Genomic DNA, 72,089 nt, shown 5'->3' on the forward strand with positions numbered 1-72,089 from the left:
GGTGCGCTTCAAGGTTTTGGTTACCACCTTTAAAGCGCTCCATGGCTTAGGACCCGGGTACTTGCGGGACCGCCTACTACCACCAATGTTGTGGCCCCGCCCTCTGAGCCTGTCCCATCGGAGGAAGAAAGCTCCGAGCATGAGGAAGAGGAGTCAGCCAGGCCTCCCTCTCCAGGCCCCTCCCCTCTGGCATTGTTTCAAGTGCCGGCCGAGGGAGAGGAAACAGCTGCTTCGGATCAGAGTGATAATGACACATCATTCCTGGACGCACGCCTCCGAAGGCGTGATAAACGTTTGCAGCAGCTTGGGAGGCGTGCTAGGGATAAGAACTGAGTCACTGGACCACACCCCAGAGACCACACCCCAGAGACTATATAATAGAGAGTGGTGGTCAAGGATCTTTTGTGACGAACAAAGCAAAACCTTGGACAGTCACTAAAGCCTCGTCCGGAACTGCTGGGAGGAATATTATTTCTGTTTGGACTTTCTTGAACGTTCGTATCTTATCTGTCTGTTTGTGAAAATAAAGTAACTTGGCAGACGGTGTGTCTATCGCTGCCAAGTCGGAGATAAGAACTGGGTGCGTTCCAAAGTGTTTCCTTAACCCTCGACTGGCTGTGTGTGTGTGTGTGTGGGGACGGGGACAGATCATCTTGTTCGTCACCCCATACTCCATCGTTAACCCACGATGGACCAACAGCTGCAGCAGCAGATACAGCAGATGCTGGAGGCCAATCAGCTTCTGCAACAGCAAGTAGCACAGCTAACTGCCCAACTTGCTTTGGGAAATGCTCCTGCAGCTCCACCTCCTCCCCCTCCCCGTCCGAGATGCCCAGTGAACGTGCCAGATAGGTTTTCTGGGCAGCAGGAGATGTTTCCGGCCTTCTTGGGACAATGCCAACTGTTTATGGCAATGAGGCCGGAGGATTTTTCGGATGACCGGGCTCGGGTGGCATTTGTTATCAGCTCCCTCTCGGGCACTGCCGCCCGATGGGCCACGCCCCTGTTGTTGCAAGATAGCCCCTTGCTCCTGGACTTTCAGGGCTTTTTACAACACCTGCGCACCATGTTTGAGGACCCCCTCCGGGTGCAGACGGCAGCGAGGCGCATCAAGGACCTCCGCCAAGGCAAGCGCCCCCTGCAGGACTATATTGCAGAGTTCCGACTGCTAGGCCAGGATTCGGCTTGGAATGAGGTGGCGCTGATGGACGCCTTCCAAGACGGCCTTTCCGACGAGATGCAGGACGAGCTGGTTCGTGTGGAGGCGCCACCGACCCTCGACGCGCTGGTGACCCAATGCCTGCGTATCGACGCCCGCTTGCAACGGCGACGGCCCCGTCGGGCTCTTCCGGAACCATCGACAGCGTCGGCACCCCCGCGTTTCGCACCGACAGCGCTCCGGACCGCACAGCGTTTTGTGGCGACGGCTGAGGAGCCTATGGAGCTCGGAGCAGCCAGACCTCAACTGACGGCCCAGGAGTGGATGCGGAGACGTCAAGGGGGGTTGTGCCTCTATTGCGGCGAGGCGGGACATTTTGCCGCCTCGTGTCCCCGGAAGCGGAGTGGACCGCTCAGGCCTGTTCCGGAGTCTCGGCGTGACCTGCCGGGAAACGGGCTAGGCCTGGCCTAGGGGAAACTCTGGGTCAGGCACGTGACCATGCCCCGCCGGAGTCGGCGGCTGTGGACTGTGAGCCCCCTCGGCACCTGATTTTGAACACCCGGGTGTTGTTGGCTAACCGGTCGGAGGGGCTCCAAGCGCACGCGCTGGTGGACTCGGGGGCCACCATGAACTTTATGGACCAGGCCTTTGTGGCCCATTACAAAGTCCCCTTGGTTCCAGTGGACCCTCCGTTGAGGGTTGAAACTATAGATGGGCGGGAACTCGTGGCGGGGCTCATCAAAACCGCTACCCAGCCCTTGCGCCTCGCCATTGGAAACCACGAGGAGGCGATCCAGTTTTACGTAACGGCGGATCTGCACTTTCCCTTGGTCCTGGGGATGGCCTGGCTTCGGGCGCACGACCCTCAGGTGGCGTGGTCGAGAAACGCCAACTCGTTCCCGAGCCTGCAGTGTGTCGACCACCTTCGCCACACCTGCGCCGGCCAGGACGTCTCTGCCCCAAACGTCTCCTTGCCTCCGGAGCTGACGCCCTTCGCTGACGTGTTCAGCGAGGAGGCGGACCGCTTGCCCCCGCACCAACCCTACGACTGTGCGGTGGACCTAATGCCCAACGCGCCCCTGCCATCGGGACGCCTGTACTCCATGTCGGAGCCCGAGCTGGCCGCCTTACGGGACTTTCTGGAAAAGAACCTGGCCCGTGGGTTCATCCGGCCTTCGACCTCCCCGCTCTCGGCCCCGGTCCTCTTCGTTAAAAAGAAGACGGGGGACTTGTGCCTGTGTTGCGACTACCGGCGCTTGAATGCCATCACAGTGCGAAATCGCTACCCCCTGCCGCTGATCCCGGAGCTGATGGAGAGGTTGCGGGAGGCCTCGATCTTCACTAAGCTCGATCTCCGAGGGGCTTACAACCTGGTGCGCGTGAGAGAGGGGGATGAGTGGAAGACGGCGTTCGGCACGCGGTACGGACACTTCGAGTATACCGTCATGCCGTTCGGGTTGACCAACGCCCCCCGCGGTCTTCCAGCACTTGATGAACGATGTGTTCCGGGACATGCTGGATCGGTTTGTGGTGATCTACTTGGATGACATTTTGATCTATTCCCGGACCCCGGAAAGTCACCTCCAGCATGTCCGCCAGGTCCTGCAGCGCCTGCGGGAGCACCAGCTCTATGCGAAGTTGGAGAAATGCTACTTCTTCCAGACTTCCATAGAGTTCCTCGGGCACATCATCACCCCCGAGGGCATCGCGATGGACCCGCACAAGGTGGAGGCCTTGCGCAGTTGGGAACCCCCGCGTCGGGTGAAGGACGTCCAGCGTCTGTTGGGATTCGCCAACTACTATCGGACCTTCATCCTGGGCTTCGCCACCCTGACCTTGCCGTTGACCCAGCTCCTTCGGAAGAAGGTCCCGTTCCAGTGGGGCCCCCCGCAGCAGCAGGCCTTCGAGGTCCTCAAGCAGGCCTTCCTCACGGAGCCAGTCCTGAGGCACCCCAATCCACACCGTCCGTTCGTGGTGGAGACAGACGCGTCCAACGTGGCGATTGGGGCGGTGCTGCTACAGGCTCCGGTGGATGGCGGCACTCTTTTTCCCTGCGCATACTACTCCCGGAAACTCAACCCTTCCGAGCGCAACTACACCATCTGGGAAAAGGAGTTGCTGGCCATCAAGGCCGCGTTCGAGGCTTGGCGACATCACCTCGAGGGGGCCCGACACCAGGTGGAGGTGCGGACGGACCATCGGAACCTGGAGCACCTCACCACGGCACGGAAGTTGAACCAGCGGCAGATCCGGTGGTCGTTGTTTTTCGCCCGGTTCAACTTCCACGTCACCTACATTCCGAGCAACCTCAACCAGAGGGCGGACGCGCTATCCCGTACCGACACCGGAGAAACCGTGGGGAGCCATCTCCATGGACTTCCTGACAGACCTGCCCCTGTCCGCTACGTACACGACCGTCCTCGTGGTGGTGGATGCGCTCACGAAGATGGCACATTTCATCCCGTGCCGCGGCCTGCCCTCGGCCCGCACCACGGCTCGCCTGTTCCTGCAACATATCTTCCGCCTCCACAGCCTGCCGGACCGGGTGGTTTCGGACCGCGGGGCCCAGTTCACGGCTCGCTTCTGGAAAAGCCTGATGGCCGCGCTGGAGGTGCAGGTGTGCCTGTCATCGTCGCACCATCCGGAGACTGACGGGGGCACGGAGAAGGTCATCGGCATACTGGAGCAGTACCTCCGCTGTTTTGTCAACCAGCAGCAGGACAACTGGGCCGAGTACCTTCCCCTGGCGGAGTTCGCTTTTAATAACTCCCAACACACCTCCACCCAGATGACCCCGTTCCATGCCAACATCGGATACCATCCACGGCTTTTCCCGTTGACCATCATGGACTCCCCTGTTCCCGAGACCCGGGACTTCCTCTCGGAGCTGCAGGCAGTGCAGCAACTGGTGCGGCGGCAGCTGATCCGGGCGAAAGAGGATTATAAACGGTTCGCCGATCGCGCCCGCCGGGCGACGCCACCGCTGAAAGTAGGAGATCGGGTGTGGTTGTCCACGAAACACCTCCCCACGGACCGGCCGGTGAGGAAACTGGCCCAACGCTTTATCGGTCCCTTCCCTATCGAGGCAGTCATCAATCCGGTGGCCTACCGGTTGACTCTACCCCGCTCCATGCGGCTCCACCCTGTTTTTCATCGGTCCCTCCTGGTCCCTGAGGCCCCCGCGAGCCATCTCCGCCGCCCGCCGACGCCTGCCCCCCCAGCCGCAGCCGACGAGGACGATGCCTCGACGTACAAGGTGGACAGTATCCGGGACTCCCGTTGGCTGAAGGGGCGCTTCCAATACCTCATTGCCTGGAAGGGGTACGGGCCCGAGGATTTCACCTGGGTGGACGCGTCTGCCGTTCAGGCCCGACCTGGTGCGGGCTTTCCACAAACAGTTCCCGTCCCGACCCCATCCCGACCGTCAGACCCGGGGGAAGGGCCCTGCGGTGGGGGATAGTGTTGTGGCCCCGCCCTCTGAGCCTGTCCCATCGGAGGAAGAAAGCTCCGAGCATGAGGAAGAGGAGTCAGCCAGGCCTCCCTCTCCAGGCCCCTCCCCTCTGGCATTGTTTCAAGTGCCGGCCGAGGGAGAGGAAACAGCTGCTTCGGATCAGAGTGATAATGACACATCATTCCTGGACGCACGCCTCCGAAGGCGTGATAAACGTTTGCAGCAGCTTGGGAGGCGTGCTAGGGATAAGAACTGAGTCACTGGACCACACCCCAGAGACCACACCCCAGAGACTATATAATAGAGAGTGGTGGTCAAGGATCTTTTGTGACGAACAAAGCAAAACCTTGGACAGTCACTAAAGCCTCGTCCGGAACTGCTGGGAGGAATATTATTTCTGTTTGGACTTTCTTGAACGTTCGTATCTTATCTGTCTGTTTGTGAAAATAAAGTAACTTGGCAGACGGTGTGTCTATCGCTGCCAAGTCGGAGATAAGAACTGGGTGCGTTCCAAAGTGTTTCCTTAACCCTCGACTGGCTGTGTGTGTGTGTGTGTGGGGACGGGGACAGATCAACCAATGGCCTTCCACCGGCCGGTATGCTCCCATAGAGAGGGGCTCCTCCGGGTGCCATCAGCCAAACAATGCCGACTGGTGGCCCCCAGGGGGAGAGCCTTCTCTGTGGGGGCACCTACTATCTGGAACGAGCTCCCCCCAGAGATACGGAGGATCTCGGATCTGCGCACCTTCCGCCGCGCCTTAAAGACCTTACTATTTCACCAGGCCGGCCTGGCCTAATTTTCCCCCTCTTTTATAAAGATTTTTAAAATTTTAAATATCTTTTAGTATTTATATATTCAATTTTAAATTGGTTTTAAAAGTTTGGGGTTTTAAATTTGTCGGGGCCAAAATTATTTAATTTGATTTTATTCTATTTTTTAAATTTTGTATTGTATGTGTTTTTATTGTTTGGCTGTGCACCGCCCTGAGTCCTTCGGGAGTAGGGCGGTATAGAAATCTAATAAAATGAAAAAAAAAAAATGAAAAAAAATATATTTTGTCCCTAATTATTGGCAGATAAGGTACAAAACTAAAAACAATTGGATATGGTAAAGATGTTGAAGATCAATAAAAAGAAAAGGGTTCCAAGAAAGTTAACAATTTTAATTACTCACCAACCATCCAATCCATCTCCTCAACATTGTCTCCATATAAGCCATGCTTGCTTATTCCATGGAACAGACTAGAGCTATAACATGGTGTGTGGACATGTAAGAATGAAACAAAAAGAAGGAATGGCCTTTTTTTGTTTCTGGAAAAAAACAAAGATAAAATAAATTACCTCACTATTTCCATTAAAGGTACAGGTAGTCCTCAATGTACGACCACAATTGAGGCCAAAATTTTCATTGCTAAGCAAGACAGTTGTTATGTGAATTTTGCCCCCATTTTATGACCTTCTTTGCCACAGCTGTTAAGTGAATCACTGCAGTTGTTAATTACACAATTGTTACGTTAATCTTGCTTTCCTATTGACTTTGTTTGTCACAAAAGGTTATCACATGACCCTGGGACACTGCAACCACCATAAATATGAGCCAATTGCCAAGTGTTTGAATTTTGATCCCATAACCATGGGGATACTACAACAGTCATAAGTGTAAAAATTGGTCATAAGTCACTTTTTTCAGTACCCTGTAACTGTGAATGGTTGCTAAATAAATGGTTGTAAGTCAAGGACTGCCTATATACAAGAGCCTGTAGTACAGTGGACTAAAGCACCGTAATTAATATCTGCTGCTTGCAATTACTGCAAATTCAAATCTCACCAGGCTCAAGGTTGACTCAGCCTTCCATCCTTTCAAAGGTAGGTAAAATGAGGACCCAGATTGTGGGGGCAATAAGCTGACTTTGTATAAATATACAAAAGGATGAAGGCTATTGCTTAACGCATTGTAAGCTGCCCTGAGTCTCCCGAGAAGGGCGGCATATAAATTAAAGCAAAAAAAAAAAAAAGTCATTTAGCCAAGTGGAATTAATGGGTGACACTTTTTTCAGATAGGCAGACTTATATATTGAATGAATGAATAAATGTACAAACAAACGAATGGATGGATGGATGGATGAATGGATGGATGGAATCAAGCATATGTTCAATATTATGGGATATGTTCAATATAGTCTACTGAAGTTGGATATTAGTTACCTTTCAATAAATGAGACAGCTTCCCTCACTATCCTAAAAGCCACATCCTCTAGTTTCAATAGTTGTTGAACAATTTCATGATTTCTGAACATCAGACAGTTCCAGGATTTCAGAAATAAATAATGCACAAATGTGTAGGTAATATAGAGAATGCCACACAACATGATGATGAAAACTATTTTCCATTTCAAAGAAACCAAATCAATAATCTTTCCAACCAGAAGATTTAACAACAAAATGGCAACTATTTGAACATAATATGGATTATTATTTCCTGGTTCAAGCTATGAATATTCCCAACTCAGACAATCGTTCACAAGAGTGAAAGGATCACCATAGAAATAATCAAAGCCATTGTTTAAGGGATGGTGGCAATGGTCATTGCGGGATTTACAGTTCAAACCGTGATGCCATTTTCCTGAAAATACAAACACAGAAGTGATTGTTAACAGCTCAGCAAAAATAGATTCAACATTTATGCATAAGGATTAATAATCAATTTGATAACCATTTACCAGAAAGGACACATGCTCAAAAGTGGAAAAAATAATTTAGTGAAATGTGAGAAGATTTGTAGAAATACCATTCCTGTCATTTACAGCTAACAGAGCCAATTCTGAATGATGCTGGCAACTCAAGTCCAGCAACCTTAATTGAGATCCATACTCTCCAGCTTAGTGTAAGTCAGTTCAGACCCAAGTAGAAATCTTAACTGAATTCCATGGGATTTTTCCCCTAGTGAACATGTCCAGTTTTATGCTCGGTTAGAAATGAATTAATTAAAAGATAGAAACCATAAATCCTGACTTTTCAACTCTTGAAAATTGTTGGAACATATAGATGCAGAACCAACCTAGCATGCCAGCAAAAGAGCTGTTTTTGCAGCAATCTGGATACTGTGAAATAGCTGTTTTGTATTCTATTACAGTTGTACTCTTGCTGCTAGGAATGAAGAGACGAGATTATAAAACATTATGCCTAAATTAAGTGACTAGTGTTATTATGCATTTTGCTTTGAGGTCAATAAAATGTATGTACTTGGTAGTACAGTGGTTTAATGCACCCTGTTATTAACACAGCTGCCTGCAATTTCTGCAGGTTCGAATCTTACCAGGCTCAAGGTTGACTCAGCCTTCCATCCTTTCTAAGGTAGGTTAAATGAGGACCCAGTTTGTGGGGGCAATAAGCTGACTTTGTATAAATATACAAAAGTATGAAGGCTATTGCTTAATGCATTGTAAACCGCCCTGAGTCTCCGGAGAAGGGCGGCATATAAATCAAATTAAAAAAAAAATGTCCTGATAAGCCTAAAATATATATATATACTTTTTTGTTTTAAAGTTTGGAATAGGAATAGGAAGTATAGGTTTTATACTTTCAAATATGAAAAGTAAAAGCTGCAATGGTCCAAAGAAATATAGCTTATTCCATCCTGAAATGTTATTCTTTCATCTGGAAAACTTGGGGAAAGGAATTAAAATCTGAATTGAGGCCGAACCCTGACATCTATCATGAACACACAGAGAAAAACTCACATTACCTATTATGCCAGTAGTGTAGCCTTGCTGTTGTAATAAGATATCAAATGTGGTTTCACATTCACCTCCTGTGGTACCAGGCCCAGCCTTGACACGCCTCTCAGTTGTAGCTGCCATGCCTCAAATATCAACAGGAGAATAAATGAATGCCCTCTTTGTCCTTCCCAGAATTGGAAATATAATCCATGTTGGAGGAAGGATTTATTTAAAAAACAACAACAACAACAACAACAAAACTCTTAAGCCTTTGACAAACCTGTGAAGACTGTTTTGCAAACTTTAGCCAAGATCATCAAACTGAATATCCATTCTAGCCTTCAGAAACTCTCCAACATTTCTATTTACTGGGAAGTAAACCAGGAAAATCTTTGCTGAGTGTAATATTAGTAACAGTGATGTGACAGGCTACAGGAGGCCATGCCGCTGTGTAATTTCATCACAAATGCAGTGAGGAAGACAAGACTCCCAAACCCTTTGTTACAGTCAGCTAATAAGCAAAAGCTGACAGTAGGACTTAGCTTTGTTCCACAAAGAAAGGCTTTCCCATAGAAGACAATTAATAGAGTTGAGTGGCAAAGGAAGATGGAGCTTATTTGAAGGGTCTGGCAGGGGAATGCAATTGACTGAAGTTCTGTATGCTTCTTCTGTCTGGGTTGGTTGTCCTCCTCCTCTGAGTGTGCAGCTTCAAGAAGATGCACACGGAGTGGTAAGGGAAGAAGGGGACACCTGTCTAGCCAGCCAGATGAGTTGAATCAATCCTGGCAATCGATCAGATGGTGAAGATTGGGACCAGGGTAGGCAGATCAGTTGGCAAAGAGGCTCTGGCAAGAAGGCAGAAGACCAAAACATTGGAGACTAAGCCAAGGCAGCCTGATAGAGAGCGAGTATCAATTCTGAATAGGGGAAGAATCTGTATAAATAGTATACAACAGTATACATACATGTTGAAATGATACTGTACATCACTGCCATATGAACTGTGTAGTGTTCACCAGAGGCAAAAAAGTTCACCTTACAATCCATTTTAAATCTAAAGCTATGCCTACCTTCCTTCATGCTGGTTATCAGTAAAAATTGGCAGGAGAAGGTAGCTTGGCATTTCTAGTTGTAAACAAGACTGCAAAATTTCTACAGAATGTGGCCGAAACTCAAAATATATGATGTTTTAATGAAAGAGGAAAGAAAAAATTCTTGAGAGAAATTTTGTACTATTTTCATGAAATTTTGAGAATTCACAAAAAGATTCTGAACCTAGTGTTATTTTTTTTCTATAGAAATTTAATAGCATTGAGAAATAAGGTTTAGTCAAAGCAGAAAGTAAATTCCTAAGTATTTCAGAAATGGAAGCTGCATATCCCCAAATTTTGAGTCCTTTATATTATGGCTTTATAGTTAATATCTACAATATAAATGGGTCTCTTAATCTGCTTCTTCCCGTTGTGTTAACATAGTGGACATAGCAGTGTGTCCCTAGTAAGACCTCAGCCTGCTTTTTGGGACTAATATACTACCTTGAGTTCAGACTTTTCACACAGGAACCATGAATAGTACAGGGACCTTGGAGGTCTTCTAGTCCAACTCCCTGATCAAACAGGAAACCTGTACAACTTCAGAAAATGTCCGATATCTTCTTAAAAGCTTATGAATAAGTATAGTATAGTATATGAATAAGAGCTGCCATAAGCTTGTGCTTCTTGACAAGTAACAGAATTAAGATACAAATAAAATATAGGACACAGCAGTAGTCATATGTTGCCCATTGCCATGTTGCAAGTTAGCATTTATTCTTTGTGTAAAAATGAAGACCAAGTTTTCATTTCCTTTACCTAATACTAAATGACATGTAGTTCTTTCTATGGGGTAATCTTTTTTTTTTTCTTTTCAAAAAATACCCTTATTTGTTACACAGTAAATATATTTAATATGAAGGTCTGGCTACTCTTAGTTCTCAATAACAGAATAGCATATCCACAACTAAACGATCTTCTTGTCTGCTATTTTCACAAAAATCTACCAACCTGATCTGATGGGATATCTACCAGTCAGGAAAGCAGATCTGCTTGGAGTACAAAGAGACGATGCACTAATATGCTGAGTAAGTTTTACCCCTTCTTTTGCCAGCTGATCACTATTTGGTGTCCTAAAAAGGAGAGAGGAAATGATACCCAAATTGTTCATCTTGTTTTCAAGAATTCTAACAAAGCAAATCATTAATACTTCTTTTCAGAATAAGGCCTAAAGCGCTATCTCAAATGAGAATGTCCCCGGATTTTCTGGATTAGCTAAATTTGCTCTTTTCAATCCTTGACTGTTGATCAGCAGAAGACTTGATAATTTTTATTTGATAGATATTCATAGTATTTGATGTGGGGGAGTGGGAGAGGAGTTGATGGAAGAGACACAGCTTTGTTGATTTCTTGTTGGACCAGGGTTTTGGGCAGGTGTTTCTGATGGCTCTTTTTTTCTAGATTCTTAATCCAGAGCACAGGTGTCAAACTTGCAGCGTCACGTTGCCGTCACATAACGTTTCGTGATTTTTTTCCTTTTGTGGAACTGGGGTGTGCGTGGTCTGCATGTGACGCATCTGGCCTGCGGGCTGCCAGTTTGACAACCCTGGTCCAGAGTATTACCATTCTGATCATCAATGTGAATCTCATGTTTTGTAACTCTGCAATTCTTTACTCCATGATAACAGCTTTTCAAGCCCTAAGAGATCTGACTCTGTGATTTCTTCTTTCAACCTTTGTGATAGCTCAATTGTTTTCAAAATGTGTTAAATATCATTTTCTCTGGCCAGTGAGTTACTGTGAAGAAAGCATGGAGGGGACGGAAGGGAAAAGCAATGTAGCAATTGTCTAGGTTTTTCATTAAAAAAGTAAGAAATGCCCATCTCAAACCAGATTTCCAGGGTCATAGCTATCAAAGCAATCCTTTTGCAGTTAGTCATTGCTGAAGGTGCAAAATTGTCAAATACAATATAACTATCATATATAATCAAGGTTTATATAAAATTAACACTAGAAATTCTTGATTTTATTTAACTTGTTGCTAATTTAACTTGTAATAAATAAGATGAATTTGAATCAATTCTATCTTTCCTATTCAGTTGTTATTAATCCCAAGCACTTACCATATAAGCATTCCTGGGAAGCCCTCCCTTCCCATATATCCATGGTGTCAGATACTGCACTGAATATGAATTTCTGCAAGATAGAGCTGCTTTGGCTCATATGGAGCAAAATGCATTGCATGTACATTCATAAATCATCTGCATGCATCTGGATTGCATATGTTAAGAGTGTGGATGGCTGTCTCTCTGCCATACAAAGGAGACATGACATTCTTTTTTCTCCCTCAACTCAAATATGTTGTGTGGCTGACTTAGCTTTGCAACTCAGATGTTATTCAGCAATTGCTGTTGCCACTAGAGGGCAAAATTGAATGGGACTACCTGGGAATCTGATACCTTATGGAAAGTGATACTCATTTTGAGATCTGCTGGAAAGGCATAATTGATAACTTAGTCAAATTACTATGATTTCTTTTGTCAAATTTGTTTATGAAAATTCTTGCTTTGTGTGGCTAAAATTTGACAAGAATGACCTATGGAATTTGCTTAAAGGGCTTCTGTTGTCTGTCTTCTATTTTTGTGTTTTTCTAAGCGAACAGGCATAGTAATACTCTCTCCTAAATTGAAATATCTATTTGTATTCTTGGTACCTGCATGCTTATATAATAATCATGATGCATGTGATGTCACTGAGACATGTACCAGGCATCTATGATTCATATTGTAGTCCTAACTGTATATGTATCCTTTATATGGCTTCTTAGATATTTTGCACTGATAGGCAATATTTTCTTGTTACTTAATTTAGCTTTCTTATTATCCCCCATTAGAAATTAGTGCATTATTCTTGAACAGTGTTTAAAAAAATCTTTTCAACCTAGTTTTTAAAAGGTACTTTTTTTGAAATGTTTACCTGATAGTTTCATTTCCAAAGCAACCCAAATCACCGGTTCCAAGATCATCTGCCATTAGGATCAAAATGTTAGGTTTCGACATGCTGGTTACCCAGGTTTGGGAAAATAAGATGGAAACAAGCAAAACAATTAGAGAACAACTGTAAAAATAAGAGCAATAGTACCAGTAGATTAGAATTTTCAAAAAGAAAATGTCCCACAATTGTCACAGATAGAGGATTTCTTTAGTACAATCAGATACAGAATGAAAATTCTTCTGATGTCAAAAGTTTTATTGAAATGTTGTAGCTTCTTCAACCTTTGGTTGCCTCCTTTCTTAATTGGAAAATGGACCATCTTCAGGGAACTTCTCTCTAGCAGAGTGTGTGCTGTCTGTGTGCGGTATTTATAGTGCCTATTGTAAGTGCCTTTTTAGATGCTGATTGGGGTGTGTTGATGGCTGGCTTTTAAGTCATTAGCTGTCATTTGCTTGTGCTGCCCAGCCTTTGCCTTCTAAGTACTTGATAGGCTGGTGATAAATCAGCACTCCTGTTGACTGATGAAGGCATGTTTCCCAGGCTTTAATCACTTCCCTGGCTGTTTTTGTGCCTGCTCGTTCAACAATCTTAGTAGCTGCAAAATTAATGTGTGTCCTTGTTCATTGTAGTGTGAGGCTACCAATGAGTTTAGGTTTCCACTTGCCTGTGTTCTTGCAGTCTGCTGGTTAGCTTTCTAACCAGTAATCTGTCCTTACATAGTCACAGGGACAGTCGCAGTGGATTTGGTAGGTTATATTGGAAGTATCTTCCACCTCCAAGCTATCTTTGCAATGCATAATTTGTTCTCGTATGGTAGCTCTGGGTGGTGTGCGATGACCACTTGCAGATCTCGGAAGCTGTGTTCTACAGCTTCCAAAATGTTTTTGATGTATGGCAAGGTTGTGTGGTTGGTCTTGTACCTTATTTCTTCCTTTTGTTCTCCTCCATGTTGCACAGCATCTTGTTACAAATGATTGTGGTCTGCCTAAATTGTTCCTGCTGTCCAGCTGTTTGGCTTGCTGGGTACTACAGTGGGTTCTCTCTCTGCAATACAGTATTCTGATGCAAGTCTTTTCGTGTGACAATGAATGGTTGCTTTTGAAATTCAGAATGCGTAGAGTTTTGATGGCCTTGGGATAAACTGTGATTTTTAGACTTCCATCCTCTTGTCTATTGACAAGTACATCTGAAAATGGTAATTGCCTAGCTGTTTGTTCTTCCATTGTGAACTGTATGTTGAAGAAGATAAGAGTCACAGCCAGGGAAGTGATTGAAGCCTGGGAAACAAGCTCACCATCAATCAACAGGAGTGCTGATTTACCACCAGCCTATCAAATACTTAGAAGGCAAGGGCTGGGCAGCACAAGCAAATGACAGCTAATGTCTTAAAAGCCAGCCATCAACACACCCCAATCCACATCTAAAAAGCCACTTACAACAGGCATTATAAATACCACACAGAGAACAGCACACACTCTGCTAGAGAGAAGTTCCCTGAAGATGGACTCCAGCATAAGACCGAAAGCCCAGAAGGCAAAACCTCTGGTTGGATTGGATCCTGCAACATTATCCTGGGACACTATATTCGCCTTCATTCATGACAGTTATTAAATGCTATCTTAAATTCCACTGTGATCTTAAATTCCATTCTGGTTTATCATACCTGCTTCCATTTTTTATGTAATATTTCAGTAAAGATTATTATAAGATAAAATACAAATATTTTTAATGAAAAATAGAAAAAATATAGAGAAAAGAAGAGAGGGGCAGAGAAAAAGAAAGGGGAAAGAAAAAAAAGTAGTGACTTCTAACGTTTTTCAGTGTAGTTTGTAAGTTACAGCCCTACCTTTTGCTTTACATTTCTTGAGTATTTCAAGCCATTTCTGTAAAAACAAAGTCACACTAATCTTCAAAACCTAAAATCAAAATTTCATTTTTTTGAGAATTGCAACCAAAGTGCTTGTAGATTTACTGTCTTAGTGCTAAATCCCAGACTGAAATCTGACTGAAACAGGTCTAGATTCTCTCTGGGATTCTTTTGCAGACTGACCACTTTCTCTCTTAAAAAAAAAAAGTCCAGAAGTGTTTCCAAGTGGAAGCAAAACTAGATAAATCCTTCTCTCGATTTAAAACAATCAGTTTTGCCGTCTTGGCCAAATTCATTACTTTCCTCAAAACCATCCATTTCCACCTACAAAGTCCTATATGGCATAAGGCCTAGTTATTTGAAGAAGCTGCCTGTCTCCCATAGTATCTACCTGGCCAATTTGAACTGTCAGGGTTGGTGCACTTTGGGTTCTTTTGATTAAACAATGCCATCTATCAGGCCCTCAGAAAATTACTTCCTCTATAGCACTATCTGGAATGTTTCCCCTGAGATTTGGATGGATCCCAGCCTGCTGGTGTTTCAAAAGGTCTGGCTCACTAACAAACCTTTGGCAAGGCTGCCTCAACTCCTTGAATTGTGCAGTTTTCTTTTCATTCCTTTTTTTTTTTGGTCATCGTTTCCATCTTCTATTCTTTATTTTTATTCATTTTTATTTTTCTTTGGTTTTAATGTTTTTTTATTTGTGAATTTTTATTTGTTGAGAGTTTGAGGACATATAAATATAAATAAATAATAGTGATATCATAGCAAGGTCAGATATTCTAATAAGATACTATTGATCAATTTTCAGTCAATTGTATTGCAGCATAGATACATTTTTAAAAATTCTGATAATATGTGCTATGAAGATCTTTTTTGTAATACATTTGATTATATTTAGTTGTCTCCAGAGATTAATCAAATTAAATGTATGAATACCAGATATTACTACAATTCTGTAGTCAATTTTTCTTGGAAGCTTTACTTCAGTCTATTGGTGGCTACAAAACTATATTAAACACACTACCCAAATTTTATGGACCATCTGTAGGATTTGCAAAACATTTATGCAAAATGTCTGATTTACATCCACTTGACTATAAAACATTATCAAAACTATTAAGTAAGTACACATCAATAATCAATATCCAGTTGATTTCTTATTAATATAGTTTCTACTGATATAAATCTGATCCACCCAGTTTCTTTTAAGTATAAATAAATGTTTTATTTGGGAAGAAGCTGAATTTCTTCTCTTCTTTTTCTGTTTTAATTTCTTAGGTATAGGTCTCAGATTCCTGACATTCCAAAATACAGTGACATTATTGTAATGATTGAATATAGATATATAATTCAGTGGTGGGTTCCTCTCGGTTCCGCCGAGCCGGTAGCGGTGACAATATGACGTCACCGAACCGGTTCTCCCCCCGCCCACCTGTCCCCCGCATTATTCTTACCTTTTATTTGGCCCCACCCCCAATCTATTACTGCCTCCTGAGTCCCAGCTGATCGGCTAGAAGGAAAAAAACTGTTTAAACTCTTGCCGCAGGGCTTCAAAGGGCCGCCCTGCAGCTGATCAGTGTTAAAAGGCAGTGTGGTGGTAGACCGGTGCCTCCAAAAACAAATGAGTAGACCAGTGCCTGCAAAAACAACTGGGTAGACCAGTGCCTCCAAAAACAAATGAGTAGACCGGTGCCTGCAAAAATAAATGGGTAGACCAGTGTCTGCAAAAAAAAATGAGTAGACTGGTACAGGTCTGCAAGCAGTTAAAAGCCTGATAGACCAATAACTCTAATAAATCCTAAAGACTTGTCACATGACCATCAAGCCACACCCACAAAATAAGCCACGCCCACAGAACCGGTAGTAAAAAATTTAGAACCCACCCCTGATATAATTGTACATTTGATTCTAATTATTTTAGAATTAAATTAGAAAAGTAATATCAACATTACAAAAAGAGATTGTTCTTATTTAAGAAGCCAAGCTGGGTGTTTAAAATGAAATGTCTAAATTGAATAAAAATAATAGCATTAAATGTAGTATTAAAACTTTAATCATGGAAGCACCGGTTCAAATGGGATTATAAAATACCGTTGTGGTTGGATCTTGGTCATATCATACGGAATATAAATATAAAGTCACTCGGGGGGGTGTTTATACAAAGAAGTACTTTTTAATGATGGGGGCAGATGGCAATTAAAGGCATTAAACACACTGTTGAAAAAATAGAGGCCCAATGCATATCAAGAGGGTTTATAATGTTTTGTTAGAAAGAGACTCAGAAAACGAATTGGTTAAAGATTGTATGATAAAATGGGCACAAAATTTTGCAGAACCAGTTATGATGGAAACGTGGGAAAAAATATGGGTTCAGAATGTTAAATTTACGCAGTCACAGAATTTGAGGGAAAATTTTTATAAAATGTTTTATAGGTGGCATTTAGATCCTAAGAAATTGTCATGCATGTATCCTAATGTTCAACCAAAATGTTGGAGATGTGATTGTTTGGATGCTACATATTATCATATATGGTGGACTTGCAAGAAAGTGAAGGCTTTCTGGATAAAAATTTGGTGGGTTATGCAAAATGTTCTGAAGAAAAAACTCCAATTTTCTCAATTGTTTTTATTGGGCATAGTTAAGGGTTTTTCAATGGGTGAAACAAAATTGATATTGTATATGGTGACAGCAGCTAGGTTACTGATTGGTCAATATTGGAAAAGGGATGTTTTGCCTACTATTGAAGAATGGACTTTGAAGGTGGCCAGTTTTGCAGAAATGGCGAAGATATCAGCATACTTAAAAGACCGGACTCAAGAGACTTATGCATGGGAGTGGAAGAAATGGATAGATTATGTGCAGAATAAATATCAAACTAGGAAGTACCAGATAGCTTTTAGTTGAATGTTGTGTAGAAATGGATAGTATATAGGGGGTAGAATAGTTTAATGTCATGTAGAAATGTATAGTACACAGGGGGGGGGGAATAGAAGGGCGATAAATTATGATATAATATGATTTGGATTTGGATTTCACCTTGGGGAAGTCATGGGAGGAGGGGAGGGTTAGGGAGGGTTAGGGAGGGAAAGGGAGGGGGGGAATAGGAAAATTTGTATTTGTAAAACTTTTTCAATAATAAAAAAAACTTTAATCATGGACCATAGAAGAATTGAAAAAAGAGAAAATGAGAGAAAAGGGGAAAAAAGAATGACATGAGAATGAAAAAGAAAAAATTATGGAGAAGAGGAAAGTAGCAGCAACAGATTTCTGGGAGAGAATGGAAAGTTCCTATGAATACCCCATCTTCCTTCCTTCCCTTCCTACTATTACAAACTTAACATATTTCCCAAACAAAATGTCTTATACTTCATATCTAATACAATAAAAAACCCTCATTATAACAAATTTATTTTTTCTTACAGGATTGCTGCGTTCCTGCCTAACTAACCCAAAGAATATTGGCATCAGACTTTATTTTTAGATAATTGGCAGCAGTTTTAGGACCACAGAATTTCCTTACTCAGTCATTTGTATAACAATGTTGCTATGCAATTAAATAAATTGCACCAGAATTTGGTTTGTGGCAGGCAAAGACCTTTGCACTGAGATATCATTGTCTATTGAATCAAACTAATCATTCTCACAATATGCTAAACTTATCATCTTCTGTATAAAATCAATATAAGGATTCAGCTTTTCAGTCTTAGTTAGGTTCCATCCCCAGATTGCTGAAAAACTGCCCACTTTTCTCAGATAAGTAAATTCCATCCCTGGATAATCCTATCCCTGGTTTATGAAGATGTAAAGTCTTTTGAGCTGGATTTATGGCTATATGAATATATGAATATATTTATGGCTATGAATATAAAAGCCTTAGAAAGTTAATTGTCAGCCCAACCTGCAGTTCTTACGTATCATTATTTACAAGGACACTCATAGCCACCATTATATGAAAAAAATACTCATAGACATAATTACAAAAACAGCTAGAAATAACAACTAAAGCAGGGGTCTGCAACCTTAAACAGACAAAGAGCCATTTGGACCCGTTTCCCACAGAAAAGAAAACACCGGGAGCCACAAAACCCTTCCCATGCTTGACTATTTCTTGAGTGGCACAAAACTAGCATATGTAATTGAATTAAATGTTCTGTTTTCTTCTAAAACTTTTCTTTTCTTGGATTTATCCATGGTTGGCATACCGGGGTCGAAAAGCTTAAAAAATCGCATGCCGGCAGGCGTCACACATTGGTGATTGTGACACACATTTTGAGTAACAGGGAGCCACAGCAGATGGCTGAAAGAGCCACATGTGGCTCTAGAGCCGCAAGTTGCTGACCCTGAACTAAAGAATCTAGCAGTAAACAGTATGTCCTGTGGTAAAAAAGAAGTTCATCTTCAAAATGAGTATCAGAAGCAAATTTGCTTATGGCTTCTCTTACCAGGCATTTCCTCCAGAAAACCTGTTAAGCAGCGTCATTTGGTGCAAGTAAAGGCAGAGCTGGAAGAGATTTCAGGACTTCCTTCTGTCCTACTTTAAAATAACTTTCCCCACCTTGGATTATTTTATAGGCTGTGATTTAATGACAATACTACTAGTAAAATAGACACAAATCTCTGGGAACAGCATACTTCACTCATTGGCAGGAAGTTTAAAAGGAAGTTTAAAATATTCACCTTTGGTTTTTCTGATTGAGATTGTTGGCAGGGAAAACAGGGTCACTGGCTGATGTGCACAGTTAACTGAGTCTGCCAAAACATTTTTGTTTATTCTTAACTAGAATTTGATGACTGAGTGCCAGTTTGGTCTAGTGGTTAAAACATAAGGTGAAAAATAATAAGATCATGAATTATAGTCCTACTTTATGTATAAAGCCAGGTAGGTGACTTTGGGACTGTTCCTCTCTCTCTCAGCCCTGGGAAGGAGGAAATGGCAAATCGCTTCTAAAATCTTGCAAAGAAAATTACAGGAACTTGCCCAGGCAACTACCTGGAGTCAGTACCAACTGGAATATGTGTGTGCACACACGTACACACAGATACACAAATCCTCTGGTTAGTCTTATTTGTTTAATACTTGTTTGTTCATTCTGAATTTTTCATTGGAACAAACATTTTCTATATACCGTATTTTTCGGAGTATAAGACGCACCTTTTTTCCCCCTAAAAGGGGGTGAAAATTTGGGTGCATCTTATACACCGAATGTAGCCCTGCCTACCCACTGGCCCCCTCTCTAGAAGTCTCTGGAGGCTGGGGACAGCAAAAAATGTCACTTCCTGTCCCACCGGGAGTTGGGAAACGGGCCCTTTCAGGCCTCCGGAGGGCTTCCGAGGGAGTGAGAAAGACTGTTTTCGCCCTCTGCAGGTGCATAGAGAGGATCTGGAGCCAGGTAAGAAAGAAAAACAGGCCTTCCCCATCCCCCCAGGCCCTCTGGAGGCAGGAAACAGCCTGTTTCCCTACTTCTGGTGGGCCCAGAAGGCCCAAAAATCAGCTGGCCGGTGCGTGCATGCGTGCCAGAGCTGAACTGGCGTGCCCACTGATATGGCTATGTGTGCCATCTGTGGCACGCATACCATAGGTTCGCCATTTTTTTAAAAAAATTGATTTATATGCCGCCCTTCTCCGGAGACTCAGGGCGGCTTACAATGTGCTAAGCAATAGCAATCACGGCCCTACACCATTGCAGAAAAGTGGCTGTCCACTCTCTTAAAGATCTTTAGTGATGGGGCACCCACAACTTCTGGAGGCGACGTCCCACTGTTTAATTGTTCTCACTGTCAGGAAATTTCTCCTTAGTTCTAGGTTGTTTCTCCTTGATTAGTTTTCATCCATTGTTTTTTGTCTTGCCTTCTGGTGCTTCGGAAAATAGGTTGATCCCCTCATCTTTGTGGTAGCCCTCAAATATTGGAATGCTGCTCTCATGTTTCCCTGGCCTAGTCCTACTTTTCACTAGACTAGACCTGCAACTGTTCTTCATGGTTTTTTAGCCTCTAGCCCCCTAATCATCCTTGTTTCTGTTCTCTGCACTGTCTCCCGTGTCTCAACATCTTGTGGTGACCAAACTCCACACAGTATTCCAAGTGTGATCTTACTTTGTACCTTGTACTTTGTAAAGTACTTTGTAAAGTGGTACTAATATTTCATGTGATCTTGATTCTATCCTATTAATGCAGCCTAGGATTGCATTGGCTTTTTTGGCTGCTGCCACACACTTTGAACTCATGTTTAAGTGATTGTCCACTAGGCCTCAGATCTGAATACAATCTGATGTGGATACAATCCTATATACATAGCAAATAAGCTTTTCTAAAAATAACTTTATGAGACTTTTGTTCAAATAAATAGTTTGCCTATGAAAAACCCATTAAACATTTACCAAAGAAAGGCTCACCTGCCATTATCTCCAAACTTTGCATTTCTAATGACAAGCCAACACAGAGTGGCACCATTTTAAAAACTTGATTAAATATTACCTGAAATAATTCTGTAACACGTTCATATGTAGTTTATGCCTGTTTTATATAGAAGGAAGAGTTTGCACTCCTTTTTAAAGTTAATGTATTTTTGAAGAAAGGCTAAATTCAGAGAAAATAGGGTTTGGGCATTAATGGGTAAATGGTATAAATCTGTTCTATTTCTAAAAGTTGACTATTGGGTTAATGGTCATGTCCTCTTTTCAGAGTCCTGGTTCATCAAGAACCAGTCAAATTGTTCTGTGCTCTCGAGTAACTTCTTTGCAAGCTCTCTGTAACCAGAAAGAAGGGGAAAGGGAGGCCTGGCACTAGATATCAGAAACTTTCTTGTTTCTTTTATTTGGAAGAAGAGAACAGTATTTTTCTACATTTGCTTAGTTTGGCAAGAGTCTTTTGGCTAAGGAGAGAAGAATATCTGGGCAAAGATATCACACATTTCCTGAAGGAAGAAAGTAATCTGGGAAACACCTGTCTTTTCAAACCATTTATCCTCACTTTCTTTTTTGAGGTTATTTATTTTGGGTAGAAAAGGCTGCCTCGCCAGGAGGCCAAGAGGACTGTTGCCGAATCAGGGAGGAGGAGCATGATTACTGTAGACTTTCTGAAGGATCATAAATGGAAAAAAGTGTCACAATTGTTAACATTAACACAATTCTGTTAATGTTTGCCAGAAAGGGGAAAAAACGATTATAAGCCTCACATTTTGTACTTCAATTCAGATTAAAACCTAAGCTTCCAACTATCCCACAATTACAAAAATGTTTTCTAATGTCCTGTTAAACTTAGAATAAATATAAAATGAAGTTGTCTCAGAGATGTCATTATACTCTTTATCTCAAGCAGCTTTTCATAGGGGAGGAACAGCAGCCCCTCCCCAATAGTTAAATTATGGGGATTTACTCATGTATACATGCTCCTTGACTTACAACCATTCATTGACCATTCAAAGTTACAACAGTACTGAAAAAAGTGAGTTATGATAGTTTTTTTACACTTGCAACTGTTGTACCATCCCCATAGTCACATGATCAAAACTCAGATGCTGGGCAAATGTTTCATATTTATGACGATTGCAGTGTCCCGGGAACATGTGATCACCTTTTGTGACCTTCCGACAAGCAAAGTTAATGGAGTAGGCAGATTCACTTAACAACCATGTTACTAACTTAACAACTGCAGTGATACACTTAACAACTGTGTCAAGAAAGGTCTAAAATGGGGCAAAACCCATCTGACAACTGTCTCACTTAGCAACAGAACTGTGGAGCTCAATTGTGGTCATAAATCAAGGACTATCTGTATAGGGGCAAACTTATATGTAAGACTTGAGTGTAGTTAAGTATAGAAGATTTATATTTGGCTTGGTTTCCCTATGCACAAATTGAAAAAGATGTGCAATGAAGAGATATAGGAGGGAGTAAGAATCAATCTGAAATAGAATTATGCAAAGGTGACAAACATGTAATAGCAGGAATATAGATACTGTGATTAAACCAGGATACAGAAGCTGAACAAGTTAAAGAATATATTAAATGAATGCTAAATGCAGTATTGGCATGGATATTTGGAAAAAAATATGGACTAAAATATTAAATTTATTCTGTGCATTAAATTGAGAGAAAATATTTAATAAAATTATACCTGTGAAACTGTGAAAAATATAGAAAAGCATTTCAAGCAAATATTAGAATTGTGGAAAAGAGGATTATTACCATATGTGGTAAACTTGTGAAGTGCCCACCCAAATTTTGATTGGTGATACACAAGACATTGGTGAAAACAACAGCAATCCCCTTTCAGATGAAACCAGAACTGTACTTTTAATAATTTTTGGAAGAAGAACTGAGTAAAAAGGACTTTTATTGTTGTACATAAACCCTATGGCAAGATTATTATATGCACATAAATGGAAAAATAAACTGGAAATGTTGAAGATTAGCCATTTAAACTTATGGTCTTGGCAGATATGGAAAAACAAAGATGACTAATGAGAAAGAAATTTACAGAGGCTTTTCTCAAAGAGTAGGGTTTGTTTTTGGATTAAAGTAGAGAAAATAATGTGTTGATACAGGGTTTTATAGATTAAATAAGGGGAGATAATGGAAAATTTAAATAGTGTTTACAATGGTATAAAATTAATAAATAATGATTAATGATCTGTGAGGAAAGAGAAAGGTAGAAGTATACTATATTTTTTTAAGTTAGATATTGAGTTTGGAATTTGCAGGTTTGTTTCTATATGTATTTATGTATTGCATTTTTATGTTTATTTTATATGTAGAATTTTAATGAAATTTAAATAAAAAAAAGAAAAATATGTTCCAAAATTCAGCCTTATGGTCTTCTTCATTTCATGTTTAAAAAAGACTTCGTGAAGATGAACACACTATGAAATGCAATGTGTGATTTGAGCTAAAAAGGATAGTTATAGGCTTTTTATCTAAATAAAATAAAACAGCGCTTATCATATATTTGTTCTATATGAGGTATCCCGCCTTAAAAATATTAGGAGGTAATCCATGGATTTATTTATTTGGTGCCTTATTTGTCCCTAGCCCAAATGAATCTGAGTATATAAACAAGGATCAGGCAGGCTGGCAAAAGTTGAAATAGTACTGCTATTTCAGGAAGTTGAAAGACTGTGATAAGGAGAAGCAGGCTTTGGCAGGTAGTAGAGTTCACTAAGCAGAGGCAGGCATCCTGACAGGAAGATCAGGACCTAACTGGAAGATCAGGAAGTGATGTACTTGCTCACCTGGTAGATGATTATAGTCAACTGAACATCATGGCTGCCTAGGCAGAGAAAAAGATTGATAGAAATAGTACTAAAATAGTAACTTGAGTGCTTGGCTAAATCCTACCTATGCCCATTCCCCTTGAAGAAATAAAGCAAACTTACCAAGTTCTATCAAGAGCTCTCTATCCATTTTCCCCTTTAGAAAGGTTCTTCATCTCCATTAGACTACTGACAATCTACTTTTCTTATTTATGTCATTAATCCTGGAAACACAAACACTCACACCGATCTAATCTGAGGTGGAATCTTTCTTTGCAACACAACACATTTTAAACTCTCCTCTTTATTTCATCCAGCGAATGCTACATTGTTTAGAGGGTTTCTTTTTCTAGACTTGATAAAACGTGAAAGACAAACAACTTCAAAAATGATGACCATATTACATATTGTTCTTATTTTTGTCACAATAACAAAATGGAAACGAACCACAGCATGGCTGGAGCCATGGTTTCCAGATGATGTTGTAGAAAGACAGCTGTGGTGGAACAGGCGTGAGAGTTTTGCGATGCTCTTCTACAGCTTTGTTTATTGTCTCAAGAATTGTGTAAAATTGTGGTTCACTGTCTGCTGACAGAGGCTTGGCTTCTGAAGGGTCTCTTGAGAGATGAAACAGTAGAGGAGGATCATGATGGGTGACCCCTTCTCCAGAACATGGACAGTACTTACTGGCATAACAGGCTCCAGATATTTTAGGTTGGAAAATGGGGCTCACATAATGGGCTTTCCACACATTTCCGCCTGATGAGAAAGAATCTGATTTAATACATAGAAGCAAACTATGAATAAGTTTTAAATATTCTAGTTTCCCACAATATAACTGTTTTAATTCTAGATTGGCAATTGAAACAAGCAATCTTATTATGTTGCCTATCAGCTGAATTGTCTTTAAAGAAATATGCTACTGTTTCATTCCTTTTTTCAAAAACACATTAAAGAGCCAATGCATTTGCTTATAATATAGCTTCACCTCTCTCTATTGTTTCCTACCCATATTACTTGCAGATTTTTTTCTCTGTAATTTCTATATTTCTTTATGATATAAGTATACTACAATCAAATACTATGTCAATGTCATGTTAATTCTTACAGAATAATACAATTTTCTGAATTAGGCCCACAGCAATTTTATATCAATTATTCTGACATCAAAATTAATCCTGCCCATATTTTAAGACTTAGAACTAAAATTAGTCTTTTGAAATTAATTATGCTTGGTACTATTTTTGGTGCCAGTAGAGGTGTCAGGAAAACATTTGAGAATCTTTAATGTTAAGTTCTAGATTAGGCAGTCTGAAGCATATAATCCCAGGTGTCCTCTGGACCAAAATAGTTTTCCAGGTTTTGCATGAATGTTAATGCAGTAAAAAATCACTAGGTATTCTACATGATTATCTACCTTTAAATTTTTTTTCCCAAAATGGAAGAGACTCTTACTTTGTTACAAACTATTCATCTCTGAATAGATGTCCCAGATAAAAACTAATGTGATTTGATTATGATGGAACATAAATGTTATAAATAAGCAAATCATGACCAGTTGGAATCATGTTACAACAACAGTAGTAACAACAACAACAACAACAACAACAACAACAACAACAACAACAGTATACTATCATCTGAAATGCAAGAAAAAAGAAGCCAACACCATTTAATATATGGAGGATTTCTCAAAATAAAACCCAGGTCAAAGTAACAATTTTTGAACTGTAAAACATAGATATGACTGTTCTTTGTACAAACAGATACTGAAATACTGATCCATTAATTCTTCAAAATACTGACATCCCACCATCTTTCAAGAAGTACAGAGTACTATATCTATTTTTGTATGCAGGGTTTTTTTAAAAAAAATTATTTTGACATCCCTACATTTGGAAAGGGCTAAAAGTGGAAAGATACATTTTGTTCCAATTGAGAAAAGTCAAATCAAAATGCAAACTATATCAGTTTTGAGTCATTTCAACACATATCCCTGCAAGCTGAAACACAATAAGTTTTTAAGGAAACAGTGCTTTGCCAGGCAAATTAGGTTTTGTTTGGAGGAACCCTTGACACTTACTGTCCTTCTCATACCACCGCACTGCATGTAAGTATATTCCACAGTAATGAAACATAAATTCATGCTCTGAATGCTGAACCAGTCCCTGTAGCAAAGGCATCAAATTCTGGCCATCAATTACCCTAAAAGGACAACAAGCACAGAGTTTCAACAGTTGTATTTGGAGTAATTCAGAGCCTTGCATTAATCGTCCAACAACCAAACATTTGTTAATACACTGCATGAATATAGCTGGACAAGGGGTGGGTTCTACTTACCTTTACTACCGGTTCGCAATGGGGCCGCGCACGCATGCACAGAAGCTTCCTGATGACGTTGGGGTTGGTGGGCAGAGCCTCCCACTGGTTTTACTACTGGTTCTATAGAACCAGTCTGAACCAGTGGTGGGTTAACCCCGGTTCGCACCGGTTCTATAGAACCGGTAGTAAAACCGGCGGGAGGCTCCACCCACTGACCCTGACATCCTCAAAATGCTTCTGCGCATGCACAGAAGCTTCTGTGCTTGTGTAGAAGGGTGCATGCGTGTGCGAGTGAAGCAAGCACGCGTGGCCCCATTGTGAACTGGTAGTAAAGGTAAGTAGAACCCACCCCTGCAACCCACCACTGAGCTGGACCAGTGGTGGGTTGCTACTAGTTCGCCCCAGATTGGGTGAACTGGTAGCGGTGGCAGTGGGATGCTCCACCCACCAGTCTGGACATCTCTACATGCGCAGAAGCATCACGCCCGCCTGCAAGCGAACCAGTAGCGACCAAAATTGAGACCCACTACTGAGCTGGACATCTGCTATATATAAATACAGTTCAAATCACTTGAAATTCCAAATTCTTGTACATGTGAATTTTCTGGAGTATATGCAGAATTCTACAGGCAGAAAAGATTCTCTATTTACTTCTGCAATTTCTAAAAAATATTGTGATAGACCTGCAACCTTCACCTGCAAGTGAACTGGAATTTCTGGTTGGGATGATGTTCTGAGTACAAAATACCAATCTCATTGAGCACAAGTGAACAGACTTTGTATGCTAATCTTAATTCATTAGTTCTTATAAGAGGAGTATAGCAAAAGAACATCATTTCCTAAGTGCTCCTATGTTATTTAAAACAAGACAGAAGATAGAACAGTTCTTCCTTACTCTAATGCATTTATTAAACCTTTTTATTGTTTGCTTTAAATCATAACAACGTAAGGGCTATTTTTGGATTGTTTTCTTCCTTAGATGGGAATCTTCATAGATAGTGAGATAGTTTTTTCTTTTTTTAAAAAAATATAATTCCTGAAAAAAGGCACTTCTGTATTGCTGTCAAAGGACTCCATAGACATGTTCATGAAATCATGAGGAGTCAATCTTACTTTTAATGAGATCTTTATATGAGAACAACAATACTCAGTTTTCTCTCAAACACCTCCAAAATATTATTTTTTCATTATATTGCTGCAGGTAAGACTTTGTTGGTAAAACTTTCTACTAGCGTACTGGCTATTCCATGGGAAGAATAGCAATTCAGCAATATCAAACAACTTCCCGTCCAGTCACCCAGCCATCTGGATTTGTGTTCCTAAATGTAGAACAAATACATTCTGCTTATATTATTTTTGATTGTGCAACTGTCTTACCTTATTTCTGAACATTTCTGAAAAATACATTTACTTCTTTTATTTGAAATCTCCCAAATTTTCCCATTGCTTCATCCATTTTTTTCCCCTTTTAGAATAAAATCAGTATAATTGCAGAATGGAAGGAACAGTTTGAAATATTCTGAAAGTCAGTAAATCAGAATCATAGCAGGTCTGTACCATTAAGTACTTTTCACTAGCTTTGGGGATCACCAGATTTAAGAAATTAAATTCTGTAGCATCCATACCTGTCTTGTGGCACTGTTTCACCAGCCAAGTGAACCAATGTGGAAAAGATGTCCATTAAGCTTGTTGGTACAGCAATCTCTTTGCCCTCTGGCAGCACTCCTGTCCATCTAAATAATCCCGGAACACGGATTCCTCCTTCCCAACCTCCCATGGCTTTTCCACCTTGAAATAACATAAACAATAGTTCATATTCTTTCTCTCTCCCTCCCTCCCTTCCTTCCCCTCATTCTATCTGACATTATGCAAAGATCTCTAATGCTGGAAAAGATGAAAGGAATCAAAGAACAGGATGGCCAACAGAATAGACACAGTATGCTGTCCAGAATCATTTCCTGTGAGATGGGTGGCTATATAAATTTGATAAATGCATAAGACAGTAGTAAGGAGTGCCTTCCGGAATAGACAACAAACAGATTTTAGGGAGAAAATCTATGCGGTTGCTAAGAGTTGACAACAATTTAAGGGCTCTCCTCCTCCTCCCCTTCTCTTCCTCCCCTCTTTTATTAGTCTTGCAGTTGCTGCTGATTTCTTGATAAGTCTGTGTTTGTAAGACTTTGCAAACAGAGAATTTTCAGCCAGAACTCAGTGCTTCTAACACTTTTATCTTAGCTAGATTGTAGGGTCAATAGATCTTATAAACAATAGAACTTTTTAGGGCATCAGGTTCCTAGAGCAAGAACCCATGAACAATAATTTAGATTTTCAACTAAAAGGAACTAAGCAGAAAAATGAAACTAAATTATTTATTTACTTAAAGGATATACAGGTGAAACTCGAAAAATTAGAATATCATGCAAAAGTTCATTTATTTCAGTAATGCAACTTAAAAGGTGAAACTAATATATGAAATAGACTCATTACATGCAAAGCGAGATAGTTCAAGCCTTGATTTGTCATAATTTTGATGATTATGGCTTACAGCTCATGAAAACCCCAAATTCACAATCTCAGAAAATTAGAATATTACATGAAATCAATAAAACAAGGATTGTACATAGAACAATATCGGACCTCTGAAAAGTATAAGCATGCATATGTACTCAGTACTTGGTTTGGGCCCCTTTTGCACCAATTACTGCCTCAATGCAGTGTGGCATGGATGCTATCAGCCTGTGGCACTGCTGAGGTGTTATGGAAGACCAGGATGTTTCAATAGCGGCCTTCAGCTCTTCTGCATTGTTCGGTCTCATGTCTCTCATCTTTCTCTTGGCAATGCCCCATAGATTCTCTATGGGGTTCAGGTCAGGCGAGTTTGCTGGCCAATCAAGCACAGTAATCCCATGGTCATTGAACCATGTTTTGGTACTTTTGGCAGTGTGGGCAGGTGCCAAGTCCTGCTGGAAAATGAAGTCAGCATCCCAGCTTGTCTGTGGAAGGAAGCATGAAGTGCTCCAAAATCTCCTGGTAGACGGCTGCGTTGACCCTGGACTTAATGAAGCACAGTGGACCAACACCAGCAGATGACATGGCTCCCCAAATCAACACAGCCTGTGGAAACTTCACACTGGACTTCAAGCATCTTGCAGTGTGTGCCTCTCCATTCTTCCTCCAGACTCTGGGTCCTTGATTTCCAAATGAAATGCAAAAGTTGCTCTTATCAGAAAAGAGGACTTTGGACCACTGAGCAACAGACCAGTTCTTTTTTTCTTTAGCCCAGGTAAGACGCTTTTGACGTTGTTTGTTGTTCAGGAGCGGCTTGACAAGAGGAATACGACATTTGAAGCCCATGTCCAGGATTTGTCTGTGTGTGGTGGCTCTTGATGAACTGACTCCAGCCTCAGTCCACTCCTTGTGAAAGTCCCCAACACTTTTGAATAGCCTTTTCCTGACAATCCTCTCCAGGTTGTGGTCATCCCTACTGCTTGTGCACCTTTTTCTTCCTCACTTTTCCCTTCCACATCCCTTTCTATTAATGTGCTTTGATACAGCACTTTGGGAACATCCAACTTCTTTTGCAATTACCTTTTGAGGCTTTCCCTCCTTATGGAGGGTGTCAATGATGGTTTTCTGCACAACTGTCAGGTCAGCAGTCTTTCCCATGATTGTGATTCCTACTGAACCAGACTGAGAGACCATTTAAAGGCTCAGGAACCCTTTGCAGGTGTTATGGCTTAATTAGCTGATTAGAGTGGGACACTTTGAGCCTAGAATATTGAACCTTTTCACAATATTCTAATTTTCTGAGATTGTGAATTTGGGGTTTTCATGAGCTGTAAGCCATAATCATCAAAATTATGACAAATCAAGGCTTGAACTATCTCGCTTTGCATGTAATGAGCTTATCTCATATATTAGTTTCACCTTTTAAGTTGCATTACTTAAATAAATGAACTTTTGCACGATATTCTAATTTTTCGAGTTTCTCCTGTACATGGCCATCTATCTTAAAGCAACTCTGAGCAGTTCACAACAATCATAAAACCAATAAATAAAACAATACAAATAATAAAACAATAAGCAAATATTCTGAGTGATAATTATTCCCTTGGGATGCCCCACAGCAACCCTCATTCCATACTCTTCTCATTGTACTGACATTGTACATACAATTCCAGCACCCCAGTAAAAATCTAGGTCTTAAAGGGCCTTCCAAAAGGCTAGAAGGGAGGATATCTGTTGAATTGCTAATGAGAGCTGGAGCAGGCCCACCCTATCTGATCTAGTGGGGTGGTAGATATTCTTAGGAAGAAACAGTCCCACAAATGATCAGTAAGTCAAGCAGATGGTCAGGATGTTATTCATATGCACATTGATATCTACCTATAACAGTGCTTATTCATGTTTTGCCCAGGGGACTTATAATCATTAGGTCTTGCAAAATAGATCTTTCCAGGATATCAACAGCAACACTGTTAATTCAGATGGATCTATGTGGGACTTCATAGAGTTATTATTACAGCTTTTTCTTCAAGGATAAGTGCTTTGGTCCACATTCCATCCTAACTACCCAAGCAAAGAGAATACTAAAAGGAGAGAATCAAGGAAAAATAAGAGATTTAACAGTCATATTTTTATCTTGTAGATTGTGCAAGAAACTCTGTTAAGACTTGCCTTTTCCATAGATAAGTTCATATTTTCTATTAAATTGCTAATTTCTTTCATTCTGGCAAAGTTGATTATTTGCAGGAATTAAACTCATTCTTTGCATCTTATGATTGCAGATGCACGCTTCATTGATCTACTAGATTTTGCTTAACCCAAATTTCAATGTTTCATATTTAATCTATGTTTCAAGTAGCATATCGTGGCTTTGAAAATGCAAAACAATTTTTTAAAGAAAACATATGAAGAAAACATATAAAGAAAACATACTCTCACCTTTGTATATACTATTCCAACCACCTCGTTGACTATTTCCTTCCCGAGCCTCTAAGTGTCCACCGTGGTCAGAGGTAAAATATGTCAGAGTACTGTTTTTCAAATTTTCTTTATCAAGCGTATCCAAAATTTTTCCTGTAAAGCAAACATCACTTATGTATCACTAACTTTTAAGTCAGGCAAAATTCTACTATACCATCTATTTTTGATGATCTTGATTAGTTTGTGCATGACGCTAATATTGTCACATTATTTCATTAAATTAAAAACCAACTTTTCATAACGTAATTCCAAAAGTTGTGCAGATAAGAGAGCCTGAGGGCATGTTTTTACTTCTGGATCCTTTAAAAGACCCAAAGTTCAGATTATGAATTCTGTTTCTTTCAAACAATCACTTTTCCATACTATTTATCCATATCGTCGTTTGTAATTTTAGAAGGCATATTTGACATGGAGCAATAAATTGAGGACAGCATAATCCCTGGAGATGTCTATTTAGATACTCATGTCAGCAGACATAATTCTATCTGATATTTCAATCAAATTGCTATTTTAATGTTTTTAGTTTTAATCCTGGCATGTTGCAATGAATTGCAAGTTGAAGTTTTGAAAGAAGATGCCAGAAAATCCCATAATTTTATCTCTATTTTATCTCTTTATCTCATTTTATCTCATTAATTTAATTTCACTAATTTTTATCTGCTTTGTGACACTAGTTTTATTTCAATAACTGAGACAAAGTACTTCAATTCTATGTCGGTCACTTATATTTTTCACACCTACAACCACTGCATCATCCCCATAGTCACATGATCAAAATTCAGACACTTGGAAACTTGTTCATGTTTATGATGGTTGTAGTGTTGTGGGGTCATGTTGTGGGGTCACCTTTTGCAACCTTCTGACAAGCAAAGTCAATAGGGAAGCCAAATTCACTTAATAATTGTAGTGATTCACTGTACAACTGTGGCAAGAAAGGTCACAAAATGGGGCAAAATCCACTTAACAAATGTTTCAGCAACAGGAATTTTGGACTCAATAGTGGTCATAAGTCGAGGACTACTGCATTTTTCAGAGTATAAGACACACTTTTTTTTCTCCCTAAAAGGGGGTGAAAATTTAGGTGCGTCTTATACACTGAATGTAGCCCTGCTCACCCACTGGCCCCCACCCTTTGGCCTGTGCCTCTCAGCAGTTACCTCCTTGCAAGCAAACAGCAAGAAAAAAACAGCTCCTTTCAGACTAATTAGCACAAGATGATTAGATCAGCCTCCCAATTCTCAGCTGATTTGCTCTCAACTGTTTTGCGCAGGGCTCTGCTGCTTGCTCTAAAGAGGTAAATTGCTGGAGCAGATTTTTTTTTCCTTATGCTAATCAAACTATGCTGAAAATGAAACTGAAAATAAAGCAGGCTGTTTGCTGCAATGAGGCAAAATTAGGCAGAGGCAGAGGGAGATTTCTTTTTCTTCTTTTTCCTCACCAAAAAAGGTAGGTGCAAACAATGGGAAATTTAGGGCAAAAGAGGAGAGTTCAAGATTTTAAACACAAAAGAAAAAAAGGAGAAAGAAAAAGGCAAAAATAAAAATGGGGAGAAAAAGAAATGAAAGAGAAAAATGTTATACATATTTAGAATTGAAATATGAATAGCAGTAAGAAATAAATGGGAAATCATGATTGTAAAAATGAATAATAATTGGAATATTTGTCTTTGTATTTTTGAAATCTAGACAATGATAAGTTTTTCTTTTTATATTTTTTTTAGAAGTATGAATAAGTATAAACTGTAACAATTGAAATACCTTTAATGGTATATGATGGTGAAAGTAAAAAGGATTAAGTTATAGCTTGGATAACAGCTAGAACATTTTTAAATTTAATTAGGGAAATTGTAATGATTGAAATATTTTTAATTATATATTGTGATGAAAGTAGAAATGATTAAGTTGTGATTTGGAGGATTATATGGGCAAAACTATGTGGGTTATTTATGTGGAGAGTTTAAGATGTGAAAATGAGTAACATAAGGGGAAAATTCCAACAGGCTGGTCTGGCCTAACTCTCCCTTTTAAATTGGCTTTTAAATTGGGTTTTAAATGCTTTTTTAGATAAATTGGATGTTTTAATTTGTTTCTGAGCCTAAATTATTTAATCTGTTTTTAATAGTTTTTTAACTTTTGTATGTCTTTGTATTTTATCTTGGCTGTTCACCACCCTGAGTCCTTCGGGAGTAGGGCGGTATACAAATATGATAAATAAATAAATATGATAAATAAATAAAAATTATTTGGTTTATTATTATTGGTAAATATAATTAATTGATTTGTAAGAAACTGGATTGCATGGAAATAATTGGAATATTCATGTTCATATTGATTAATATAGAAAAAAGATAGTTATATAACTAATTGATTTATATTAAAATGTTGAATTTGTATTAAACAATTGTAATATTACATAATTAACCAATGTGAGGATGGATACAAAAATAGATGACAATGGGAAGGGGTATAAAATAGAATATAAGAGAAAAATTGAATTTGATTTAAGATTAGAGATGAGGATGAAGGGTAATATTGGTTTTTTTAAAAAATAGATGAGGAATAAATATGGCAAAAAGGAAATATAGAAATTGTAATTTTAATTGAAATGACTAAACATTTCAATTAAATTTAAATTTGTGAACCAGCCAAATACTCTGTTCAAAGAAAATACATTGTATGTTTGTATGTGTGTTTGTCTAAAAAATAAAAAAAACTTTTTAAAAAAACCCAAAAAAGGTAGGTGCATCTTATACTCTGGTGCGTCTTATACTCCGAAAAATACGGTACCTGTAGGCATGTATAGCATCTTAATGTATGCCTACTAACAATAAATATTCATCTCTCTCCCACAGTGTCCTTGCTGATCACATTTAACATACTGTAAGTTTTTACATAAATATATAATTCTTATTCTTAGTAATAGTATCATGTTTGAATGATTTAATTGCTTTGTTTATTAATTGAAGTTACACAACTTTGCTGTATCTTTTGATATATGTGACAGCCTAGAAATAAAATCAATAATATAACTAAGATGTACCTACCCACCATCCAGTCCATCTCTTCTACATTATCACCATATAATCCATGATTGCTCTTGCCAATGAAATTTTCTGTAGTAACCAGAGGTGTATGAACATGCAAGAAAGAAACCAAGAGGAGGAATGGACCTTGTTTGTTTCTAAAAAAATAAGGAAATTTTGCCTTTAATAATTATTCAATGAAATTATTATTTCAGGAAGGGCAATTCATATTTTGCAAAATAATTGTATTATTATACCCTGTGTTCTCATTTATGAAAGCTCAACATGGTTCCTTGTTTCTGTAGTATTTCAAGATTACTTGCTTTGTAAGGGGCACAGTATCTGTACTATAGTCTTCAGCTTAGATTCACACAGCCCTTGGTTGAATTTCAAAATATATTTACGATTAATTAGTCCATATCTAATGTAGCTGAGAGCTAATGTTAATTTGCTTGATGCTTCAGAAAAGCAGAGAAAAAGCTGTTAAAAGAAGCTATCAGTGACCAACCTATTTTTTGTTTCAATTTCACTTATCGTTGTACAGCATCCAATAGGTTACCCCTAAAAGAATGAGGATTTCATTAATAAGAGCAATAGATTACTTGTAATTTATGAATGCATGGATTACAGAGGTAGATTATGTATGGAACAATAATAAATAATGGCTATTTCTTATTGAAACTGTTGCATAAATCTATCTATCTATCTGTCTGTCTGTCTGTCTGTCTGTCTGTCTGTCTATCATTATCCAGTCATTCATCCATCCATCCATCCATCCATCCATCCATCCATCCAGTCTATATCTATATAATATCTACATCCAGGGGTGGGTTCTAAATTTTTTTACTACCGGTTCTGTGGGTGTGGCTTATTTTGTGGGTGTGGCTTGATGGTCATGTGACAATTATTTAGGATTTAGCAGAGGTACTGGTCTGCCAGGCTTTTAACTGCTTGCAGAGCTATACCGGTCTACTCATTTGTTTTTGGAGGCATTGGTCTACCCATTTATTTTTGCAGGTACTGATCTACTCATGTATTTTTGCAGGCACTGGTCTACTCATGTATTTTTGCAGGCACTGATCTACTCATGTATTTTTGCAGGCACTGGTCTACCCATTTATTTTTGCAGGCACCGGTTTACCCATTTGTTTTCTTTTAATATTGATCAGCTGTAGGGTGGCCCTTTGAAGCCCCACGGCAAGAGTTTAAACAGTATTTTTTCCCCTCTAGCCATCAGCTGGGACTCAGGAGGCAGCAATAGATTGGGGGTGGAGCCAAATAAAAGGTAAGGATAATGCGGGGTGGGGGGTCATCATATCGGACATCATATCATATCGATTCAAGGTGTTAGTTATCACCTTTAAAGCGCTCCATGGCTTAGGACCTGGGTACCTACGAGACCGTCTTTTGCCACCAATAGCCTCCCACCGACCAGTTCGTTCTCACAGGGAGGGACTACTCAGGGTACCGTCAGTCAAATTATGTCGACTGGCGACTCCCAGGGGGAGGGCCTTCTCTGTGGGGGCTCCAACCCTTTGGAATGAACTGCCCCCGGAGATACGGAATATCCCTGATCTCCGTGCTTTCCGCCGTGCCCTCAAGACCCTGATGTTCCAACAGGCAGGGCTAAACATACAAACATGCAAATGATTTTTTAAATGTTATCTAATTCTGGGTTTTATTTAATTGACCAAACTAAGTAACAATTTTTAATTAGCAATTTTATGATGTTTGTGTGTCTATATTTTTCTTGACTGTACACCGCCTTGAGTCCTACGGGAGAAAGGCGGTATAGAAATATAATAAATAAATAAATAAATAAAATATCGTCACCGCTACCAGCTCAGCAGAACCGGGCGGAACCTGCCACTGTCTAGATCTAGATGGGGTATCCACATGTAGATGAAGCAGATAAACAATTTTAATGCCTTCTGTTATTAATATTTTTCTTTGTTCCGAATTATTAAATAAAAAATATAATAAATTTTTCCAGCAAAAAATAACCTACCTTTTAATAAAAGAAAGGGCTTCTTTTAGCATAAGAGGTGCAGCTCTTTCTTCTTTCATTGGCTGCTCTATAATATCATAGTTTCTCATAATAATACACTCCCAATATCTCAAAAAGCCAAATCTTGAGTACCAGGAAATAAAGAAGAAGAAGTCAAACAAAACCAAACAGAAGATGGCTTTCCAACTGAGAGAAACAAGATGAGTTAATTTTGCTACTACACAGGTCAGCAGAGCAAGGGTAATTATCTGAGTATAAAGCCAGAGTTTCTTCTGCAGTGGCAGATTCAACTCAGAGGGATGCGAGATTTGGCAGTCATTCATTAGTGAAAATGGTGTCCCATAAAAATAATCAAATCCATGATTTAATGGATGATGGCAGTAGTCGTTACGATATTCACAATTCACACCTTGATGCCATTTTCCTGAAATACATAATGAAAAAACAAGACAAAACCAAAAACAAGCAAAGGAGACATGAATATCGGTAACAATAGCAAAGACAGGCTTAGTTTAACAACAATTTTTTATATTTCATAACTCATTTCAAACATTTTATTTTTGCATAATCAGGAGGGAAAATTAGCTACAATTTTATTGTATATATACAATCTATCTTGTGTGTGTGTGTATTCTATATTATTTATTATGTACTCTTAAAAAGTACCAACTGCTTTATATCAGTAACCCAAAATAATGTATAACTTTCAATTAAAACAAGAAAGACCAAATGAAAAATAGAAAAGAGACATGGCAAACATCTAGCTGACTGTATGATCAACAACAACAACAACAACAACAACAATAATAATAATAATAATAATAATAATAATAATAATAATATAGGAACAATTAAAATATGATACAAGGCATCTTTCACAAGAAACAAATGTTATTAAAGATAAACAAGACTTCTAACAATCTTTAATTTTTCAATTAAAATCAATTGATTTTAATCAAAATATTAAAATGTATTTTTTAAAAAAATTGATTTATATGCCGCCCTTCTCCGGAGACTTAGGGCGGCTTACAATGCGTTAAGCAATAGCCTTCATCCTTTTGTATATTTATACAAAGTCAGCTTATTGCCCCCACAAACTGGGTCCTCAATTTACCTACCTTAGAAAGAATGAAAGGCTGAGTCAATCTTGAGCCTGGTGAGATTCGAACTTACAGTAATTGCAGACAGCTGGTGTTAATCACAATGCTATCAGTCTGCTGAGCCAACAGGCCCCTTGACCTATTATAAGTCTTGTTTAATCTTTATAACATTAAGCATTTTAACCTTCAATAGAAGGAAGATATTAGACAAGAACTTATTTTCTTGGAAACCTAACATGTATATATACCAATCATAGTACAGATATGATGGGATTAAATATTTTTAATTTATATGAATTATTATTCCTAACATTATTCTTTTCTATTGATGATCCATCCCAATTGGTGGAGGTAGTCCACCAATTTCTAACGAACTGAGAAATTCTATGGAATTTGAATATTATTAGCTCGGGTTGGTAGTTATTATGCTGTTTGTTTGAGGTCCGAGCTTGGCGATTTGGTTGCAAATTTTTCGTCCCCATTTGAAGAGTGTGCTTCAGTGTGCTTTGGATTGTGCTTGTCTGAGGGAGCCCTAGCCTTTAAATACCTTTCTGAGTCCTGGTCTGATTTTGGGTTGTGTGATTGGCTGGCTGTAGTTACTGAAACATTTGTTAAGTATTAAGATAACATGTTGTCCTTTATCTAGAATAACCCCAGTTTCTAACTTCCACTTGATCTTTATAGAATAATTTCCGCTCAGTTCACCAACTGAAGCAAATTAATTTTACAACCAGGTGCTTAGTTAATCCTAATTTGAATTGAATATTTTCTCAAATTAAAAATTAGCATTTGCTTCTTCCCAAACAATCTTGAATTAAATCTGTTATACTTGGAAACTTTAGATAAAGATATTAGTGAAATATTAGTGGAATCAGTTCTGATTAAAATTATCCAAAGTGAAAGCGATGTGATATGTTGGTTTTTCTTTTACACAAACATTTGCAGGCAAATAAGTAATATCCTTACCTATTAAACCTGTACTGTAGCCTTGCTTCTGCAATATCTTTGCAAACGTGGTCTCATTGGGAGGAAGACCACCAGAACTAGCAATTGACTGAAGAACACGATAACCAGCGGTTTCCTCCATTCCTAAATTTAAAACATAAATTAAAACAAGACAACCAGTCCATGTCTGTGGACTGTAATCAGTCAACCATCAATGCAACTACTGACATTTTAAAAATTTAATCAGTAGGCAGTTAATGGAAAAGGAGAAAAATGGTAAATTTATTCTTCAACAGCCTTCCAGTTAGGCTGGGTTACATTTTTTGGAATTATAATCTAAATTCTAAAATATTGGGAGGGTACTAATTTGTGGGAAACTGTTCTGCTTTTGGAATATATGGTAGAGCTCAACCAATTTTTTAGCCCAAACCAGGGATGGGCTGCTGGGGGTTCGCAGGGGTTCGGGAGAACCTTAAGTTAAGATTATGTGCAGTTCAGAGAACCCACAAATCCCACTCCTGGCTGGCCTCGCCCACCCTGCCCCGCCCCTCCCAGAAGTCCCCACGCAGCCTGTTTGGATGAAGGTAAGTTCAGGGTGTGTGCGGAAGCTCAGGGATGGTGAAAAACAGGCCTACCGGAAGGTTGTGAGGGCCTCTGGAGCCTGGGGAGTTTTTGCCCTCCTGGAGGCTCAAGGAAAGCCTCCGGAGCCTGGGGAGGGCAAAAATGCCCCCTCTGCTGTGATGCAGGAGGCTGACTAGGCCACGCCCACCATGGCCACGCCCACCCAGCAACCGAGCAGAGAAGTCCTTGCTAAAATTTTTGAAGCCCACCCCAGCTCAAACTTTATTTACCACAAGACATTAATATTCCATATAAAAATCATTTTCCACTATTATGTCTAAGAGTTTCCACTTGATACTGAAATATGATAACAAACCTGATCGTATTGCATATCTGCCAGTTAAGAAAGCAGTTCTGCTTGGTGTGCAAAGGGAAGCTGCAGCAACATGCTGACTAAGTTTTATCCCTTCTTTTGCTAACCGATCAATATTAGGAGTCCTAAGAAAAGATGTCAACACATGTTTCATTGGAGTAGTTGGGGAGAAAAAAAACAGCAAACAATTAGCCATTTTAAAACAAAGCATTCTTGCCCGTGTCGAAATTCACTTAAATCTAGAAACATACATGTATGAACGTGTTTGTTGGAACATTCTTCTAGCAAAGAGAGAACCTGGGTAATGGAGGTGAAACAGAGAGAAACATTCTATACAATAGAAAAAGCCGATCAAAAGGATTATACTCCTTTGGAAGCAGTGGCTAATATTTGATGATCTTTGGATATGAAGGCAGTGCTGACAGATGCCATATAAGAAGCCCCTGAAGGATCTGAAACCGCACAGCTGTTTCAACCGCTGTTTCTATTACTATCATGGTATAAAACCTGGCCAGCTCCCATTAATAATTTAATTAACAATTAAAATTTAGAGAGGAAAACCCCATAATTTTTTAAATCTTGGAAATACATATATTGTCTTATAAGTATTACTAGGCATATAACTTTTTGGTTTTATTTACAATTTCTAAGATATATATCTATTCCTAGATTATAGATCTCTGATGATGAACCTATGGCACATGTGCCACAGCTGGCATGCGGAGTCCTTTCTGCGGGCACGTGAGCCGTCTCCCAGCTCAGCTTCACGGTGCATGTGCACATGTCTCTTGCTGGTCAGCTGATTTTCAGGATGCGCAGGGGGTGGGGCACAAGTGAGAAAAGCATGCACATATGTTGGGGGTCATGCACACATGCAGGGGGGGGTCGCATGTGTAGAGGGGGCAGGGGGAGTGCAGGAGGGCAGCGCCCCCCCGCAGCCCATTTTTGGGCCCAGGAGGCTGCAGGGAGGTCTAGTAGGACCAAAATGGGGGGCGGAGGGTCGCGCACGCATGTGCGGGGTGGCAGGGGGAGTCGTGCACACAGGGCCCCCGCATTGCATTATGGGTGCCAGCACACACACACGCTTTCGGCACACGAGAAAAAGGTTCGCCACCACTGTTATAGATAATATATTATCAGTATTTATCTATTCATATGCTGTGTATAGAAAGCATGATTACTCAATGATCTTTTTCCAATTACTGTATGTGTTATGTCCCTACAAACTTTCCAAATATTTCATGCACTTGGATCTATGAAATAAACAAATGAATAAAATACAGCACTGGTATGAAATATTTTACCTCACTGTAGTATTTCCATAGCAGCCTAGATCTCCAATGCCTAAATCATCAGCCAATAAGATGACAATATTGGGCTTGTAGCTGATCGAAGCATCCAATCCACTTGGCTTCAGCACCAAGTAGAAAATTAGAACTAAAATTGGGTATCTCCTAAAAAGAGGACATAACAGTTAGACGTTTTAGCAAGATCTCAAGGAAGGCTGTTCTTCCTGCATATTAACATTTATAGATGGCTATAAAACTGCAGAAGTCAACAATGGACTAGACTGTATGAAAGGAATATGCTGTTCTTCAGTCTCAAGGACATTAATGTGAACAGAGAGTGCCTGGTTTTTTTTTTTTCTGCCTGAAGGTAATCAGAGGTGTTGTCCCACATTTTCTTCCTGAAATCAGAGTGCATCAGACTAGAAAACAGTGAAGCCACATCAGGCAGAAAAAAAACCCCATCTGAACTTAAGGGTTCAAAGAATAATGCATGCTGAGTCTCAGCTGTCGATTGCTAAGACACAGATGTCAAGAACTTCTGACTTCACTCCTAGCATGAAACAGGGCAGTTTCAAGCAGCCATTTTTCTCTGCATTTTTGCCCAAGACAGAGAATTGGAAGTTTTAATTGGAAGTTTTCAATTAAATGACTTGTGTTCAATATTTTTATAATGTTTTATATTTCCATAAGGATTATTTTCCCTAATATACTTTTTTTATGATAATAAAAAATTAAAGACTGTATTGCAACATTCAGTAAACTATAAGTTTTGAATCTCAAGTATGGATTAAATGAATTTCTTGGCCACCCATAATGAACATAAGAAAGCAGAAGAGGCAAAGTCAGAAGCCATTGCGTGTTATTCTACTTGGTTTAAAGTAGACACAGAAAGGCAATTGAAAACAAGGGTTCATGAACATCAACTAGCAGTTAAATGGCATGACCAAAAATCCCTGATCTCAAACCACAGTAATAATAAACAACACCAGTTTGATTGGGAAGGAACAAAAATCATTGGCCTCACCGACACCTGCCACACACGTGAATTTATTGAAGCCTAGTATTCTATCAAAGGAGCAATTAACAAGCATACTGATCTAGATCCAGCATATGAATACATAAGAAACCAGACCATTTGAACGACCAATCAACAAAAGCGGAGAGAGCATCTCCAAAGGGCTTCATTTTAAATAATATGTTTGAAATTGTGGAATGCTTAAATGTCAAAAAAAAAAAAAAAAATCACTGGTTGCCCATTTGACTGGCAGCTGCACTACTTCCAATAGATCAGCCATATATTAATAACAGTGAAGTAGCTGAATTTAGAAGGACAAAATTCCTTTCTCTGAATCTCATAGGCCTTTCTTGAATTTATGAAAGATTGAAAAAAGGGAGTTTAAACTGTAAAACAAAAACATAACCAATCCCGCCCCCCTCACCTGATTATTCTGGATGGTGTAGTTTTTGCTTCCAACCCTTCCATCTTTCATGTACAACCTTTCCCACTTTTTTTTTTTTAAATTTGATTTATATGCCGCCCTTCTCCGAAGACTCAGGGCGGCTTACAATGTGCTCAGCAATAGCCTTCATCCTTTTGTATATTTATACAAAGTCAGCTTATTGCCCCCACAAACTGGGTCCTCATTTCACCTACCTTAGAAAGGATGGAAGGCTGAGTCAACCTTGAGCCTTGGCGAGATTCGAACCCTGCAGTAATTGCAGGCAGCTGGTCTTAAGCAGCTTAATAACAGGGTGCCTCAAACCCTTGTACTACCAAGGCTCTTGATCCGTTGTTAAGATTAGGATCTTTCTTTTGAATAAATAAAGGTAGTCCTTGACTTGCAACAGTTCGTTCAAAGTTATAACATCACTGAAAAAAGTAACCTATGGCCATTTTTCACACTTACGACTGTTGCAGCATCCCTATGGTCATGTGATCAAAATTCAGATGCTTGGCAACTGACTCATATTGTAGTATCCTGAGTTGAAGTATCCTGGGCTCATGTGATCACCTTTTGACAATTAAAGTCAATGGGGAAGCCAGATTCACTTAACAACCATGTCAGTAAAAACTTCAGTGATTCACTTAATAACTGTGGCAAGAAAAGTTGTAAATTGGGGTAAAATTTACTTAACAAACATCTCACTTAGCAACAGAAATTTTGGGCTCAATTGTGGTTGTAAGTCGAGGACTACCTGTAAGCAGATTCTTTTTAGATCAAGGATGTTGAGCAGTAATAATTTCTGCTAATTAAACATGAATGCATCAAATAACTATTTCAGAAACTCCACTTTTCTCACTATTGCAATTAAATATTCAAAGGTTGAAATAACAGTCTGGGCTGTCAGGAAGCTTTCCTGAATACAAAGTCCTTAATATTGTCATTTTTAAGGATCTCTTCTTAACATCCTTCTGAAGTGGTTGCAACAGCTGAACAAATGGCAGCTGCCTTGAGAAGTTACTGAATCTAGGCAGTTCAAGAGCTCTCTCTGTATAGTAAATGATGGAGAATACTGCTGCTAGTTAAGTCTCATTCTCAGTCTGCATGTACCACTCCAGAGATTTGCTTCTCTTTGAACACTGTTATTACTTACACTATTATTCTTAAATCCCGTGAGATCATCATCAGTTTTGTTGCTTGGATGGTTTATACAAGAGGTTCATTTCTTGGATGGTTTATACAAGAGCTTCATATTCTTTCTTCCCATTGCATTCTCATTTTTTAAAAAGTGGATGCAGATACAGGTAGTTCTCAATTTATGACAATTAAACCCAAAATTTATGAGAAATTTGTTAAGTGAGTTTTGCCCCATTTTAGAATAGAATAGAATAACAGAGTTGGACTTCTAAGGTCTTCTAGTTCAACTCCCTACTTAGGCAGGAAACCCTATAACACTTCAGACCAATGGTTATCCAATCTCTTCTTAAAAACTTCCAGTGTTGGAGCATTTACAACTTTTGGAGGCAAGTTGTTCCACTGATTAATTGTTCTGTTAGGAAATTTCTCCTGAGTTCTATGTTGCTTCTCTCCTTGATTAGTTTCCACCCATTGCTTCTTGTCCTGCCCTCAGGTGCTTTGGAGAATAGCTTGACTCCCTCTTCTTTGTGGCAGCCCCTGAGATATTGGAACACTGCTATCATGTCTCCCCTAGTCCTTCTTTTCATTAAACTATACATACCCAGTTCCTGCAACCGTTCTTCATATGTTTTAGCTTTCAGTCCCCTAATCATCTTTGTTGCTCTTCTCTGCACTCTTTCTAGAATCTCAACATCTTTTTTACATCATGGCGACCAAAACTGAATGCAGAATTCCAAGTGTGGCCTTCCCAAAGCATTATAAAGTGGTATTAACACTTCACACGATCTTGATTCTATCCTTCTGTTTATGCAGCCTAGAACCGTGTTGGCTTTTTTGGTAGCTGCAGCACACTGCTGGCTCATATTTAAATGATTGTCCAGTAGGACTCCAAGATCCCTCTCACAGTTATTACTATTGAGTGAGGTACCACATATACGGTACCTGTGCATTTTGTTTTTCTTGCCTAAATGTAGAACCTTGCTTTTTTCACCATTGAATTTCATTTTGTTAGATAGGGGCCAATGTTCACGTTTGTCAAGATCCTTCTGCATCTTAAGCCTACCTTCTGGAGTGTTGGCTATTCCTGCCAGCTTGGTATCTGCAAATTTGATGAATTCAAATTTGAAGATTTTATGACTTTTCTCGCCACATTTGTTAAGTGAATTGTTGCAGTTCTTAAATTAGTAATATAGTTAAATGAATCTGGTTTCCCCATTGACTTTGTTTGTCAAAAGGTCAAAAAAGGAGACCATATGACTCTGGGACATTGCAACTGTGATAAAATTGAATTAGTTGTCAAGCATTCAGCTGTGAATCATGTAACCATGGGCTGCTGCAATGGGCATAAGTGTGAAAAATAATCCAAAGTAACTTTTTTTCAGTGCCATTATAACTTTGAAAGGTCACTAAATGAACTCTAAGTTGAGGACTATCTGTAAAGTACTCAGTCATTAGGGAATAAAAACTAATCATATATAATTAGGTTCTAGTGAAATAAAACAAAATGAATAATCAAACACTTCGTAATTTAACTCTAACATCACTATGGCCAACTTTCTTGGAATTATAGGTGTTAAGGAGTTAATGGGGAATAATGGATCGTCTTTGCTGGTTTCCATATTAATTTAATAATAAATTAAATACATTTAAGTAATAAATTTAAAAGTATTAAATCTAATGTTCATAAAAATGCAATTGTGCCAGATTACTTTACACATTTTTATTGAGATATTAATAAATTAATAAAGAAAATAATGTTTGTTTCATTTACCAGAAATGTGCATAACACTCCATGATCTCTTTCAGGAAAGTCAAGTTTTAGACAAATGAGGAATCTGAGACTATAGAAAAACAAGACAATATTAGAGAAAATCCACATAATTGCAAATTGTATTGACATGGTATAAATATTAAATACCTTCAAAGTTTGTTCACAGATGTTCTCAGCCAACGAAATTCGTTTGAAAGCTAAGTTTTTTTTTCTTCCTCAGTTTTCTTACAGATAATTTTTAATGGTGAAAGAGGGATTAAATTCTTTTACCATGTTTCTGCCCAGATAAAACAAATTACTTCATATTTCCTCATATGTCCATGTTTTTTCAACTTACTCAGACTTTTAGAGTGCTGCCCCTTTTTCGGATTGATGGCTTCCTACTGTGTTTGACAATAAAACCTATCATTTCTCATGCTGCATAATGGCTAAAAGTAGACTCTAAAAGATTGATAGGCACAGTGAAATGTGCTGCTAATTGTAAAAGCCCTTGCTATCCAAATCTCTATTCATAAATATTACCAAGCTTTTAGAAGTCAAATGTCAATGCAGGAATAAAACATGAGTGCACACAAACAAGCACAGATAATTCCATGTCATACCTCCTTGAATACATAGCCTGCTAGGCACAACCCACACCAAGGTGCTTTCTTATAGTAAAAAGTGATCAAGACAAAAAAATCCAGTGCTCTCTAATTTATTGAAGGCTATTTTAGCATGTCACTAAAATCTCCTGGAAAAGTTAGAGGTACACATTTTAGACGTTCCAGAGATATTTCAACAGATGGATGCAGTATATTTCCCTTCTCCCTCCCTCTCTCTCTCTCTCTCTCTCTCTCTCTCTCTCTCTCTCTCTCTCACACACACACACACACACACACACACACACACACACACACACACATCAGAGGTGGGTTTCAGCAGGTTCTGACCAGTTCTGGAGAACCAGTAGCGGAAATTTTGGGTAATTCGGAGAACCGGTAAATACCACCTCTGACTGGCCCCGCCCCCATCTACTCTCTGCTTCCCCAGTCCCAGCTGATTGGGAAGAAATGGGGATTTTGCAGTAACCTTCCCCTGGAGTGGGGTGGGATTAGAGATTTTACAGTATCCTTCCCCTGCCACGCCTACCAAGCCATGCCATGCCCACTAAGCCATGCCACGCCCCCCCAGTCAGAGCCGCAGAACTGGTAGTAAAATTTTTTGAAACCCACCACTGATGCACACACATTGTTTATAAAATTATATATTTTGAAATGTATATAAAATTATGAATACATGAATAACAGAAGGATGTTGTAATGGTAGGTGGGAATGACCTTGGAAGACAGGTGGAAGAGCTGCAGACTAGATCATAACATACCAGAAGCAGTTGAGTCTGCAGGAGAAATGGGGATATGGCAAATGTCTCAGAAAGGACCCTCACCCGTGTCATCAACTGCAAAGGTGAGAGCAGGAGAAACATACTTTCAAACTTTCAAGATTCTCTTAATGTAACCATACAATAAAGTTAGAGCTAGTGCTTCTGGATGTGCTTCTTGTCTGGACTACCTTTCAAGGCTGACAGGGAAAGATCCTGCAGGTTAGTTACTGGACTCAGGAATGATTTACCTCAATAAGCCAGTCTGGTTAACAGCAGCTCCCCCAAATGTGCAATGCATGCAACAGAACCCCCTTTGACAAAAACAGACCCTCCACAGAAGCTGTAATTTTGAGAGAGCATCTGATGAAGTTCATCAGCACCCAAATCTACCTTTTTGCACAACCCTATGAACTATGTAGTACACTGATAACTAAGTTAGATCTTTGTCTTATGAACAGCTCTTTTTTTTAATGGCATCTCATTTCCAAAAATGTTTGCATCAATCTAAGCATATGATTTTTTAGATAACTTTCTTTTAGATATCATGGCATCTTAAGGTTACATTAGTCAGAAAAAAAGAAACTCCCATTTTTAAAGAATTAAATTAGCAATTAAACAGCAGCATTTTTTTAAAAAAAGCATTTGCTTGCTTGCTTATCATTCATGTCCAAAGAATCATTTTTAAAAGAAACATTTTGTGCAGAGAAGCTTGTAATAGATGTTATCAAACCAGGCTATTTTAAACTCTTTCACAAGTTTATTTTTCAGTGCCAGAAGTACATTTGGATTTTCAAATTGCTTCTATATTTAATCCCCCCCCAAAAATGTGTTAATATATTACCTGGAGAAATCTCATCAGTTCTCAAGCAGCAGCAGCCACAATAGCAACTAGGTAGCTTGGCTGGAGAGCAGACTTTATTCCTACTTTTTCAAGAACGCTGAACTTCATTCACATGTGTAGCATCTTCCATCAGCCTCTGCTGGACGTCAATAAGGAATTCCTCACATTAATCCCATCTGCTCATGCGTACTTGTAAGCCTACAGGGGAGGATGGGCGGGGGAACAGCTAACGTAAGCGATGTGGGAAATTCTACAAGCGTACCTCTGCTTCCTTTCTCAACCCTGAACTTCTTGCTGATTACATCAGTTAACATTTGCCTGCCCATATGGGACTGATCAGAGAACAGAGAGGTTTTTCACAGAGTTCAGACTCAAACAGCATAATGGCTAGTCCCCAGTCTCCAAAAAGGGACGTCACATCCTTTAACTGAAGTCTTTCCAAAACAGTAATGAGCACAATGAGCTATTTTCGAAGCTTTTCATCTAAGAAAAATCAAAACAACTGCTATAGGAAAAACAGCAAGCTTTGCAGCATTTCAGCAAGGGGGATTTCTTACAAACATAATTATTATTTTTTTTTAAAAAAGAACCTTTTGAATATAATTGTAATTAGGCATATAATTTTATGATGCCTTCTTTCCTGTTTCTTATACTCTGATGTGACATGCCTGTATTATATTTAATTATACTTCATGATAACCAACATTCTTCATAAGTGTTTGCAAACTCTTGAAACTGCAGTGTATATAGTAATGCCCTATCCTATTTGATACAATTTCTTTCAAAAAATTATTCACTGTTTACTTTGTAATTCAAAGGAGAGGATTAACAAGAGATTTTCATGTAGTAGATGCCAGCTCTTCCATGAATTTTGTAAATAAATTTCAAATGCATCTCACAAATGAGATAAACAAGAGCCTCTTTTTAGATGAAGAAAATATTCAAGAAATCAACAGTTTAGCACAATATTACTTTAAAACCTAGTTAATGCTAGTTAATACCAACTCAGGTACATTATTATATCATGGTGCTGGAAGAAATATCCATCTAGTTCAGTTACAAGCTGGGAGGAAGGCACTGGAGATAAAATGGGGCTGGAGACTGATTGGGAAGAAAGGTTCTCTTTATTGATGAAGTACAACCACCAAACCACATGTGATTCTGGGGCAGGGGTTTGGAAATATTTTTTTCCTGCTACCTCTTCAGTGGAGCATGTTAATTGCCTGAGGGGCATGCCATGGAATTGGCAGGGTGGTATAACTGCAAGGGTCTTAGTGTCACAGAGCAAGAACTAGCTTAGTGGAAGCTAGTGAAGCTAGGTGGGTGAAGAGGATAGCTTCAGTCTGATTCTGAATGGGGTGTGTATGCAGCTACCCATGAATCTATTCAACTGGTTAATTACATCAAGGTAAATGAGGAAACAAAAAAACTTTACAATGAGTTTCCACCCTCCCTCACAGTCGTGGCTCCGATCACTGAGCCTGTGTTATCAGCAGGAGAGGACTCCGAGAGTGAAGGAGAGGAGTTGGCAAGGCCTCCCTCTCCAGGACCCTCCTCTCTGGCAATGCCTCCGGTGTCCTCCGAAGGCCAAGAGATAGGGCCGGGGCCAAGCACTTCCACGCAGCCGCAGGTGGACAGTAATGATGATGATGATGAGTCTTGGCTGGACCCTCGACAGTGTCGCAGAGATAAGCGCGCGCAGCAGAGGAAGAGGCGTGCCAGGGATTAGGCTGAGTCACTGGACCACACCCCATGGGGTATAAAAGGGGGTGTGGTGGCCGTTCAAGCTCTGTGACGAGCAAAAACTGATATTGAACAAACCTCTCTGCATTGCTGGACTTTTTGAATATTCTCTTATCTTTTGTGTGTTGGCTTTGAAAAACACTCCCTTCGTAAGTAAAAGACTCTTGGCAGCCAGCCACTGGGTTGCTGCCAATTCTGCTCTTAGAGAAATCTTTGTCGGCTGATTTATTTCACTACTGACTGTCTGTGGGGGTGCGTGTGTGAGACGGGGACAGAACAGTCTTTTCCAGTTGTCTTTTGAAGCTTTACGTGGGGGACATTGGATCCATAAGTCCTTTTTTTCTCTGCAGCTTTTACAAGCATCTGAGTAATCTGTAGGACCTGGGAAGATCTGCTTCACTTTGGTTGCATGGTGACTTTCTAGTGGATGGCTGGATCCAAACCCAAGTTCCTGGCTCAAATGAATGGAAGATCTCCACTGGAGGCAGCGTTTGGGTCAATGTGGTCTGCTTCCAAAGATTGTGGAGTTGTCTGTACATGGCTGAAAGATATGAGAATAGGGCCACCCTACCCCCTTTGTGGGTGATCCTCCCAGAAAAGGCATTGTTGGTGTGACATAGGAATAGAGAACAGAGGATAAGAGATGGAGAGATGGAGTGGATTGTCACTGCGTTTTTGTATTTACCAGCTGAGCTCATATTTTTGGACCTTAAGACTTTCCGTAGCTTGCCAAACTTCTTATCAGTAAGCTAACTACGCATGTCCGCATCCTTTCTTTCTACTTCACACTTTTCTTTGTTCTCTTGCCAAGAAGTCCGGCTGCTAGAGGTAGCCGGCAGGAACTTTGCCAAAATGTAACAATTTAATTATTTTAGATTAGTAAGATGTTTTACTTTCTTTATAACAAATAAATTAGTTTATTCTTAGAAAAAATATCTTCGGGGTTTATTTTCTTACAAAGGTATACACAAGGAAAATGCCACGATCCACGTCTCTAAATCAAGGTGTGATTACCCAAAAGCAGAATGGGATTAATCAGCGCCCTGAAACTTGCAGGCTGGGTTTGAAAAGACATTAATGTTAACATTGCAGATGTTAAATAGATAAAACCACTTAAATGCAAGAATTAATCTTTTCCTGTAAATGAACTTAAAACATGGGCTTATAATCTTGGGCTCTTTTTTTTTTTTAATTGAAAAGTTTTAAAAATTTTTACACATATTTTCCCCTCCCTTCTCCCCCCTCCTGCCCCAATCCTCCCTCCCCGGACTTCCCAGAGCAAGTACAGGGTATAGCATTTAACAAACAAACAAAAAATACGCTAACTATCTATAGATTTATCTCCCTCTTGCACTTTAACTCCCCTTGTTCATATCTAAATATAACTATTTAAACCAATTATTGCTTGAAAGTAATCAATCCAACTTAGTTCTTATCCGTTCTTCAATAATAAGCAAGTCTTCTTTCGTCCAGTATTACACAATCAGAGCCCAGCTACAATTAACCGTCACATCTCCAACCCTTACATATATTAACACATTAACAAAAAATTTTAACCAGTCTCAAATAAAATATATTGTAAAAACCTTATTTTTACTTTTTACCCCATAAACTTATATTGATTTTTCCTGGAAACATTCCTTACTTAATAGCTTTGCATAAACTTATTCATCTTATTTTCATTGCTTAAACTTTTTTTTTTTTTTTTTACAATTTAAAATTCTTGTCTCTTTCCCACCATAAATTGCATAGCAGACAGGGGGTGGGGGAACCATTGTTCCTCTCTCTATATATATATTTCCCTTTTCTTTTTAAGTTGTTAAGTTTTTCTTTAGTTAGCCAAATTGGTTTTCCAGCTTTGTCCCTGAGCAAAGCCCACTCCTTACACAACTTCCTTGCTTGTCTCTTTGTCATAAGTCTCCTAGAGGGGATCTGGACCTGACTCTCGAGCTATAGCTTCCCATGTTCCCCTGCAGATGTGGAATTCAATTGATTTAGCCAGGCCTTCCCCATGCCGCAGCTTGGCTGTGTCCTGCAGCTCAGCAGCATGCAGCTTGGTTGCATTCCACAACTATACCTGTTGCCCATGGCTTACCTGCCACCCATCACTTACCTGCCATATCCCGCGGCTTACCTGCCACACTCCCGCAGCTTACATGATGTCTTGCCTTTTGTTTTTGGACCATTGGGAGTCCGGGAGGATTCTGCTTCTGCTGGCAGAGTAAGGGCACCTCCTTGGACTGGGTTTTGGTCAGCAACTTCCCAGCTGGTTGCCCAAGAATGAACCTCTCTCACTTTTCTGTTCCATTTTCACACAACTTCCCTTCTCCCTACAAAAGGTCCTACACTCTTTTCCTGCTCCAAAGACAAATTATTTTGATTTTCTTGCTCTTTTCCAGCCAGCAAATCATTTTTGTTCTCCAGATTATAATTTTGAATAGTCCTTTCAATTGATTCCAGTATAGCAGAAGTATAGAAATTTAAAAGTTCTTGTAAAACCTCTACAGTCACAACTTGTGAATTTGCTGGCTCATATAGTAATGATCCTCCATCCTTGATGTCAGCCATATTTCAATTCCCAGTTTAAGTTTATTCAGCTATCAGGTCAATAAATCCAATAGTTTTCCACACAATTTAGAAGTATAAAGTAGTTGAGGTCAATACCATAGTCTTTTTCATTTCACTAGCACTTTAAATCTTTTTCTTGCCGCGTAATCTGGTAGCTTTTACAATGTTGCAGCTTTAACGATCACTTTCACTTATAAGTTTCATTTTAAACGCCCTTAAGCGCCATCTTTTTCCTTTTTCTTTTAAACGGAGTTAAAGTTTAATACTTGCATTTTCTGTTCTCCTGATTTGCTCTGCCAGCATCCAGATTCAAATTTTCTCATAGTCCTTAAAATTGCACTGCTGGTGTGGTCACGACCCCTTGTTCTGCATAGAGCAGAATCATCCCGGATCCGGAGCGCTGAAGGGCTTTCAGGGAGCTCTCACCCTGCAAACCCCAGGCTTAAAAAAAAAAACCTGGGGGTCTAGGGGCCCCCTTCTGCTCTTCTCTCCCCCTTTTTCCCTGGGGGAAAATCAGAACAGCTGATTTTCACTGTTCTAGCGGCAAACGGAATCACGGGGCTGGAGCTCCTAAAGGAGCGTCCATTCGGGGAATGTGGAGCCACCGGCAGTCTTCAAGAATTGCTCAAACTGTTAATTCAAAAGGGAAGGTGTTGACAGAGGCAGCAGTAAAGGATTCCCATGATGATTATGGCTGTGGCCCCCAAAAGGAGAGCTTTCAACCCATGAAGGTCTAGCATACAAGGCAAAAGTTCTGTTAGGTAGAGAAGAAATTTACAGTATCTAATTTTCTATGGCAATTCTTTTTGATGTTTGATGTCACTTTCTGTGAGCTTCCAGTCATGTCTGAAGCAAGCACATGCCCCAAAATTCTTCACAGCCTTCATTTTGCTTTAGTAAATAACTACTGGCTGTCCATTTCCAAGGGCTGTTTAGGAAGTTAGAACCCACTCCTTTCCTAGAAGAATGAAATATTTTGGGAAATATTAAAAAGGCAGAATATTATGTTTCCCTGCATGAGAAATGGGGAAGCATGTTTTAAAGACGAAGCAGCTCCCATCTTCCTGCCCCCACCCTTTGTCAATGGGCCAGAGGCAGAAACTCAATCTTTGTCAATGGACCATCATCTGCAACACAATAGGACCCATCTAGCAACAGAAACTGACCACATGGCACCTGGGAAGATTACATCAGCCAGCAAGGCTAGCTAAGACCCCCATCCCCTGGGAGTCTGACAACCAATCGGAATACTCTTCCTTCACTCCAGAAAGTTCAAAGTACAGAGAGTGCATAAAACCAAGGCACGCTCAGCATCTCTGCCTCTTTTTCTGTTCAGGAATTCAAGCCATGTGATCCTGTCCACCATTAAATAATCTTTCCAAGCAGTCTCCATGTTTCCAGTGTCTTTTTCCCCACTTGGAGCTGAACCCAGAAGTATATTTTTTCCTACAGATTGCTTCCTGAATCTGCCTTAGTTCTTAGTTCCAAATTGAGGTTAGCCAATCCAGGCTATTAATATTTTTGAAATTATTATATTATAATATTACTCCTACTAATGAGATCACAAGTGTAACATATTCTGCCTTACTGGGCAATTGGGCAGTATGATTTGCATATCACAATCAGGGATTGGGCTTTGGAAATATTATTCCTCCTACCTCTTCAGTGGAGCATGTTAATTGCCTGAAGAGTAGGCCCCCTCCCATGGAATTGGCAGGGAGGTATAACTGCATGGGCGTTATTGCAACAGAGCAAGAACTAGCCTAGGGGAAGCTTTATGTGGAGATGGGTGAAGGGGATAGCTTCAGTCTGATTCTGAATGAGGTGTGTGTGTGTGCAGCTACCCATGAATCTGGGTAACAGTAAAAAAAAAAAAAGTTAAAGCAATGAAAAGAAAATACCTTTACCCTAGTTATCTGACTAGCAAAACAGGGTGAATAGAACTGTGTTCACATTTTTTCCCTCCCTAGTTGTACCTTAAAGAATAGCCCAAGATTATGAGGCAATGTTTTAAGTTCATTTATAGGAAAAGTTTCATTCTTGCATTTAAGGTATGTGTTTAAGTAGTTTTATCTGTCTAGTTAACATTAATGTCTTTTCAAACCTAGCCTGCAAGCTATTCACTCCATCTCTCCATCTCTTACCCTCTGTTCTCTATTCCTATGTCAGACCAACATTGCCTTTTCTGGGAAGGTCATCCACTAAGGGGGCAGGGTGGCCCTATTCTCATATCTTTCAGCCTTGTATAGATTCATTGACAATGCCAATATACTCAAATGTAATATAAATGCAAATGTACAATAATACAAAATGAAATACAAATAAATTATATTTGCATATTACATGAATCTGTTCTTTAAAACAGATTCTGTCAGTCTGGGGGTGGGATTGTTTGTATCCTGGGATGTTCTAACATTAATTCAGTTTGACCCAGCTATGAGCTGGAGAAGGATGGAGCCTTCAGTAACCACAGCATAGCTAGCCAATGAGTCATGCACATTCCAATGGCTCACTGACTGGAGGAGGTGAGAAGTCACCAAGCAGCTAGCTCTCATCTTGGTTGGACAATGTGACTGATGGTTCTTGAAACTTGAGAAAACGGAAACTTATATTTGGGTGAAAAGCCTGGGAACTTTAGTACTGGCTTTTCACCAGTTAGTGCCAATATGATGTATCTAAATAAATTTGTACTTTGAGAAATTGGAATGCCTCGGAGTTCAATTTATGATGGATGCATTACTTGGAACCTGACATTAAGCCAGTACTCTCCAAAAAAGAAAAACCCACACTTCACTTCAACTAGTGCTACATTCTGGGGTCCTGAGCTCCACTGCTCCCTGCCAACCCAGAGAGTAGGAAGACTCAGGAAAGACAAAGGACGGGAGAGAACTGGATGAGGATAATGGGGGCTCCTTAAATGAATGGTGGACTCCTGGAAATGCCTGGCAACGGCCTGGATCAGCAGTAGAGGGCACCTGGCTGAGATGCGCACAGCCAGCGCCCAGTGATCTGGGCCCAGCGTGGGAAAGCCCACTGGAGGAGTCACTGAAAGGACCAATGGCAGTAGGCATCTGAGGAAGGGAGTGGTGCCTATCCACCCTGGGTAAGTCGGTACTGCATGATTCCCCCGGGGCCGGCCTATGCTTGAAACGTGGTGATCGCCCCAAGGGCTCCCAACAGGATATACAACGACCGCCTGCAACCCCAGCCAGTGGGCCTGGTGCAGCCTGGCAGGCAACAGCTGGCTCAACTCACCGTGGGCCTGCGTCCCCCCCAACGCTGCAGCTGCTGGGGCTGATGCAACCCAGAAAGGACTACGATGCCAGTTGTGGCTGGCTTGGCTCACTGTGGGCCTTCATCCCATAGTCGCTGCAGCTGCCGGACTTGTGCAAACCAGATGGAGGGATGATGCAGCCTGCGGCTGGCTCAACTCACCATGGGCGCTTGCCCTGCAGCTCCTGCCGCCAGTGGAGCCAATGCAGCCTGGAGGGAGGGAGGATTCAACCTGTGGCTGGCTTAACCCACTGTGGGCTTTCATCCCCCAGCCACTGCAGGTGCTGCAGCCAATGTGGCCTGGGGGGAGAGATCATGCTCAGCTCACCGATGGCCTTCATCCCGCTGCTACCACCAGAGTGGTAGCTCTCAGCTCCTTCTCCCGGGCGACTCGCAGGTAGCAAGAAAACACAACGGGACACATGCGGGGTCTTCAGTGAAGTTGGTTTAATGCTTAGCAGGAGCTCCGGAACAACGCTGAGCGCTATAGTAGTTTAAAGTTGGCGCTACGAACAGCGGCTATGCAGCGCCCTTTATACATTTGCTCCACCCCTCCCTAATTTAATGGCTGGAGAGCATTCGGCTGTGACAGGCAATCACGCACGCCCCTCTTCTGGCGCTTCATTCCTGGGAGCGCCCTGGTCACCGCCCTTCCTCCGCCGTTCTCTAGCCCGCTGCCCCAGCCGCAAAACCCTGGTGCCACCACCACCACTTGTGAGTTTCTGTGTTCAGCATCTGGATGCAGTCCTGCATCCTCGTTTGCTTGGTTTGCTGGGCGCAGTCTTGCAGTATCAGGTATGTGTGCCCATTCTCTTTCTCCTCCTCCCCATCCATTATTGTCGAGTGGAGGCTTGGGCTCGACAGGCGGCTCCCCTTCACCAGGGGGTCCTCTGTAAGACATAAGGTAGTTATGTTAGTTTCAGATTTTGGTTTTAGGGGGTATTTTCGGTGGAACCGATGGATGAGCCGGGGAGTGTTCATATCCTTCTCTAATACCTATGACACCTCTTCGTCTGGATACCCCTGCCACTTCACTAGATACTGCATTTCCCCCCTATGTCTCTGAGCATCTAGAATGTCATCTATTTCATATTGATCATTTTCTACTGGGCCAGGGGGCTCGGGTGACCACCTAACCAAAGTGGCGGGTTTGAGGAGGCTCATATGGAAGGCTGGATGAATCTTCCCTAACACGGGCAGAAGTTTGAGAACATATGTGACTGGATTAATGACTCTAATTATCGGGAAGGGGCCTAGGTACTTTGGACCCAGTTTTTTTGTTGGGTACCCTTAGTTTAATATACTTGGTTGACAGATACACCATATCCCCTACCTTGAAGGGGTCTAATTCCGTTCGTTTTTTGTCCGCCTGGCCTTATATTCATCTGCGGCTTTGTCTAGGGCTTTACTAATAAGTGGCCATAAAGACCATATCTTTTCGACCCACTCTTCGGGGATTCCTGTGTAGGTGGGCGGCATTATTTCAGGGATGGCCACAAAGTCTTGGCCAGAGACTATTTTAAATGGCGTGAACCCAGTGCTCTGATGTATGGCATTGTTATACGCCACCTCGGCGAAAGGGAGTAACTGGGACCATTCAGTCTGTAGATAGGATATGTAGCTCCGGAGATAACGTTCCACCATTGCGTTGGCCCGTTCTGCTGCCCCATTTGTACTTGGATGGAAGGTGGAACTTAAACCCTGGGAGGAGCCGATAGCCCGAATAAAATTCCTCCAGAACCGGGCAGTGAATTGCACCCCCATATCAGAGATAATTTGGCGGGGGGCCCCGTGTATCCAGTATACATGTTGTATGAAGAGTTGAGTCAGTTTGCGTGCCGACGGTAGTGCCCGGCAGGGTATGATCTATTTTGAGAATAAATCAATGACGGTCCAGATGACCGTATTACCATTACTTTCAGGTAACCCAACCACAAAGTCCATGGCTATATCTTCCCATGGTCTTCCAGGTGTGGCTATGGTCTGTAATAACCCGAAAGGTTTCCCTGGCCGTGGTTTTGTTTTAGCGCACACTGGATATCCGTTAACATACGCCTCTACATTGGATCGCATTTTTGGCCACCAGAATTGTCGCCGAACCAGATGAAGGGTTTTTAGAAACCCAAAATGTCCAGCAAATTTTGCATCATGGCACTGCTGCAACACTGTCTCTCGCAGGGTCTGGGGCACATATAATTTTTCACCCTTCCAGGCCAGGCCATCCTGTTGTTTAATCAGATGTTGATTGGCTTTCACCCAGCCGTCTGTTTGCAGAGCATTTCTCAGAGCTTCCTTCCATTTGGAAGGTGCTTCGACGGACCCTAGTGTCCATCCCTCTTGTGCCCTCTCTGGTATCATGGCCTGAATCTCCTCATCCCGCTTGCTATGGAACTGTGGCATATGGGAGAGGGCATCCGCTAAGAAGTTCCTACCTGCTGTGACGTGTTTCAAAGTAAAATCGAATTGTTGAAAGTACTGGGCCCACCGAACCTGTTTGGGTGACAACTTCCTGGGTGTTTGTAATGCTATTAAATTCTTATGGTCCGTCCACATCTCGAACCTCTTTTTGGTACCCTCCAGGAGGTGTCGCCAGGCCATGAGGGCCCATTTGACAGCAAATGCTTCCTTTTCCCATAGAGCCCACCCTCTCTCGGTGGAAGTAAACTTTTTTGAGATATACGTGCATGGGAGTAGCTGGCCGGTTTTGTTGGGTTGCAAGAGGACCGTGCCAACCGCTATGTCACTGGCATCTACCTGTACAATAAATGGCTCCTCTTGGTCAGGGTGCTGCAATATGGGTTCTTGGGCAAACAACATTTTCAATGTTTCAAACGCCTTCTGACATTTTTCTGTCCATAACACATGCTGACTCGGTTTTACTTTTGTAACCTGTCCTTTTGTGGTGAGAAGGTCGGTGAGGGGTAAGGCTATTCTCGCAAAGTCTGGTATAAATTGCCTATAAAAATTGGTGAATCCTAGGAAACTTTGTAATTGCTTCCGTGTGACAGGGGGTTGCCAGTCTAACACCATTTTTACTTTGTTGGGATCCATGCCTAGCCCTCTCCTAGATATTCGATAACCCAAATAATCTAGTTCGGTGCGGTGAAACTCGCACTTAGAAACTTGAACGAAAAGTTTGGCTGCTAAAAGTTTTTGTAGGACTTGGCGGACTAGAGGCACGTGTTCTTCCATTGTATTGGTATAGATTAAAATATCATTCAGATATACCAATACTCCGTGATACAGGTGGTCATGTAATACCTCGTTAATTAACTGCATAAATACTGCTGGAGCTCCTTGCAGTCCGAACGGCATCACTTGGAATTTGTAACTTCCGAGTGGGCAATTAAATGTGGTTTTCCACTCATCTCCAGCTTTCACTCGTACCTGGTAGTATGCCTCTCGCAAATCTAATTTAGTAAAGATTCGGCCAGTGGACAGTGTGGCCATTAAATCTTTTATCAAGGGCAACGGGTATAACGGTTCAACGGTTACTGCATTCAGACCCCGGAAGTCCACGCATAAGTGCAGACTGCCATCTTTCTTCTCCCAGAACAACACGGGAGCAGCCATATGTTCTCGGCTAGGTGTAATAAAGCCTCGGGCCAAATTTTGGTCTATATATTTGCGCAGTTCTGCTATCTCTCTTGGAGTCATAGAATACATTCGAGGCTTGGGTAATTTAGCCCCAGGTATTAGTTCTATCGCGCAATCGGTAGGCCTATGAGGGGGTAAGGTGTTACACTCATTTTCACTAAACACCGCTGATAGATCTTTGTATACATCCAGGACTCCTGACACCAGCGGCGTTGGATTCTGGGGTAGTGACCCGACGTCCTTACTGCACCTTCCCCCCTCTTTCGAGATAGGTTCAGGGCCTAGTTCTAACCGGAGTTTCCTGTAGCCCCCCTCCCACCATATGGTGGGCTGCCATTTGTCTAACCAAGCTAACCCTAAAATAATGGGTTCTATTATAGTCTCCACCATGACGAATCTAAGGAGTTCCCAATGTTCTCCTATCCCCAATTTAACCCGCTCAGTCACCCACACAGCTGGTTTTCCCCCCAGTATAGAGCCGTCCATCTGCTCAAAACATATGGGCTCCGGTAGTTTGAACACTCGGAGACCCAACCGGATCGCTAGTGATGGTCTCATTAAGCAACGGGTGCAGCCCGAGTCAATTAAAGCCCTTTGTTTCACTTCACTGCGGGTACACGGGTTCCAGAAGGTGACAGGTATGATGAAAGGGCAAATTGGCTCACTCACCATGGGATCGTGGTCTTCCTCCTCATCGCTGTCGCCAACTACTATCGGCATCTCCTCAGGACCATCTGGGCCCGTCCCACTATCCTTGGTTGGAGTGCTCGCTGGTAATGCTTGAGATGTTTGGCTGTTGGGCGCATTCGCACGGTAGACACAGGAGTGTGTCCAGTGGTCACTTGTGGGGGGGGAAATGGGCAGTCAGATACTCGGTGGCCTAATTGATCACATCGGAAACATCGGAACAGGGCCCGACGAGTACCGTCTGTAGGGCCTGGTGCTGCTCTGGACCTCCCCGCCTCCCGGGAGGGTCTGGGCTCCCTTGGAGGTGGTGGTTTCTCTGGGGTTTGGCTGGCATAGGAAGGGCCGCCAAACCCCGAACCCTGAACTCTTTGAGACCAATGTCCAGGTCGATGGCAGCTTTAAACCACTCCACGAGGCAGGGCAGAAGGCCGCGATATACACACGCCTGCCTCAACTCCCGGTCCAGCCCAAGGTGGAATTGATGTACTAACATTTGTTCAGGCCAGCCCCGCAATCTCCCCGCCAGGGATCTGAACTCTTGCACATACTTCTTAGCGGGATGGCCCTTCTGTCGTAACGACACTAGTTCTCCCTCGGCTTGCTGGACCCGTGACTCATCCTCAAAGCGTGTTCGGAGACCCTCCAAGAACAAGCCAACATCAATTAACTCATGGGCGTGGTCGCTATGGAGGTCAGCCATCCAATCAGCTGCCTCCCCTCGCAGCCCTGTGGTGATGGCTACAACTATAGCCCATTGTGATGGATAGAGATGGCCATATAAGTCGACGTAACTAAGCACTTGACTTAGGAATATGGCCAGGCAGTCAGGGCTTCCGTCGAACATAGCTTGGAGGGGTGGAGGTCCCCACATCCCTTGGGGAGGCCAACCCACCGGGGCTCCCACATATGCTGGCCTGGGGGGATGGCCCTGTCCGGGTACTCTATCTACTTGCCCTTGTGGGTGTGGTTCAGTTGAGCGGGTGGTACTGGTATCCTGGACTCCCTGTTCATCTGCACCCCTTCTTCCACGGTCCATCCGGTGAGGCCCCTCCCCTTCAGCGGAATGAGCACCCATGGGGGAGTCATCAGGTCATCTAGTGGCCCTCTCAGACTGAAAGCCCAATCGCAGCTTGGGTCTAGCTAGCCGGAACCGGTGATTTGAACCGGAGCCTCGCCAGGGGGGCACTTGCTCCTCTCCAGGAGCCCAAGGCTGCCAGATTGAAGCATCTCTAAAGCTGAACTCTCCATATTTCTCCTTGATAATGCCCAGCGTAGAGGAGCCAAGGCCAGTTGAATAGCTCCAATCCCCTTCCTCGTCATCCACCCACCTTCATTCTCTCCAGCGCCCAAACGGCTCCCCCGACAGCTCTGGAGGAGGGTCTTTCCTCGTGCGCCCCCCGGTTACCGCCGGGCTGGTCCACCATTCCCTGTGGCAGACGGCACGCCCATGGGTTTGGCGGCGGGAGGTTCGCTATCCCCTCCCCCTTGGCTTCATAGAGGCTCCTTTGGATGAACTGCAGGAGCCGGGGGGGTCGTCCTGGGCCACAACACTCATGCCGTTCTCCTCCTCCACCAGAGTTACCTCGGAGGATTTTTCCACCGGATCCACACCTTCTGCCATTCTCGTCCCCGAAGCGAACTGAGAAACTAATGCTGATTTGAAGGTAGCGCCAACTTCCTCTCAGCTCCTTCTCCCGGGCGACTTGCAGGTAGCAAGAAAACACAACGGGACACATGGTCTTCAGTGAAGTTGGTTTAATGCTTAGCAGGAGCTCCGGAACAACGCTGAGCACTATAGTAGTTTAAAGTTGGCGCTACAAACAGCGGCTATGTAGCGCCCTTTATACATTTGCTCCACCCTCCCTAATTTACTGGCTGGAGAGCATTCAGCTGTGATAGGCAATCACGCACGTCCCTCTTTCAGGCGCTTCGTTCCTGGGAGCGCCCCGGTCACTGCCCCTCCTCCGCCGTTCCCTAGCCCGCCGCCCCAGCCGCAAAACCCCGGTGCCACCACCACCACTTGTGAGTTTCTGTGTTCAGCATCTGGATGCAGTCCTGCGTCCTCGTTTGCTTGGTTTGCTGGGCGCAGTCTTGCAGTATCAGGTACATGTGCCCATTCTCTTTCTCCTCCTCCCCATCCCATTATTGTCGAGTGGAGGCTTGGGCTCGACAGCTGATCCAGCCTCTTTGCTGGCAAGCCACTTCCCATCTGCTCAACGAAGGCCCACGGCCCTGGCTCCAGCTCTACTGGCGGTTTCCCCTGTGGCCGGGAGAAGTTCCCGCCACACCTGTGGAACTTGATGGAGGCCACAGAAGCCCCAACCTGCTGAGTGTGTGCGGGACAGATCCTGGGGAGGCTAGAGCAGAGTGTGGGGTCTTTCCCCCCTTGCCAGCCATTTCTCCCCACTGGCCAGCTGCACCACCATGAGGCAAATGTTAGCCGCTGAAATGCCGGCTCTGCAGGCCTCTGCAGAGTGAACTGGAGAAGTCACTGGAGGAATCTGACAAGGGGGAAGACTCTCCCTCAACAAACACCGTGTCGAGCCTAGCAACCTGCTCGACATCTCTAACGCAGCAATGGGAACACAGTTATTTGGACTATTATCGATTTCTTTTCTAAACAAGCTCATTTCATTCCGTGCCGAGGATTACCCTCAACTCGTAAGCTATCTAAGCTATTTATACAACACATTTATAGGTTACATGGGGTACCACGTCGTATTATTTACAGCCCGCTTTTGGAGGAACTTCCTCTCGGCTATTGGATCAACGCAAGGCCTCAGTTCGGCATTCCACCCTAGTACCAATGAGGCTGTAGAGAGAGCAAATGCAATGATAGAGCGATACCTTCGTTGCTATGTTTCATATCAACAGACCGATTGGTCTTCACTGCTACCTTTTGCAGAGATCGCCTATAACAATGCAGTTCATAGCAGTATGGGTCTCACTCCTTTTCGGATGGCAATGGGATGAGACTTCGTAGCAATACCCGAGTTAGATCAACCACCGACAATGTCGGCACTGCCCCATGAGTGGGCCGATAAGATGAATACGGTATGGCCCCAGGTCAGAGAGGCATTAGATAAAGCAACTCTCGCATATAAAAGCCAGGCGAATAAGAAACGAGCACCGTTTCAACCATTCAAGGTAGGGGACATGGTATTTCTCTCTACCAAATACATCAAATTAAGGCTTCCTAGTAGGAAACTGGGACCGAAATATCTGGGCCCGTTTCCAGTGATACGAATAATAAATCCTGTGATTGTAGTACTAAAGTTACCTCCGTTATTGGGGAAGGTCCACCCTGTATTTCATAGTAGTCTTCTCAAACCCGCCAAACATATCCAAGTATTCGACCGTCCTGGTCCGGTCACGGAGGGCCATTATGAGATCGATGAAGTCCTAGATTCTAGATGGACAAGGGGGGGTCCTCTCTTACCTTGTTAAATGGAAGGGGTATCCAGTAGAAGAGGCTTCTTGGATACCCCATAGTAATGTAAAAGCAAACCGACTGATTCAACAGTTTCATAGAATGTATCCTCACAAACCACCGTTATCTACTAATACGTGTAACTTATCTCTTACAGAAGGACACGTGGTGAAAGGGGAGCCGCCTGTCGAGCCTAGCAACCTGCTCGACATCTCTAACGCATGCTGAAAGCATCAAGGGACATATACATACTTGGTGGTGGTGGCACTGGGTGAAGGCGGCCGTATGCGGGGTGTGGGGTGGTGGTATCGGGTGCGACAGGATTAGGACCGTTCACTGAAGGACACAGCGGCAGCACCTTCCAGAACACGCTGAAGACCAATTACGCCCCTAAAAGAGGGGCGTGGTAATAAACAAGGGCGTGGTCTATGCCCCTAAAAGAGGGGCGTGGTAACAAACAAGGGTGCAGTCCTAATGAGTTAATGGAAAGATGGGCTATATAAACGCCCCATTCTTGGTGTAACGTAGCACCGATTTCAATCGTGTTTACGAATCACAGTGTGTAGCCAGATGCGGATGCAAATAAACCAGCATGCCAAAAGAGCTGAATAAGGCTGTAGCTGTGTTTTGATTGCGTCTCGCACGGCATTCCTGAGACACCGCTGGGTCGATGATCCCTCATCGAAGGCAGCACCGCGGGGGGAGGGTGGGTGGGGGGAGGAGCTGAAGGAAAATCCTCCCCGGTTCAATTTATGATGGATGCATTACTTGGAACCTGACATCAATTGATTATATCAAAAATGCAGGACAATACCAACATACTCAAATGTAATATAAATGCAAATGTACAATAATATAAAATGAAATACAAATAAATTATCTTTGCAAATTACCCTAATCTGTTCTTTAAAACAGATTCTCTGTTGAGTGGCATTGAAGCCTATCACTATTGTAAGAAACCGATGGAGATAATGTTGTTTTTACAAAGAAAGCAATTTTCGAGGGATGTGGGTTTAAAAGTTCAGTAGGACATTGGGACATTAAGGGTGAAAAGGTCAAGACTGGAAAAACAGAAAGGGCCTGCTATTCTGGTAAGAGAGTCAGCTTGGGCAAGCAGATTAGTTAACAGCTTTAACCTCACAGTCAGGTATATACTAGAGAAATTAACTGTTTTTTCAATTCATTATACTTATGCTGCTAGGATTGTAAGGGTACAAGAAAATGTAGGTTAAGAAATATTTTAAAAAGGGAAAAAAGGTAGTCTAGAAAAAGGGGATGGGGAAACAAATTAAGCAGGGGAAATTCATGGAGAGGGGAAGCAGGGTTCTGGGTAGATTGTAACCCTGTGTTCTTAGTCAAAGGGGCTGTTCAGGTGGAGGGAATAAAAAGCTGGAGAAATGCATTCCCCTGTGTGCCTACTTGCTAGCTACTTGCTTTTCATGCAATAAACTGCTTGCTGCTTCACTTCATGACTCTGTCAAATTTCTGACTGGTGAGTGTGTTTCTCACACTATCAGTCTAGCACAGGGGTTGGCAACCTTAAACACTCAAAAAGCCATTTGGACCCATTTCCCACAGAAAAGAAAACATCAAGAGCCACGAAAACCTTTTGACATCTAAAATGAAGATAACACTGCCTATATCGTTTAAACCTTTATGCTATATATATATATATATATATATATATATATATATATATATATATATATATATATATATATATATATATATACACACACACACTATAGTGTGTTGCATTTATGTAATTAATGAGCTGCTACAGAGAAAACAAATTTTTATTTCTGCATGCAACAAAAACATTTTGAACACCGAAAAAAAGATGGAGGTTGAGTGGAAATAAGAACTTCACTGACAGAAGCAAATTTATGGGGTGGCTGACAAAATGGCTGAATGAGTGGATGGATCTTTATAAGTTTCTGGGGTTTTGTGTTTGAAATGTTCCAGGGGGTTGTGCAAAGTAGTGATCTGTGTGTCTTTTGCTATTCTAATGGTGGTGGTGGGTAAATCCTATTTTGTCCAAAAGGTCATGTCTTCTTAGAATTTGGGTGGGGGTATGTAAATTCTTAATCCCATCAACTGGAGGTAAAGGTGTTTTGTTTGTGAATAGATTGGCCCAGTCTCTCTTAATCTGCACAAAATATCCATCTCTAAAGACTTCAGGCATCTGCTGGAGGCTATGGGGTGGCTTTCTGCCTTTGTTAAGATTTTTCTTCATTTCTCCTTTGGGAAAATATGATATTCTTCTCTTAATATTAATAATAAAGAATATTTTATTCTGGGGAAGGGGCTTCCTAGGTATTAAATTCTGAAAAGGTTTTTGTCTGAATAAGGTAAGTGGCTAAGGCAGACACATTCACTGGAATATAAAAAGGGAAAAGTACAGCAGATATTTGCTGGATATTATTATATCCAACCTCAAGGAAAATTAGTTTTTGCCTTCCTGCCTTCCTAAAGTATTAAATTCTGAGAGGAATACCAATAGGTTTTGTTCTGACTTTTTTTCCCCATCTGTCTACAGCTACTCCTTGTTTAGCTGTTGTCATTTAGCAACTATTTGCTGCTACATTGGTCATGAAAAAGCAACTTTATGGCCAATTCTCACATTTAAGGTCAAGGTCAAGGTTCCCCTCCCACATATCTGCTAGTCGTTCCTGACTCTAGGGGGTGGTACTCATCTCTGTTTCAAAGCTGCAGAGCCAGCACTGTCCGAATACATCTCCGTTGTCAAATAGCCAGCATGACTAAACTCCAAAGGCGCACAGAACGCTGTTACCTTCCCACCAAAGGTGGTCCTATTTTTCTACTTGGATTTTTTAGGTGCTTTCGAACTGCTAGGTTGGCAGAAGAATTCTCACATTTACAACCGTTGCACCTTTGCAAGTCTGTACATCAAAGGAAAGCTGAAGAGCATAAGCACAGTCATAAATTCACTTAGTGATTGCTTTCCTTAACAACCAGATTGCCACTCCCAATTGTACTTGCTAAATGAAGCCTACCTGTATGTTCCAAGTTAATAGGAGCTTGGAATAGCTCAGGATAGGAGCCTGGATAGCTCAGCAGACTAAGCACTGTAATTTAACACCAGCTGTCTGCAATTAAAGTGTTGTGAGGGATCGCGAGAGGACCCAATAACGTACAAAGACACTATTTTAGTTTAAAACAGATCATCCTTTATTTACAGATGTTTCTCTTTGCAGGTATCAGCAACAACTAGAAGGGGAGCAGCGTGGGGCGACCTTAAGTACCCTAAAGGCGGAGCTTCAGGTAAGGTGTACTCAGGGGAATGGCAGGGGACCAGATGTGTATGGGTTAACCCCTGTGATGCCAGGCTAGGGGGAGTATGTTGAGCAGGTATGGCATTTATATGTGACAAATCCCCCTCTAAATGTCTAACCTGCGAGTGTACGGCTTGCTGTTCTTGGATGCTGTTAATGTGAACACCTAGCTTGGATGTAAGGTAAGTGTGCTGCTTAGATTGTAACGACTTGGTGAGTATATCAACTGTCTGTTCTTTGGTGTCATAGTGTATGGTACTGATGAACCCTACCTTGGAGAGTTGCCTTACGTGTTTATGTTTAATGTCTATATGTCTAGACCTCTGTCCTACTGCGTCTGCCATGGATATTTCAATGGCGGCCTTGTTGTCTTCATAGATGGTTATCGGGTATGCGGGTTTGGTCCAAATGCTGGAGAGTAGGTCGTCGAACCACGTTAGATTATTGGCTGCCTTGGACAGGCATATGTATTCAGCTTCGGTGGTTGAAATTGCCACCAAGTTCTGCTTATCCGTGTACCAATGTACAGGGCTGTTGTTTAGGAAGAATACATATCCTGATGTACTTTTTCTACTTTTGCATCTCCGGCCCAGTCAGCATCTGCATAACAGGTGAATGTTGGTTGTTTGGTTGCATCCGGTTCTAGTCGCAGGTAGGCTTCTGAGCTATGTTTCAGGTACCTGAGTACCCTCTTGATGGCTTCCCAGTGGTAGGCAGTGGGATTACTCACATGTCTGGATAACAAATTCACTGGCAGGGTGATGTCCAGCCGGGTCCAGTTGGCGATGTACAGGAGAGATCCGATGGTGGATCTGTATAATGTGTTGTCCTTGAACTCTGGAGCCTCACTGTACATGTTCTTTAGGAAGTCTACTTGCATGGGTGTGTCGCTCGGTTTGGCTTCGGCCATGTTGCACTTGTGAATTAGTTCTGTGATTTTCTCCTTTTGCGATAGGCGAAATCCCTTGGACGTTTTGTCGATCTCCACGCCCAGGTATTTACTTACTTTTCCTAATGACTTCAAGGAGAACTGCTCACCTAGTCTATTTGCAAAGATGTCGCAATCCCTCTTGTGCTTGCCAATGTAGAGGATGTTGTCTACGTAGACGAGTACATACTCTGGGGAATCATTGCTTTTCCTGGTGAAGAAGCAATTGTCTGCGGGCGTTGCTTTGAACCCTAAAGACTCGAGTACCTTAACCAGGCACTCGTACCAATGCTTCCCGGATTGTTTTAGTCCGTATAGGCTTTTGTTGAGCACCCATGTGTCCCCTTTGTGTGTGTCTTTGCTGGGAGGGGCTTTAACATAGATCTCCTTGTCCAGCTTGGCGTGCAGATAAGCGGTTTGTACATCGAATTGATGTACTTCCAGGCCTAAAATGGATGCAATGACTAAGGCGCTCTTAACGCTTTCATCCCTCACCGTTGGGGAGTAAGTCTCAGTGTAGTCTTCTGGATATCTTTGGGCAAACCCCTGGGCTACCAATCACATTTTGTATAAAGCCTTGCCGCCTTCTAATGTTTTGATCTTGAATATCCACCTGGTCCCTATGGGGTTTTTGCCTTCTGGTACCTTAGCAGGTGTGAATATGTTCAGTTCCTTGAGACTGTCCATCTCCTTCTCCATGGCGGCTTCCCATTTAGATCTCTCTTCCTGGGGGAGCCTGGTCACCTCGTCATAAGAATTCGGCGTGATGGGGCTAGAATGTAAGTGCATCACATAATCCTCGAGTCTTTTGGGCATTTGATTCCTGGTAGTCCTGACTGGCCTTTTGGGAGAGGACTCGGTGTCATGCAGATATCTTGCTTCCTTTTGTGTGAGCGAGTCTACCTTTAACTTGGGATGGCCTTCTTTCCACTCATTGATTTTGACCTCCTGGCGTTTGGGTTTGACCCCCTCCTCGTGTGTGTTATCGTGTGCGTTTGGGTTGTCTTGGCCTTGGGTGTCGTGAGGTGTCTCTTGCCTGTGATATATTTCGTTCAGATGTATTTTGGACCAGTTAGTCTGTTCATGGAATGTAGCTGTCCTGGATACAATGAATCGGTTGTTGTTATCTATGAGTCTAAACCCTTTGGTCCCTGGCTCGTAGCCCATAAACCTTAACCTTTTGGACACCTTGTCTCCCTTGCGGCGCAGCTGTTTGGGGATGTGCACATCAGCGGTGACTCCGAATACGTGCAGGTGTGCTATTTTTGGCTTCTTACCATACATTAGCTCGTAAGGTGTTTTATTGATCATGCTGGACCATAGCCTATTGAGTGTATAGTTGGAGTACACTAGGGCTTTGGACCAGAAATGTTGGCTAAGCCCGGCATCTTCTAGGGTGCACCTTACCATGGTTTGTAGAGTGGAGTTCCTTCATTCTATGATGCCATTTTGGAAGGCTGAGAACGGAGAGGAAGTAAAGTGTAGGATGCCCTTTGACCTTAGCCAGTGTGAGAAGTCCCTTGACAGGAATTCTGACCCCCTGCCGGTCATTATTTGCTTTATTCTGGTGTTATTTTGGACCTCTACTCTTTGGTAGAACTCCTTGAACTTCTGGTATGTTTCACTTTTGTGTTTCAACGTGTAGACAAAGCCATAGTGACTGTAGTCGTCTACTATGGTGAGGAAAAATCTTTTGCCGTACTTTATAGATGGCCTCAGGGGCCCCACTAGGTCCATGTGTATTAAGTCAAATGCGTGATCGGTGGTGCGTGTTGCTCTCTTGGGTTTGGGTGTGACTTTGAGTTTTGAACACTTACACACTGAGCAGTTGAGGTAAGTATCACAGTTTTTTATTTTAATGCCTTCGGTACAATCAGTCATCTTTTGTATGACCGGGAAGCTGGCATGCCCTAATCTGCGGTGTAATAGGTGAGCGCAATCATCGTGAATGGGCTTGCCTGTGGTGATTTTCCCTATGTTGCGTGTGTCTCGTCTACGTGTGTTGGTGGTCTTGTTTGTTTCTGTTTCTACGCTGGTGTTAATGCTGGGAGTGTCAGCGTTTTCTACGTGTAGGTAAGGTAACCCCTTTCTGACTATGACCTTTCCTATGTTCTCATTGTATTTATTCATGAGGGCCTCCCCACCTTTGAATAATATTTCTATTCCTGACTCCTTTCTAAGTTTCAATGCTGCTAGGATGTTGTGGGGTATCTCTGGGACTAGCACCCCCTCTATCTTCCCTATTCCTGGAAGAGTCACGTTCCCTTTTCCTGTCACCTGTACCTCACTTTGGTTGGCTACCTTGACTAAGAAGTTCTCCTCTGTGAATGAGGAGAGTAGCCTCTTGTCATAGGTGGTGTGATTGGTGGCCCCGGAGTCAATGAGCCACATGGTGCCACTTTGGTCTAACTTTGAGGTTTGTGAATGTCCTCCTATCCCTTACATTGAACCAGTTCTGCTGTCTCTGGAGCTGTCCCTATTCCCCTTTCTGTCCCTTGGGGTAGGGGAGTGCCTGTGCCTATGCCTATTATCTGGTGAGCGTCTATCTTGGTATCTGTTCCGGTATTCACATCTATCTCTCTCCCTAAAGTTTCTGGGGCAATCTCGCTTATAGTGATCTCTGGACCCACAACTATAGCATTCTTTTGGATCTTGTGGCCTGTCTTGGAATGCTACTCTTTTTGTGTGCCTGTGTTCTCTACGAGTTGGTTGGCAGCTTTTTCTCAGGTTGTCTTCTGCTATTAGCTTGTTGGATAGTCTTTCTATGGATAATTGACCTAGGCTGTGGGTATCCAGGTGTGCAATGAATGTGTCCCAGGTAGGGTCTAAAGAGTTGATTATTACGCTCTTCATTGTTTGGTCTGATACAACCTCCCCTCTTAGGTGTAGTTCTGTCCTGATAGCATTTAGTTCTAAAAGGTGTTCCCCCATGGGAACCCCGGGCCTTATTCTGGCAGAATAGAAATCCTTGGAAATCCTAGTTGTGGTAGCTACGCTTTCGCTGTAGAAAAGTCTAAACATCTTTTGTGTCAACTCTGATACAGTTAGATAATGCTCAATGCTGGGATACATGGGTGGTGAAATGCTGGAAATTAGTAGGTAAAATGCCCTGTGGTGCATGCAATCCTGCTCAAAGGTCCAGGGCTTCTCTGGGGGGTTAGTTATAAACAATAATACATTTTCCCTCAAGAATACTACCTGGAGTTGTTGGTACCACTCCAGTAGATTAGACCCATTCATTTTTAACTTTGGAAAGTCATTAGCTAAATTCCCTGCGTTATTGTTCACATTACTTACAGCAGGTGTCTGTCCCTGGTGTTGAACATGTGGATAGCCACAATACTGCATGGGTATGCTTGTGGGCAATTTAAAAGTCCCTCCTTGCATTTTTTTCTTCTTCTCTCCACAGGCTGTTCTGCGCATGCACGAAGTCCATTCTGGCCATGGAGTCATCGGCAAAGGATCCTATTGCAGCTGCTCCGGTGGAGAGGTCTCTCCTGGTCGCGCAGGCCTCCGCTCTGCCTCCGAGGGTCCAGCGACGGTCCGGAGAAGTCCAAGGAGTCATCCCCTCGCCGGGGTGAAGGCTTAGTCCTCTCGGGCGTGCTCGTGGTGGCGGTGAGTATCGGCTCCATTCCTCGCGTTCCGGTGTGTTCGGTCTTGTTCATGTGCATTGTCAGGCTCTCAAGATGCGCTGCGGTGTCGCTGGGCTGTCGGCGGTGTCTGCACTCCTCGATTGGGTGGTCGGTGGTCTCCTCTTTCTGCCCCTCGCCCCCTTTGATGCCATGTTTGGTTTTCTTTGTATTTCTAGTTTCGGCCTGAACGTGGCAGTGAGCGTCTTTATGCCCTCTTCTATCTGCTGATCATTTGGGGGTGTCGCGGTGCCCGACCCGGTTTCTTCCTCCCCTGAGCTACCTTCCTCATCGGTGCTTTGGGCGCTGCAGTTTTTTCACGCTGGCCATCTTGAATTTTTATTTTTGATTGGCTGGTGGTCGGCCATCTTGGCGGACCATGTGGTCGCAGATGGCCACTGTTCAAATTCTAGCGTGGCATCGAGTCCTTCGGTTTCAGCGTGAGACTCGATTTGGGAAGGCTCGCTTACCGGGCGGGTGTCTCTCGGCTTTGTTGTGCGGTCGCTGTCATCTTTGGCTGCCTCGCGTTCCTGGAATAGTTTCCGGATCTCTGTTATGAGGTCTTCGTTGGCTGCAGTCGATCCCAGTAAGCTCAGTATCTCGTGTCTGAGCTTATTGCTGTCTGGATGATCGGCTTCCTTGTCGCTTTGACTTTCGACCCCCTCTTCGTCCTCGGAAGTGGAGAGCTTGGGGTCTGTCTTGTCTTTGGATTTTTCTGGTGTCCCTGCCGGGGAATCGCCATCCTGGGAGTGTTGCTCCTCCATCCTTTTTGTGTCAGATCTCGTGTGTGGTTTCTTCAGCAGGTGCTTGTTTTCCGGGCATGTCTTCTCGTTATTGGGTCACTAAACCATCCTCTGCTACCATCTTGTTGTGAGGGATCGTGAGAGGACCCAATAACGTACAAAGACACTATTTTAGTTTAAAACAGATCATCCTTTATTTACAGATGTTTCTCTTTGCAGGTATCAGCAACAACTAGAAGGGGAGCAGCGTGGGGCGACCTTAAGTATCCTAAAGGCGGAGCTTCAGATAAGGAGTACCCAGGGAAAGGGGAGGGTTAACCCCTGTGATGCCAGGCTAGGGGGAGTATGTTGAGCAGGTATGGCATTTATATGTGACATAAAGTAAGATCGAATCTCACCAGGCTCAAGGTTGACTCAGCCTTCCATCCTTTCTAAGGTAGGTAAATTGAGGACCCAGTTTGTGGGGGCAATAAGCTGACTTTGTATAAAAATATACAAAAGTATGAAGGCTATTGCTTAACGCACTGTAAGCTGCCCTGAATCTCCGGAGAAGGGCGGCATATAAATCAAATTAAAAAATAATAATAACTGAATAAAACTCTTAGTTATTGACAAATAAAATTATCCAGAAAGTATCATATGTTTGACTTGAGAAGGTCAAATTTGTTCAGCCATTCAGCTGTTGAAATACAGTATAATATACCTTAATTATCTAGTAAACATAACATGTACATTCACATAGGATGGTTGGATTAACTTGGGTGATAATCTTCTAAATTTTTCACAGATTAATCTTGTAATCCTCCTCTTATTTCTCGGGCCAAACATTTGGCCAGCTATCTTAGGTCTATGTATTTTTTTTAAAAAAAACTAACATATAACAGTTTACCTCATTGCAGTGGTGGGTTTCAATTTTTTTTTACTACCGGTTCTGTGGGTGTGGCTTGATGGGTGTGGCATGGATTGGTAGGCGTGGATTGGTGAGCATGGTAGGGGAAGGCTACTGTAAAATCTCCATTCCTACTCCACTCCAGGGGAAGGTTACTGCAAAATCCCCATTTCCTCCCGATCAGCTGGGACTCGGGAGGCAGATTATTGATGGGGGTGGGGCCAGTCAGAGGTAGTACTTACTGGTTTTCCAAACTATTCAAAATGTCTTCTACCGGTTCTCCAGAACTGGTCAGAACCTGCTGAAACCCACTTCTGCCTCATTGCCATAGTATATCCAATGCTTATCCTGGGTTATGGATCCCAGAGCCTCTCTCTCTCTCTCTCTCTGTGTGTGTGTGTGTGTGTGTAATGTAAATGAAGCGGGCTCTGATAGATGACCACTGGATAACTTTCTGTTCACTCTATTCTAAAAGCAATGCATCCGGTTGGAAAAAGTACAAACTCAGCCAAAATCCTTTTGATACTTTTAGGAGGCCTCTAAGTTGTCAGAAGAAAGAAACATTCTAATGACATACGGCTTAAAGGTTGGTTAGGTCAAGGGTATCCACATGAGCTATAAGTCGTCTATCAACAGAAGATAATTTGAATCTATGCTCCAGTAATTTACAG

General features: G+C 41.9%; 2 pseudogenes; both read right to left on the reverse strand.

Moving 5' to 3' along the window:
• Positions 1-12,419, reverse strand: part of LOC139316173 (arylsulfatase H-like) — a 19,011-nt pseudogene extending 6,592 nt beyond the window's left edge.
• An 11,455-nt stretch (positions 12,420-23,874) lies between these two features.
• On the reverse strand, positions 23,875-46,961 carry LOC139316172 (arylsulfatase H-like; annotated as a pseudogene).
• Positions 46,962-72,089: the final 25,128 nt, after the last annotated feature.

The sequence above is a fragment of the Pituophis catenifer genome, unplaced genomic scaffold, assembly GCF_029215685.1.
Source record: "Pituophis catenifer annectens isolate HBS135680 unplaced genomic scaffold, rPitCat1.0.hap2 SCAF_4, whole genome shotgun sequence".
In the NCBI taxonomy this organism is placed as follows: domain Eukaryota; kingdom Metazoa; phylum Chordata; class Lepidosauria; order Squamata; family Colubridae; genus Pituophis; species Pituophis catenifer.